General features: G+C 45.0%; 1 long non-coding RNA gene and 1 pseudogene across 1 annotated transcript; both read right to left on the reverse strand.

The window, feature by feature from the left end:
• Positions 1-21,016: 21,016 nt before the first annotated feature.
• Positions 21,017-22,523, reverse strand: LOC141039245 (uncharacterized). The gene is made up of 3 exons (XR_012200173.1): positions 22,045-22,523; positions 21,748-21,962; positions 21,017-21,646 (listed from the first exon to the last, which is right to left on the reverse strand). It is a non-coding gene; the product is annotated as an uncharacterized lncRNA (long non-coding RNA).
• A 48,542-nt stretch (positions 22,524-71,065) lies between these two features.
• The window catches only part of LOC109764670 (branched-chain-amino-acid aminotransferase-like protein 1), a 3,243-nt pseudogene continuing 2,219 nt past the window's right edge, over positions 71,066-72,089 (reverse strand).

Raw genomic sequence — 72,089 nt, forward strand, 5'->3', positions numbered from 1 at the left:
TACGTGAGACAGGTTCCACCGACTGACATGCACTAGTTGCATAAGGTGGCTAGCGGGTGTCTGTCTTTCCTACTTTAGTCGGAACAGATTCGATGAAAAGGGTCCTTATGAAGGGTAAATAGAAATTGGCAAATCACGTTGTGGTCATACGTAGGTAAGAAACGTTCTTGCTAGAAACCTACAAACCACGTAAAAACTTGCAACAACAATTAGAGGACGTCTAACTTGTTTTTGCAGCAAGTGCTATGTGATGTGATATGGCCAGAAGATGTGATGAATGATATATATGATGTATGAGATTGATCATATTCTTGTAATAGGAATCACGACTTGCATGTCGATGAGTATGACAACCGGCAGGAGCCATAGGAGTTGTCTTTATTATTTTGTATGACCTGCGTGTCATTGAATAACGCCATGTAAATTACTTTACTTTGTTGCTAAACGCGTTAGCCATAGAAGTAGAAGTAATCGTTGGCGTGACGACTTCATAAAGACACAATGATGGAGATCATGATGATGGAGATCATGGTGTCATGCCGGTGACGAAGATGATCATGGTGCCCCGAAGATGGAGATCAAAGGAGCATAATGATATTGGCCATATCATGTCACTATTTGATTGCATGTGATGTTTATCATGTTTTTGCATCTTATTTGCTTAGAACGATGGTAGTAAGTAAGATGATCCCTTATAATAATTTCAAGAAAGTGTTCACCCTAACTGTGCACCGTTGCGAAGGTTCGTCGTTTCGAAGCACCACGTGATGATCGGGTGTGATAGATTCTTACGTTCGAATACAACGGGTGTTGACGAGCCTAGCATGTACAGACATGGCCTCGGAACACACGCAATACACTTAGGTTGACTTGACGAGCCTAGCATGTACAGACATGGCCTCGGAACACGGAGGACCGAAAGGTCGAGCATGAGTCGTATAGAAGATACGATCAACATGGAGATGTTCACCGATCTTGACTAGTCCGTCTCACGTGATGATCGGACACGGCCTAGTTGAACTCGGATCATGTTTCACTTAGATGACTAGAGGGATGTCTATCTGAGTGGGAGTTCATAATCAGATGAACTTCATTATCATGAACATAGTCAAATAAGTATTTGCAATTTATGTCATAGCTTGCGCTTTAGTTCTACTGGTTAAGATATGTTCCTAGAGAAAATTTAGTTGAAAGTTGGTAGTAGCAATTATGCGGACTGGGTCGGTAAACTGAGGATTGTCCTCATTGCTGCACAGAAGGCTTATGTCCTTAATGCACCGCTCGGTGTGCTAAACCTCAGTGTCGTTTGTAGATGTTACGAAACATCTGACATACACGTTTTGATGACTACGTGATAGTTCAATGCGTAATGCTAACGGTTTAGAATTGTGGCACAAGAGACGTTTTTGAAACGTCGCAGAACATATGAGATGTTCCGAAGACTGAAATTGGGATTTCAGACTAGTGCCCATGTCAAGAGGTATGAGACCTCTGACAAGTTTCTTAAGCCTGCAAACTAAGGGAGAAAAGCTCAATCGTTGAGCGTGTGCTCAGATTGTCTGAGTGCCACAATCGCTTGAATCGAGTGGGAGTTAATCTCCCAGATGAGATAGTGATAGTTCTCCATTGTCACTGCCACCAAGCTAGTAGAGCTTCGTGATGAAATATAACATATCAAGGATAGTTATGATGATCCTTGAGCTATTCGCGATGTTTGACACCGCGAGAGTAGAAATCAAGAAGGAGCATCAATTGTTGATGGTTAGTAAAACCACTAGTTTAAGAAGGGCAAGGGCAAAAGGGCTACTTCATGAAACAGCAAGTCGTTTGCTGCTCTAGTGAAGAATCCCAAGGTTGAACCCAAACCCGAGACTAAGTGCTTCTGTAATAAGAGGAACGGTCACTGAAGCAGTACTACCCTAGATACTTGGTAGATGAGAAGGCAGGCAAGGTCGAACGAAGTATATTGGATATACGAATGTGTACTTTACTAGTACTCCTAGCAGCACCAGGGTATTAGATACTGGTTCGGTTGCTAAGTGTTAGTAACTCGAAATAAAAGCTGTGGAATAAATGGAGACTAGCTAAAGGTGAGATGATGATATGTGTTGGAAGTGTTTCCAAGGTTGATGTGATCAAGCATCACATGCTCCCTCTACCATCGAGATTTGGTGTTTGCGTTGAACATGATTGGATTATGTTTACCGCAAAACGGTTATTCATTTAAGGAGAATAATGGTTACTCTGTTTATTTGAATAATACCTTCAATGGTCTTGCACCTAAAATGAATCTCGATCGTAGTGATACACATGTTCATGCCAAAAGATATAAGATAGTAATGATAGTACCACATACTTGTGGCACTGCCACTTGAGTCATATTGGTGTAGAACGCATGAAGAAGCTCCATGTAAGTGGATCTTTGGACTCACTCATTTTTGAAAAGATTGAGACATGCGAACCATGTCTATAGGTATATATGCATGAAGAAACTCCATACAGATGGATCGTTTAGACTCACTTGATTATGAATCACTTGAGACATGCAAATCATACCACATGGGCAAGATGACTGAAAGTCCTCGTTTTCAGTAAGATGGAACAAGAGAGCAACTTATTGGAAGTAATACATTTTGATGTACGCAGTCCAATGAGTGCTAAGGCATGCAGTGGATATCGTTATGTTCTTACTTCACAGATGATTTGAGTAGATGCTGAGAATATTTACTTGATGAAACACAAGTCTGAATTATTGAAAGGTTCAAGTAATTTCAGAGTGAAGTTGAAGATCGTCGTGACAAGAGGATAAAATGTCTGTGATATGATCATAGAGATGAGTATCTGAGTTACGAGTTTGGCACACAATTAAGACATTGTGGAAAGTGTTTCACAATTAATACCGCCTGGAACACCATAGTGTGATGGTGTGTCCGGACATCATAGCTGCACCCTATTGGATATGGTGCATACCATGATGTCTCTTATCGAATTACCACTATCGTTTATGGGTTAGGCATTAGAGACAACCGCATTCACTTTAAAAGGGGCACCACGCAATTCCGTTGAGAGGACACCGTTTAGAGAAACCTAAGTTGTCGTTTCTTAAAAGTTTGGGGCTGTGAAGCTTATGTGAAAAAGTTTCAGGCTGATAAGCTCGAACCCAAAGCGGACAAATGCATCTTCATAGAATACCCAAAACAGTTGGGTATACCTCCTATTTCAGATCTGGAAGCAAAAGTAATTGCTTCTAGAAACGAGTCCTTTCTCGAGGAAAAGTTTCTCTCGAAAGAATTGAGTGGGAGGATGGTGGAGACTTGATAAGGTTATTGAACCGTCGCTTCAACTAGTGTGTAGCAGGGCACAGGAAGTTGTTCCTGTGGCACCTACACCAATTGAAGTGGAAGCTTATGATAGTGATCATGAAACTTCGGATCAAGTCACTACCAAACCTCGTAGGACGACGAGGATGCGCACTACTTCAGAGTAATGCGTGATCCTGTCTTGGAAGTCATGTTGCTAGACAACAATGAACCTACGAGCTATGGAGAAGCGGTGGTGGGCCCATATTCCGACGAATGGCTCGAGGCCATGAAATCCGAGATAGAATCCATGTATCAGAACAAAGCATGGACTTTGGTGAACTTGCCCGATGATCGGCAAGCCATTGAGATAAATGGATCTTTAAGAAGAAGACGGACATGGACGGTAATGTTACCGTCTATGAAGCTCGACTTGTGGCAAAGAGTATTTTCACAAGTTCAAGGAGTTGACTACGATGAGTTTTTCTCATCCGTAGCGATGCTTAGGTCCGTCGGAATCATGTTAGCATTAGCTACATTTATGAAATCTGGCAGATGGATGTCAAAACAAGTTTCCTTACCAGTTTTCGTGAGGAAAGGTTGTATGTGATACAATCAGAAAGGTTTTGTCGATCCTAAGGATGCTAAAAGGTATGCTAGCTCCAGCGATCCTTCCATGGATTAGAGCGAGCATCTCGGAGTCAGAATATACGCTTTGATGGAGTGATCAAAGTTTTTGGGTTTATACAAAGTTTGTTAGAAACTTGTATTTACAACAAAGTGAGTGGGAGCGCTACAACATTTCTGATAAGTATATGTGAATGACATATTATTGATCCGAAATGATGTAAAATTTCTAGAAAGCATAAAGGGTTGTTTGAAAGGAGTTTTTCAAAGGAAGACCTCGATAAAGCTACTTACATATTGGGCATCAAGATCCATAGAGATAGATCAAGACGCCCGATGATACTTTCAAAAGACAGCACACCTTGACATGATTTTGAAAGAGTTCAAAATAGATCAGCAAAGAAGGAGTTCTTGGCTGTGTTACAAGGTGTGAGTATTGAGTGAGACTCAAGACCTGACCACAGCAGAAGATAGAGAAAGGACGAAAGTCGTCCCCTATGCTTTAGACGTAGGCTCTATAGTATGCTATGCTGTGTACCACACCTGTAGTGTGCCTTGCCATGAGTTGGTCAAGAGGGTACAATGGTGATCCGGGAAAGGATCTCATGACAGCGGTCGAACTTATCCTTAGTACCTAGTGGATTAAGGAATTTTCTCGATTATGGAGGTGGAAAGGAGTTCGTCGTAAAGGGTTACGTCGATGTGAACTTTGACACTAATCCGGATGACTCTGAGTAGTAAACCGGATTCGTATAGTAGAGAAATTATTTGAAATGGCTCCAAATAGCGCGTGGTAGCATCCACGAGATGACATAAATATTCGTAAAGCACACGGTTCTGAAAGGTTCAGACCCGTTGACTAATAACCTCTCTCACAAGCATAACATGACCAAACCAGAACACATTGAGTGATAATCACATAGTGATGTGAACTAGATTGTTGACTCTAGTAAACTCTTTAGATGTTGGTCACATGGTGATGTGACCAGTGAGTGTTAAATCACATGGTGATGTGAACTAGATTATTGACTCTAGTGCAAGTGGGAGACTGTTGGAAATATGCCCTAGAGGCAATAATAAATGGTTATTATTATATTTCTTTGTTCATGGTAATTGTCTATTATTCATGCTATAATTGTATTGTCCGGAAATCGTAATACATGTGTGAATACATAGACCACAACATGTCCTTAGTAAGCCTCTAGTTGACTAGCTCGTTGATCAACAGATAGTCATGGTTTCCTGACTATGGACATTGGATGTCATTGATAACGGGATCACATCATTAGGAGAATGATGTGATGGACAAGACCCAACTGAAGCATAGCATAAAAGATCGTGTAGTTTCGTTTGCTAGAGCTTTTCCAATGTCAAGTATCTTTTCCTTAGACCATGAGATCGTGCAACTCCCGGATACCGTAGGAGTGCTTTGGGTGTGCCAAACGTCACAACGTAACTGGGTGACTATAAAGGTGCATTACGGGTATCTCCGAAAGTGTCTGTTGGGTTGGCACGGATCGAGACTGGGATTTGTCACTCCGTGTGACGGAGAGGTATCTCTGGGCCCACTCGGTAATGCATCATCATAATGAGCTCAATGTGACTAAGGCGTTAGTCACGGGATCATGCATTGCGGTACGAGTAAAGAGACTTGCCGGTAACAAGATTGAACTAGGTATTGGGATACCGATGATCGAATCTCGGGCAAGTAACATACCGATTGACAAAGGGAATTGCATACGGATTGATTGAATCCTCGACACAGTGGTTCATCCGATGAGATCATCGTGGAGCATGTGGGAGCCAACATGGGTATCCAGATCCTGCTGTTGGTTATTGACCGGAGAGGCGTCTCGGTCATGTCTGCATGTCTCCCGAACCCGTAGGGTCTACACACTTAAGGTCCGGTGACGCTAGGGTTGTAGAGATATATGTATGCGGAAACCCGAAAGTTGTTCGGAGTCCCGAATGAGATCCCGGACGTCACGAGAGGTTCCGGAATGGTCCGGAGGTAAAGATTTATATATGGGAAGTCTTATTTTGGTCGCCGGAAAAGTTTCACGCTTTATCGGTATTGTACCGGGAGTGCCGAAAGGGGTCCGGGGGTCCACCAAGGGGGTCCACCAGGCCCGGGGGGCCACATGGGCTGTAAGGGGTGCGCCTTGGCCTATATTGGCCAAGGGCACCAGCCCCAAGAGGCCCATGCGCAAGAGATAAGAAAAAGGGGAGAGTCCTAAAGGGGGAAGGCACCTCCGAGGTGCCTTGGGGGGGAAGGACTCCCCCCTGGCCGCACCCTTCCTTGGAGGAAGGGGCAAGGCTGCGCCCCCCTCTCCCTTGACCCTATATATAGTGGGGGGAAGGGAGGGCAGCAAGATCTAAGCCTTGGGCGCCTCCCTCCTCCCATGCAACACCTCTCTCTCTCTCGCAGAAGCATGCGAAGCCCTGCCGGAGAGCCGCTACATCCACCACCACGCCGTCGTGCTGTTGGATCTCCATCAACCTCTCCTCCCCCCTTGCTGGATCAAGAAGGAGGAGACGTCGCTGCACCGTACGTGTGTTGAACGCGGAGGTGCCGTACATTCGGCACTCGGTCATCGGTGATTTGGATCACGGCGAGTACGACTCCGTCATTCACGTTCATTGGAACGCTTCCGCTCGCGATCTACAAGGGTATGTAGATGCACTCCCTTCCCCTCGTTGCTAGTAGACTCCATAGATGCATCTTGCTGAGCGTAGGAAAATTTTAAATTATGCTACGATTCCCAACAGGATATACATTATATTAATGTGTACTTTACTAGTACTCCTAGTAGCACCAGGGTATTAGATACCGGTTTGGTTGCTAAGTGTTGGTAACTCGAAATAAAAGGCTACGGAATAAACGGAGACTAGCTAAAGGTGAGATGACGATATGTGTTGGAAGTGTTTCCAAGGGTGATGTGATCAAGCATCGCATGCTCCCTCTACCATCGAGATTGGTGTTAAACCTAAATAATTGTTATTTGGTGTTTGTGTTGAGCATAGACATGATTGGATTATGTTTATCGCAATATGGTTATTCATTTAAGGAGAATAGTGGTTACTCTGTCTATTTGAATAATACCTTCAATGGTCTTGCACTTAAAATGAATGGTTTGTTGAATCTCGATCGTAGTGATACACATGTTCATGCCAAAAGATATAAGATAGTACCACATACTTGTGGCACTGCCACTTGAGTCATATTGGTATAAAACGCATGAAGAAGCTCCATGTTGATGGATCTTTGGACTCACTCGTTTTTGAAAAGATTGAGACATGCAAATCATGTCTATTAGTATATATGCATGAAGAAAGTCCATACAGATGGATCGTTTGGACTCACTTGATTTTGAATCACTTGAGACATGCAAATCATACCACATGGGCAAGATGACTGAAAGGCCTCGTTTTCAGTAAGATGGAACAAGAAAGCAACTTGTTGGAAGTAATACATTTTGATGTGTGCAGTCCAATGAGTGCTAAGGCATGCAGTGGATATCGTTATGTTCTTACTTCACAGATGATTTGAGTAGATGCTGAGTATATTTACTTGATGAAACACAAGTTTGAATTATTGAAAGGTTCAAGTAATTTCAGAGTGAAGTTGAAGATCGCGTGACAAGAGGACAAAATGTCTGTGATATGATCAAAGAGATGAATATCTGAGTTACGAGTTTGGCACACAATTAAGACATTGTGGAAATTGTTTCACAACTAATACCGCCTGGAACACCATAGTGTGATGGTGTGTCCGAACATCATAACTGTACCCTATTGGATATGGTGCATACCATGATGTCTCTTATCAAATTACACTATTGTTTATGGGTTAGGCATTAGAGACAACCGCCTTCACTTTAAATAGGGCACCACGCAATTCCGTTGAGATAACTGAAGGGGAACGCGACAGAAAACAAAAATTTTCCGACCTACGCACCAGCCCAGGACCACTATGGAGACTGCATACATGGTTTGATCTTTTTCGTTACCGACTCGTAGCACAGCGGGAAGTAGAGTCGATGACGATCGGCGGTGCAGATCCCCGCAGCTAGGATTTACAACCTCCCAACCGCGAGGATGTATACCCTCATCTGCTCCTCAGACAGCCCTCCGGGAGGCGGTCGAACAGCCCCCCGGACGGTGTCGCGGACAGCCCTTCGGGAGGACCTTCGAAACTCGAACGGTCACTCGGACAGCCCTTCGGGAGGACCTTCGAAACTCGGACGGTCACACGGACAGCCCTTCGGGAGGCACTCACGAACTAAGACCGAAACTACGATCTCTCTACAGAGTTGCACACATACGGTGTCATCTATCCGGCAGGGCTTCGCCGTCCAGAACTAGTTCCTGCCGGAACCCAGACAACCTTACGGCTCTACGAAACTCTTTTCGTGGGAGGGAGAGAAGAAGCCAGATAATGCATGGCATGTGTATGAGAGCAAGGGATGAGTGTGAAGGGCTGCCCCTCCACCTCTATTTATAGGAAATCCCAAGGGGGTAGGGTAGTTTCACAAAAAACCCAAAATGCACATGAATGAAGTCCTTCCACAAGGACCTAGGAGTGAAACCAAGGAACAAGAGGGTCCCCAAGGGGGGATACCCCATGTGGCCGGCCACACCCCCATGAGGGGCCCAAAAAATGGCTCCTATCCATCCATGTCATCCCCAAGATCTTTTGGAGCAAAACCCCAAAAGGTGGCTTTCCATAAAGTAACCATAAAGCTGATTTTCACTATTCACGACGACATTTTTCAGCGTCTGATCGAACTGAAAATATTTATGTGGGCTAAGAACATTTCCAGTACCCACTAAAATGATTTTCAACGCGTTCCGAAACAATTCCGGTTTTAGTGATTTTCATCTGCGAAACGCATCTGAAGTGGCTCCGGCAGCTCCGGAACATTTCCGGTTTTTATCTCAGAAAATTCCAAAAAGCTTCCAGAATGATTCTGGCATCCTCCAAGAATTATCAGGCATGTGCCGAAACCAATTTGACTTAATGGTGTATCCTGAAACAACTTTTCGGTATCATCGAAACTTATCCGATGACCTCTCTCTGCGGTACGATTCCGCTGTCCGAAACTTTTCGGTGTCCGAAACTTTTCCGGTGATTTTCTCTCAGACTCCCTGTCTAGTATTCAGCAGATAGATGACCCTTAAGCGTGTGACCCTATAGGTTCGGTGAAGTATAGACATGACCCGGAACCCCTTCCGATCAATGATCAACATCGGAGCCGTGGACACCCATATTGACCCCTATACCCACACGAATAAATATTCGAGTGAACCTCCAGTTGCCGTGTGCTATTCCTGTTGCTTCGCGATATGTTACAAATACCCGAGGTGAGACATGTTGGCATTCCCGTGGATCAACAACTTGTCCACTATGCTAGTAACCTCGTTACCGGTATTGTTCTCTTTTCTCGTTATATCGTGTTCCGGCATCCCCGTGATCAAATCACAAAGTGTCTGGCCAGACGATGATGGATACCGTAACACCGAGAGGGCCCAGAGATATCTCTCCATCGTCGGAGGAGCAAATCCCAATCTTGAGCTATCAAGTTACTTGACACACTTTTCCATGAACCCGTAAGCCGCCGTAATAGCCACCCATTTACGGATGACGTTTAACAAACCCCAAAGTTCATGAAGCAAGCATGAAGAAACTCGATACTCTCATGGTCTAAGGAATCATGCAAACGTTAACCATCTCTGTGTTATGTACCAATAAACTTGTGACGAATGAATCTCATAGCATAACATCAATCCGGGTCGATTCAACACAAATGTTCTCTTAACATTGTGCCCTCAAAGTTGTTGGCATAGACATGCCCATGACCAGGAAAACAGAATCATCATGCAACACTTGAGCTAGTCTTAGAGGCCAGACTAGGAATACTTCTTACCGTTTATTATTCCACACGTGCATTTGAGTCTTCCTCCGAGCCTCGTGGATATTGCAGACTCGAGAATCATTGCAGTTATAGCATGGAACATAAACATAATTATGAACTCGGAGATAAATAATATCATTTATTATTGCCTCTAGGGCATATCTCCTACAGACTCCCACTTGCACTAGAGTCAATAATCTAGCTTATGCTAATGCACTTCACACCTGTGGCACACCGGTGTAAATATGCTTCGCTTGTGGTATAGCCTGATGTCCAACGGATCTGACGACTTCAGTTCCGTGTGTATCTTTGCATGTCCTCGCGTTTTCACGTTTTCACAAAATTCATATTTTGTGTGGACTTGGCTTTGTATGTATGTGAATCACAGGTCGAACCTGGATTCCTCAGACTGAGTTATGGAGCAACTACCTGCAGTAGTGTCCCATTGTCAAAAGCCATCTTGGAACTATACTAAGTTCATGAATGAACTATATAATTCAACATCTTCTTTGTCGCTTCTAAAGCGTCAACATACTTAGCCCTTGTTATAGAATTCACCACAGTAACTAGATTGAACAAATTCCGACTAACTGTGCCACCACATTGTGTGTTACACAAAATCCTTAATTTAAATCGAAAATCGCATGGAGAAAAGATGAAGACTCTATCGATGTAACATTTTACAATGAACTCTTCATGATCTCTGCTTGCGAGAAAACCATGTCATCAGTACTTACTCTAGTACTCTGTGACATCTTTCACTGTTGTCCCATGATCAGTAATTTGATCACTTTGGTATCCATACTCGCAACACCTTGGGAGTATCGGACATATCTGGTTGTTTTACATACCATGGAATACATGATTAATCCAAACACAAAAGTGTGTGGAATCTGCATCATGTATTTTACTCATCAGTGTTTTGGGACATCGAGTCTTGCAAAAACTCTTTCCATGTGACTTTGGCAAGAATCACTCCTTGGAGTTTTAAATGCTAAAAGGTTTTAGCATCTTGTCAATATGTATTCATTGCTTAGCCCCATTAGGTAAATCTATCTCCATAGATCATCATGCCTAATACTGAGGCTATTTAGCCTATGCACTTCATCGAAAAACTATTTTCAAATGAAGTCCTAATTTGTGTCAAGAAATTTATTTCCAATTACCAATGTGCCAAGCACATAAGGTTTTTAGAAATATTATTACGCTCCCACTTACTTTCTTGAATTACAAGCATCTTCGTTACCTATTGATGAATTCAAAACCCCTTTGACCATTTCATCAAAACACGAAGATTCCAACTCCATTTTTCTCTCTTCTGTCCATTGCTGGAACTCTGAAGTTTGCATACCTACTAGCATCCTCTGGATCGACAAATTACTTTGGACTGTATCATATACAAGTCCTAGCTTTCATTTCCATCAGATGGAAATCCTTTTATCATCCATGTTTCATATCTCATGATTGAAATATGTATTAATTGCTAGTTCAACCCGAACCGACTTTAAGCATCGCTACGATGAAAACAACCTCATCGTATTATTTCAACAAGTCGAGCTTTATGGATAAAACATTTTATCCGTATCAGTTTTAAGTTCCATAAATATTCGTTAGACTCTAAGTCTTCCGAAAGGTGTATCAAGGTTTTAATCTTGAATCACTTATATGGAAACTAACTCGGGTTGTATTGGCATTTAGCCAATTCCGGAGTCAGGGCCCATCAACGCTTCCTTGTGTATCGTAGGTATAATGTTGTCTAACAACAATATCTCGTTTGCGCACCTGAGAGGTTTGCACGAGCCTTGCCTAGGTGGTTCAGCTGCAAGTTCGACCGAAGTTCATACATTTTATTGTAGAGACTTCTGTATCAGTCGCAGTAGGAAAATCTGGAATTTCTTCCAAGGTCTCTTTCCTTTGACCTGATGAAGATACTGTTTATCTCGTCGAGTTGCACTATTCTCCCACTCACCTTTTAGAAAGAACCATTCTCTTTAAAAGCACACCGTTTTGCGGCAAAACTATTTGCCTCGGTATAGTGAGGGAGGAATACCCAACATTTTGGTATAACCTACAAAGTAGCACTTGTCTGATTTGGAATAGGTTTGTAACCTTTTACACAAGCCCCATATTCCAAATGTTAAGAAAAGATATAACATGGTTGGGCGTACCATACCATGGCTTCATTTCAACAGACCCGATGTAGCTCTTTTCAGTGTAAAAGCCGAAGTCTCTAAAGCATCACTTTAAAAGGGATAATGGCAAATTTATTTATGTCATCTTTGACCTTACCATGTCATAAATGGTTTGATTACATCTCCACGGACTTTCCACTTGCAGTGGTGTTCCGGGAGGTGCAAGTTTATGAAACCCCTTTCACAGCTCATCAGACATTCGCTAAACATGTAACTCAAATATTCCTTTGTGCAATCAAATTGCAGAAACATAATTTTCTTGTTACAATAACTTCTACTTCATTTTTGAGAACCTTTCGAATGATTTCAAAAGATCCAGACTTACGTCTCATCAAGTAAATATCCATATAACTACTTGAGTCATTTCTGAAGATAAATAAATCCACCACTAACAACACTTATCGGACTACACACATCAAATGTATGATCACTAATAAGTTTGTTGTTCGTTCCTTATGGCCTGTGAACGGTATTTTAGTCACTTCAATTTTCGGAGGAAAGTTGCAAGTGTCAGATGATTCAAAATCAAAAAGACTTCAAAATCCATCATAATGGAATTTTCCATGCGGGTTTCTCCAATGTGACCAAATGTAGTGCCACACTTGTGTGGTATTCTTTTAGTCTTGCGACATTTAGCGTCAGTGTTATGGATGTATCATATTACCCTCAATATTCATAACATACGTCCCATCGATGATGGAAGTATGGCCCTTATGTTATTCATAATACTTAACAACAATTGTTGTTTTTATGAACAACTCTTTTGCAACAAACATTGTGCAATGGGCTAGAGTGTATGAAACTCTAAAATGAATTATGAAAGTAAACCCAGAGGTATTGTATTATTATCAATATTCATAACATACATCTCATTCATAATGAAAGTATGGCCCTTGTGTTATTCATAACATCGAACATAAAAAGTTCTCTTATGAACAACCTTCTTGCAAGATGCCTTATGCAATGGGATAGAGTTTGTAAAACTCTAAATGAATTATGAAAATAAATACAGACGACAATACACCGATGGAAGGTATAGTAACATTTACTATGTTCCCTGTGTATACCTTAACCTCATTTCTAGCTAGTCTTTCAGGCCATAGTAGTTCTTACACCGAGTTGCAACAGAATGCAATCGAGCGGGCATTTTTGTGATGAACTCACAATACCCAAGAATTAGTGATTAACATGTTAAACCATAATTCGCAAGAACTATATCTTTGACCAGCCTTCTATACATCAAAAACTTGTATGACATTCATATATGAGCTGGATATTCTAGTCTTCTTTCCTTTTGCCTTTATACTTCTAGCAGTTTAACTTTTAGTATTTCTCCTACTCTCAGAAGAAGCACCCAACTTAAGAGTGGCATTAGCCCCGGACTTCCTAGGCGTGTAAGTCATACTAACACCCTTTGGACACTTCCTTTCTCTTTAAGTTGTTGTTTTATTCACCTTTCATTATATGACAGGCGTTCTTCTGGATCCCTTTCCCAACAGTCAAATGCATAGTAAACACTTTTACTAATACTTGCAAACAAACATTGCTTTGTTTGTATCTGAAAATAATTTTCAGTTCCATGAATATCATATAACTATCCCAACTTTCGAAGTTTGGGTTTCATGGAAGCAAACATATTCCACTTGACCGTAACAGAATTCTAGCTTTTGGATCAAAGGACGAGAGTCACATGATCCATAGCATTAGCGGGAGGATACGGAAAGCATGCGATAGGACAAAGTCCTTCTCGGCACTTTTGAGGACAATCCTCATATTACGGTACCAATCGTAAAGTTTTAACCAGATATTTAACAGTTATTCAATTTTAACAGGGAAGGTGGAAACGCGAGTCATTATTCTACAACTATTTTGCATATAACACTTAGACAATGTTCATAATTAATTGCACTAAGAATTAAACATGTTAATTCAACAGTGCGCTCCCACTCAAATCAATATCTCTCAAAATTGATTGTGAGTGATACAAGACCCACATTTCAATTGTTCGCCATTGGTGTAACACCACTGATGACGAAAAATCTCAACCGGTAGGCCAACTTGCCAATCACATCTCTATGTGACTCTTGTTCATCTTTCGATGCGTGTGTTCCGAGCTCATGACGGTCATGCCTGAACGTCAAGACAACCAAGTGATCTCGCTGCGAGGTCTCAACTCACCCGCCTCACACTTCTCTAATCGTTCGTACCCGTGTGACACGGCGCACCCCGAAAAGATAGGTGCCGTGACGGTGCTACACTTGGGAGAACACTAACTACTCGGTATTTTAAGTGAGAGATCACCCTAATAAAAGCGACTACCGCGCAATCAAGAAGGGTGCATCATAAGGGATAAACATCTCAAGCAATTCATAACAGCATGATATGGTATAGCCCTTTCTGACGTAGAAGTCTTTCATTTCTTCGTCTTCAGCATTCGCGTCGGTGTTCACCTTCGCGAAGATTGCCACCACCTTGTCGATGCACCAGATAATATTGCTATCTCTATAGCTAACAAAATAATGCATTACAACAAGGTTGACACGCAGGTCATTAAAGTGCAATCATATGGCTCCAACCATCATGCCGAATCATGACACGCAGGTCATGTTAATCAAATTACATCATATAGTCATCTCATACATAATCGAATTAGTATGAACACTGCTATACCACATCATATGCACATCCTGCAAAACCAAGTTAGACGCCTCTAATCGGTTTATGCAAAATTTATTTTACGTGGCTTCTAAGGTTTTGACTTAAACCGCAGCGACCAACGTTTTATCATCAAGTATGATTATTCAAGTTGCTAGATTAACATCTCGGGGTGTATGAAACACGGGATAATTAAATCTTGAGCCCCATAATAAACTTCGTCATACGCATGACCCCCGTGCAGATCATATCTGCAATGCCCTTTCATCTGCGAATTTCATCTTTCTTTTGACTACGACAGAACCCAAAGAACTGATAGCACTTCCATGATCAATCAGGATCACGGATTGCCAGAACTTTGTCAAATTCCACCATGCTGTCTCGAGATTGAGCAAACGCAAATTCTAGAGAAGCAACAAGAACCTCGGGTAACAGATTTCATCTGTCACCCGCATAAATAATTTTCAGCAATAGATCTCATCTACTACCTAATTATATTATGCAATACCCATACATCTCCATGTATTCTAGATCGAAACCTGCATCTACGCATAGCACGGCTCTTGATGCCACTGAAGGGGAACGCGACAGAAAACAAAAATTTTCCGACCTACGCACCAGCCCAGGACCACTATGGAGACTGCATACATGGTTTGATCTTTTTCGTTACCGACTCGTAGCGCAGCGGGAAGTAGAGTCGATGACGATCGGCGGTGCAGATCCCCGCAGCTAGGATTTACAACCTCCCAACCGCGAGGATGTATACCCTCATCTGCTCCTCAGACAGCCCTCCGGGAGGCGGTCGAACAGCCCCCCGGACGGTGTCGCGGACAGCCCTTCGGGAGGACCTTCGAAACTCGAACGGTCACTCGGACAGCCCTTCGGGAGGACCTTCGAAACTCGGACGGTCACACGGACAGCCCTTCGGGAGGCACTCACGAACTAAGACCGAAACTACGATCTCTCTACAGAGTTGCACACATACGGTGTCATCTATCCGGCAGGGCTTCGCCGTCCAGAACTAGTTCCTGCCGGAACCCAGACAACCTTACGGCTCTACGAAACTCTTTTCGTGGGAGGGAGAGAAGAAGCCAGATAATGCATGGCATGTGTATGAGAGCAAGGGATGAGTGTGAAGGGCTGCCCCTCCACCTCTATTTATAGGAAATCCCAAGGGGGTAGGGTAGTTTCACAAAAAACCCAAAATGCACATGAATGAAGTCCTTCCACAAGGACCTAGGAGTGAAACCAAGGAACAAGAGGGTCCCCAAGGGGGGATACCCCATGTGGCCGGCCACACCCCCATGAGGGGCCCAAAAAATGGCTCCTATCCATCCATGTCATCCCCAAGATCTTTTGGAGCAAAACCCCAAAAGGTGGCTTTCCATAAAGTAACCATAAAGCTGATTTTCACTATTCACGACGACATTTTTCAGCGTCTGATCGAACTGAAAATATTTATGTGGGCTAAGAACATTTCCAGTACCCACTAAAATGATTTTCAACGCGTTCCGAAACAATTCCGGTTTTAGTGATTTTCATCTGCGAAACGCATCTGAAGTGGCTCCGGCAGCTCCGGAACATTTCCGGTTTTTATCTCAGAAAATTCCAAAAAGCTTCCAGAATGATTCTGGCATCCTCCAAGAATTATCAGGCATGTGCCGAAACCAATTTGACTTAATGGTGTATCCTGAAACAACTTTTCGGTATCATCGAAACTTATCCGATGACCTCTCTCTGCGGTACGATTCCGCTGTCCGAAACTTTTCGGTGTCCGAAACTTTTCCGGTGATTTTCTCTCAGACTCCCTGTCTAGTATTCAGCAGATAGATGACCCTTAAGCGTGTGACCCTATAGGTTCGGTGAAGTATAGACATGACCCGGAACCCCTTCCGATCAATGATCAACATCGGAGCCGTGGACACCCATATTGACCCCTATACCCACACGAATAAATATTCGAGTGAACCTCCAGTTGCCGTGTGCTATTCCTGTTGCTTCGCGATATGTTACAAATACCCGAGGTGAGACATGTTGGCATTCCCGTGGATCAACAACTTGTCCACTATGCTAATTACCTCGTTACCGGTATTGTTCTCTTTTCTCGTTATATCGTGTTCCGGCATCCCCGTGATCAAATCACAAAGTGTCTGGCCAGACGATGATGGATACCGTAACACCGAGAGGGCCCAGAGATATCTCTCCATCGTCGGAGGAGCAAATCCCAATCTTGAGCTATCAAGTTACTTGACACACTTTTCCATGAACCCGTAAGCCGCCGTAATAGCCACCCATTTACGGATGACGTTTAACAAACCCCAAAGTTCATGAAGCAAGCATGAAGAAACTCGATACTCTCATGGTCTAAGGAATCATGCAAACGTTAACCATCTCTGTGTTATGTACCAATAAACTTGTGACGAATGAATCTCATAGCATAACATCAATCCGGGTCGATTCAACACAAATGTTCTCTTAACATTGTGCCCTCAAAGTTGTTGGCATAGACATGCCCATGACCAGGAAAACAGAATCATCATGCAACACTTGAGCTAGTCTTAGAGGCCAGACTAGGAATACTTCTTACCGTTTATTATTCCACACGTGCATTTGAGTCTTCCTCCGAGCCTCGTGGATATTGCAGACTCGAGAATCATTGCAGTTATAGCATGGAACATAAACATAATTATGAACTCGGAGATAAATAATATCATTTATTATTGCCTCTAGGGCATATCTCCTACAATAACACCATATGAACTATGGTTTAGAGAAACCTAAGCTGTCGTTTCTTAAAAGTTTGGGGCTACGACGCTTATGTGAAAAAGTTTCAGGCTGATAAGCTCGAACCCAAAGTGGATAAATGCATCTTCATAGAATACCCAAAACAGTTGGGTATACCTCCTATTTCAGATCTGAAGCAAAAGTGATTGTTTCTAGAAACGGGTCCTTTCGCGAGGAAAAGTTTCTCTCGAAAGAATTGAGTGGGAGGATGGTGGAGACTTGATGAGGTTATTGAACCATGACTTCAACTAGTGTGTAGCAGAGCACAGGAAGTTGTTCCTGTGGCACCTACACCAATTGAAGTGGAAGCTTATGATAGTGATCATGAAACTTCGTATCAAGTCACTACCAAACCTCGTAGGTCGACAAGGATGCGTACTACTTCAGAGTGGTACATAATCCTGTCTTGGAAGTCATGTTGCTAGAAAACAATGAACCTATGAGCTATGGAGAAGCGATGGTGGGCCCGGATTCCGATGAATGGCTCGAGGCCATAAAATCCGAGAGATGATCCATATATAAAAACAAAGTATAGACTTTGGAAGAACTACTTGATGGTCGTAAGGCTGTTGGGTGCAGATGGATTTTAAAAGGAAGACGGACAATGATGGTAAGTGTCACCATTAAGAAAGCTCGACTTGTCGTTAAGATGTTTTCCGACAAGTTCAAGGAGTTGACTGCGATGCGACTTTCTCACTCGTAGCGATGCTAAGAGTCTATTGGAATTATATTAGCAGTTACTGCATTATTTATGAAATCTTGCAGATAGGATGTCAAAACATTGTTTCCTCGATGATTTTCTTGAGGAAAGGTTGTATGTGATACAACCTGAAGGTTTTGTCAATCCTGAAATATGCTAACAAGTATGCAAAGCTCCAGCAATCCTTCTAAGGACTGGAGTAAAGGCCAGTTCTTTTGGTGGCTTCTAGAATAAGCTAAAATAAGCTGCCCCCTACCGAGCTTATTCTAGAAGCCCAACCAAATTTATTCTTTTAGAAGCCTAGTAGTTGAGACTTGACTAGTAGGCTTCTAAAATGAAAATTTTGGTTGAGCTTCTAGAATAAGCTGGGTAGGGGGCAGCTTATTCTGGAAGCCCAAAAAAGTCAGGAAAAGAACTGGCACTAAGCATCTCGGAGATGGAATGTACGCTTTGATGAGATGATCAAAGATTTTGGGTTTATACAAAGTTTATGAGAAACTTGTATTTCCAAAGAAGTGAGTGGGAGCACTATAGAATTTTTGATGAGTATATGTTGTTAACATATTGTTGATCAGAAATGATGTAGAATTTCTGGAAAGAATACATGGTTATTTGAAAAGTGTTTTTCAATGGAAAACCTGAATTAAGCTACTTGAACATTGAGCATCAAGATCTATAAGGATAGATCAAAAACGCTTAATAGTACTTGCAAATGAATACATACCGTGACAAGATTTTGAAGGAGTTCAAAATAGATCAGCAAAGAAGGAGTTCTTGGCTGTGTTACAAGGTGTGAGTATTGAGTAAGACTCAAGACATGACCACGGCAGAAGAGAGAGAAAGGACGAAGGTCATCCCCTATGCTTTAGACGTAGGCTCTACAATATGCTATGCTGTGTACCGCACCTGAAGTGTGCCTTGCCATGAGTTAGTCAAGGGGTACAATAGTGATTCAGGAATGGATCACATGACAGCGGTCGAACTTATCCTTAGTATCTAGTGGACTAAGGAATGTTCTCGATTATGGAGGTGGAAAAGGAGTTCGTCGTAAAGGGTTACGTCGATGCAAACTTTGACACTAATCCGGATGACTCTGAGTAGTAAACCGGATTCGTATAGCAGAGCAGTTATTTGGAATAGCTCCAAGTAGCGCGTGGTAGCTGCATCTACAAGATGACATAGAGATTTGTAAAGAACACACAGATCTGAATGTTGCAGACCCGTTGACTAAAACCTCTCTCGTAAGCATAACATGATCAAACCCTAGAACTCATTGAGTGTTAATCACATGGTGATGTGAACTAGATTATTGACTCTAGTAAACTCTTGGGTGTTAGTCACATGGCGATGTGAACTTTGAGTGTTAATCACATGGTGATGTGAACTAGATTATTGACTCTAGTGCAAGTGGGAGACTGTTGGAAATATGCCCTAGAGGCAATAATAAAATGGTTATTATTGTATTTCCTTGTTCATGATAATTGTCTATTGTTCATGCTATAATTGTATTAACTGGAAACCGTAATACATGTATGAACACACAGACCACAACATGTCCCTAGTAAGCCTCTAGTTGACTAGCTCGTTGATCAATAGATGGTTATGGTTTCCTGACCATGGACATTGGATGTCATTGATAACGGGATCACATCATTAGGAGAATGATGTGATGGACAAGACCCAATCCTAAGCATAGCACAAGATCGTGTAGTTCGTTTGCTAAGAGCTTTTCTAATGTCAAGTATCGTTTCCTTAGACCATGAGATTGTGCAACTCCCGGATACTGTAGGAATACTTTGGGTGTACCAAACGTCACAACATAACTGGGTGGCTATAAAGGTGCACTACAGGTATCTCCGAAAGTCTCTGTTGGGTTGGCACGAATCGAGACTGGGATTTGTCACTCCGTATGACGGAGAGGTATCTCTGGGCCCACTCGGTAATGCATCATCATAATGAGCTCAATGTGACTAATGAGTTAGCCACGGGATCATGCATTACGGAACAAGTAAAGAGACTTGCGGTAACGAGATTGAACGAGGTATTGGGATACCGACGATCGAATCCCGGGCAAGTAACATACCGATAGACAAAGGGAATTGTATACGGGATTGATTGAATCCCCGACATCGTGGTTCATCCGATGAGATCATCGCGGAACATGTGGGAGCCAATATGGGTATCCAGATCCCGCTATTGGTTATTGGCCGGAGAGGTGTCTCGGTCATATCTACATGGTTCCCGAACCCGTAGGGTCTACACACTTAAGGTTCGGTGACGCTAGAGTTGTTATGGGAAATAGTATGTGGTTACCGAAGGTTGTTCGGAGTCCCGGATGAGATCCCGGACATGACGAGGAGCTCCGGAGGTGAAGATCGGTATATTGGACGAAGGGTATTGGAGTCCGGAATTGTTCCGGGGGTACCAGGCTATGGCCAGCATGTCCGAAAGGGGTTTCGGAGGCCCCGGCAAGCGTTGGGGGGCCTTATGGGCCAAGGGGAAGGGGCAAACCAGCCCACTAAGGGGCTGTGCGCCCCTCCCAACCCCTCTCACGTAACCAGGAGAGGTGGGGGCGCCACCCCTAGGGCAGCCGCCCCTCCCGGCTTGGGGGGCAAGTTTCCATCTAAGACCTGACACTACTAGAAAAAGGCTTACTAGTGGCGCACCAGTTTTGCCTACTAATGGCGCACTACTGGTGCGCCACTAGCACCACGGCACTAGTATTTTTTACTAATGGCGCACCAGGCAGTGCGCCATTAGTATAGGCCACGGTGCGCCATTAGTATGCCTCCCAGTGGGCATGTGCTTTGCCATACTAATGGCGCACTGCTGGGTGATGCGCCATTAGTATCCTTTGGCATACTAATGGCGCACATTTGGGTGATGCGCCATTAGTATGTATATTAGGGATTTTTTTCTTTTCTAATATTTGCACAGATTACAAAATATATTATTGGACAGAATATAAACAGCACCACACAGCAACAGCAGATTCATCGAATACAATAGAAGATTAGTCTCCGAATACAATTCATCATATAAGTCTCTGAATTCAAAAGACCGAACAAAGATAGAACATTACAAGTCTCGAGACCGCGAGTAGCGAGTTTGTCGAAAGTAATACTAATCCTAACAAGTCCTACTAATCATCATCATACAACTTCTACTCGTTATTAAGGACCGAAAATACCCTATTTAAGGTAAAATAGCATAAAACAATATAGACCCTGACTCTCCATTATGGAGAATGGAGATCATCCTGTCTCCAATTCTTGCGCGGCGCTTCCTTTTGCTTCCAAGAACCTCCTTACGACTGTCCATACATTTTTTCCATTCTCTGATTAGCATGTCTCCAGTTCTTCTAGAAATCCGGTATGGACAGTTGAGATTCGTAGGATGACCTGGATATAAGTTCAAAACTTGAAGGCTGCCATTCTGATACATCAAATGAGGCACACAATCCTCTGGGATTCTCTGTTGAAAAACATAGTAATAACTTCATAGTTAGCAATGATGTACTAGTTTTAGAAGTATGCAAAAGATGCACGGATGTCGTAATAGTAAAAAAATCTTACCAGGGTATCTCCATGGTAGTTACCGTAGTTCAACACGTGCACTAGTGGCACGTATTGACCATAATGTTGAGGAGTTTGATTGTAGATATTGTAATTCTCAAGATCGGTACAAAATCCGACCAGATGATTTTTCTCCTGATAAGTTAACTCGGAGCCATCGGTGTAGTGGGTTTTGTCTACCATTTTCCGCACATTTTTTGAACAATCAAAATAAGCTGTCAATGGAAATAAGTTGTCAACTATTTTGAAATAAACAATATAGATTAGTTAATAATTAACTATGTTTGACAAACTCACATAGCGGTAGAACTGGAGGCGTATCAACAAGGACCCAAATGTCCATATTGTCTTGGTCGATGCCAGGATCACCAAGATCCATGGTGACAAGCATACCCTCATCAAAACCATACATCTTGCAAAATGCTTCCCAATTTTTGCAACCAAAATGGGTTACGCTCTCAGCATTATACAGATTTACTTCAAAATCCACATCATGATGTGTCCTTAGGTGAATTTTCTTCGTTTCAAAATTTTCATGATCTTCAAAATCCATCCTCTCCAAGACATAGCGTCTTGCATGGCATGGGATAAACTATACTCGAATTGTAAAAGATGAAATTACACGTTGAAATAGTTGAAGTCATGCTTAATTATGAAAAAAACACTTGTCGTCGTTGCGTACCGTTTCAACTTCGAAGGTCTCCTCGAGCTTAATGCTGAAGCGCCGATCATCGTCCAGGTGAGGCCTGTCGCACAGACCTCGACCGTCGTGGCACCAGTCGCACTCCCCCGAGAGACTTTCGTCGTCCGATGACGACATTTCCTATGTTCATAATTCAAAACTACATCATCTCTGTTGGGTCCAATAAGATAATCCACAGTGTGGTGAAAACACGCCCATCCAAATAGAATATGTGGTATGGGCTTTTTTAGTAGGTCATCCTACCAGATTAGGGTTTATCGATGACGAGCAACTGACATTAGTAATAACTATGAGTAGATATCACACTTCTATATGTATAACACAAGAGGCAGTTGATCCTACTTAATTAAGTACTAAGATACCCCGGCCCATGCATTAGTCGGAAGTGCCCCATATGTCCTATTTTTAGCAAAGTCATGCTAAAATTCACGGAAAATTTCAGCATGACCTTTGCTGAAAATAGGACATATGGAGTACCCGAATTTGCCGGAACGGAAGTTAATCGACATTCCGGCAAACTCAAGGGCCTCTCGGGGTACCTGCAAAATCATCACGACACGATGGTCGGAGACAAAACCCAGCAAACTAGCAATTGATGGATCAACACGTAAAACATGTCCAATAAGAGCATATAATTCAACAACTCCACTGAAAATGAGAGCTGAAAGATGCAGGGAGCACAAACAGCTCAGAAAAAGGATGCAGGGAGCACAAAGAGCTACACTCTGAATCTTTTATCTATTTATACCTCTAAATTAGCACTCCGATGCTAGCCTTGACAAATGATCCCACTATGTTGTTTGCTGGAATCTGCAAAATGATCCCACTATGTTGACAAATGATCCCACTATGTTGTTATACTTGAGAACACTGTAACAAAATCAAAACCACAATAAACAGTGGTCAAATACAGAAGAAGGAACAATTTATTTGTACTGTAAAAAAGGTTAGAGAGAAAAGTTAATGAGGATGAGTCACATAAACCAATTCAGATCACTCCCTCCCCAACACTGGCAATGCTCACTAGATCTTTATAAATTAAGGAGTAGCAAGCACAGGAACAGCAAAATTCAGAGATGACAGAAAATCAAGGCACAAATTACACAGAACCATGAAGCTAAAATATAACTATTTAAATCAAGGCACTGTTAGAAAAGACAACATAGTTCAGTAAAGTCATGAACATAAATACTGCAGAATTTAGAGACCACTTAGTACTGTAAATTCAGTTAGCAATAAGACAGAGAAATTGCACTTAGATTTCAAAGAAAAATATGACTACTCCACACTGTAAATCATCAACATTGACATTGTAATAACTGTATACTCCACACTGTAAATAGACAGAACATTTTTTGCCACAACTTGAATCTGCAGATTATCACGAGGAGTGAAGCAATTTTGATTTACAAACATAGTTACTCCTACTACTTATCTGCGGTTGCCCAGATCATAATTGCATCATGCTTGCTTATCTGAGACTAATACAAAAAGAGAAGAGCAGTTTTAAATAGAGCAGAAGAAGTACCAGTGCAGGAACGAATGTAAGGTTCAGAAAATCCATCACAGGAGCAAGAAGAAGAACAACAGTTTTACTAGCTTGCATGAACAAGTGGAGCAAATTGCTCAGAGGTGCTGCTGGAGATGCTGTCGGGGCGGCGGGCGCTGGACAAGAAGGAGGAAGGAGGAAGGAGGAGAGGTACCTGGGCGGGCGCGGCCGGTTGCCGGAGTGGTCGGGGTCGGGGTTGGGGTCGGGGTCGGCGGCGGCGGTGGCGTCGAAGGGATGGCTCGAGGGCGTCCGAGCTCGTCCGGGTCCTCGTAGTCGAAGAGGAAGACGGCGGCGGTCCTCCTGGGTGCCTCGGTTGGTCATGGGGAGGCCGGCGGCCACGTGCTTCGCGGGGCGGCACGGGGGAGCTGCAGTTGTGGAGGGCGCGGGGGCAGCGGCGCGGGGGAGCTGCAGTGGTGGGGGGCACGGGGGCGCGGGGGCGACGGGGGTGGAGTCCGGCGGGGGTCGGGGCGGCGGCGTCGTGGGTCAGGTGAGCGCGCGGGTGGACTGGCGAGGGAGAGGGGAGGAATTAGCTAAGGGGGGAAACTTACTAATGGCGCACCCCAAAGCGGTGCGCCATTAGAATGTTTTTTTACATAGCAATGGCGCACCCACGACGGGTGCGCCATTAGAATTTTTTTTTATGTAGCAATGGCGCACCAGCCATAGGTGCGCCATAAGTAATTTTTATTATTATTTTTTGTTGCATCTAATAAATTTTTTAGAAAATGAATATGAATATGAAACAGTAACATTTTTTTACAAAAACAGTAATAATTTGTGACGGTGGAGCGGGCCGGGGAGGGTGCGGGGGGTCGTCGGCGGCGGTGGAGCGGGCCGGGGAGGGTGCGGGGGGGCGTCGGCGGCGGTGGAGCGGGCCGGGGAGGATGCGGTGGGTCGTCGGCGGCGGTGGAGCAGCGGAGCTAGGGTGCGGGGGGTCATCGGCGGCGGTGGAGCGGGCCGGGGAGGGTGCGGGCCGGGGGGTCGTCGGCGGCGGTGGAGCGGGCCGGGGAGGGTGCGGGGGGGCGTCGGCGGCGGTGGAGCGGGCCGGGGAGGGTGCGGTGGGTCGTCGGCGGCGGTGGAGCAGGGGAGCTAGGGTGCGGTGGGTCGTCGGCGGCGGTGGAGCGGGTCGGGGAGGGTGCGGTGGGTCGTCGGCGGCGGTGGAGCAGGGGAGCTAGGGTGCGGTGGGTCGGCGGCGGCGGTGGAGCGGGGGAGAGGGTGCGGTGGGTCGTCGGCGGCGTGAAGCAGGGAAGGATGCAGTGGGTCGTCGGCGGCGGTGGAGCGGGGGAGGGTGCGGGGGGTTGGCGGCGGCGCCCGGTGGAGCGGGGTAGAGGGTGCGGGGGGTGCTCGGCGGCGAGGGGGACCGGATCTGGCGAGGTGGGATAGCGATCGAGATGGAGGGTGATCGAGATCAAGTGTCCATGAAATATACACTAATAGCGCACGGGGGAGCAGTGCGCCATTACTAGCTTAAACTAGTAATGGTGCACTGTCCCTGGTGCGCCATTAGTAGTTTTGCAAAAAAGTACAAAATAAAAAAAATATTGTAGTGGCGCACTATGTTGCTGGTGCGCCATTACTAGTTACAACAAGTAATGGCGCACTATGTCCTGGTGCGCCATTAGTATGTCTGGCAAAATAAAATAAAATAAAATTTGTTACTAATGGCGCACCAGCACATGGTGCGCCACTGCTACATAGCAATGGCGCACCACATGTCTGGTGCGCCATTAGTGGCCATTCCATCTATAGCCCTTTTCCTAGTAGTGAGGTCCCAACTAGGACGCCTGCCTGATATAGGGCACCTACCAGTCCGGCGCACTCCTCAACCAGGACGCCTGTCGGGTATGGGGCCGCCGCAGCCACCTGCCACGAGTCCATCTTCAGAGTTGTACTGTTGCATCTACCGCACCAGGTCTCTCTGCCATCGACGTCACCACAACGCCAGACAGCGCCGTCCTCCTGCGCGAGTCCGTCCTCCCACATTGAACTCCGAATTTGCACTGCACCACGCCGTCAAGATCAGTCGCCATCAATATGTAGGATGAAGCACCGCTCCACCAAAGAAGCCGTCCGCTGTTCCCGCGAAGTCGAGTGCACCTCCAAGAATGCCGCCCCAAAGGGGGTTACGACACATGAATGCCGCCAACATCCGATCAGCTGATCTAGGGTTTCCCCCGGAGGTATTGAGTGGAGTTGGGAGCTTCACCTCGATGATGCCTTCATGAAGGAAACGATGATAAGGGCATCGTCATCACCGGCTCCGGCGATCAACCGAAGACCAGGTTTTCACCCGGATCCGTCCCAAGAACTCCACCCAACAACATGTGTACCGTCTCGACCGCCTTCAAATCCCCAGATCCAGCCGCCTAGATCCGGCGACCAACCGCAGCAACAGTGCCACCGTGGGATCCCTGGCGCACCGGCCACTGCGTGAGTGTGCCACCACTGGAGCCTAGGAGGAGGGCTCCCACCCCGCCTCGCCAAGCGGCGAGAGCCGCCGAGAAGGATCCCGCGCGCTCGTCATCGTCTCTGATCCGAACCAATCCAAAGCAGATCGCCGTCACAGATCCGCCTTGGACAGGGACTGCACCACGCCATGCCGCCGCGGGAAGCCCTAGCTTCACCATCCGCCACCCTCCAGGGCCGCCGCCCTGGGATCAAGACAGAACCTCGCCGCTACCACCGACCAAGTTCCGCCACCGCCGACCGGCCACTGCGACCTCCACCGCCATGCCGCCGACGGATCTGAGCGAGGATAGCCATCCTCCCCGAGGACACACGCCGCAGCCTCTTCTCCGCGTACTCGCACGAGAAGCCACCGTGGCCGCCTCCCCACCCCTCGCCGGATGCCGCGCACGTGCCGCCCCGCACGCAGCCGCCACACAGCTCGGCGTCGACCCATCTGCAGCTGCGCCATGGGCCCGCCACCGTCAAGATCGTCGCCGCCGCGCCACTAGGATCCGCGTGCCCCGGCGCCTCCGCTCGGCCTGGCCGCTCCCGCAGGCCACGAACGCGAGGAGGGGAGAAGGCCCCCGCTGCCAGCCACCGTGGGGGGCTTTGCCCCAGCGGCTCTGGCCGGCGGCGGCGGGGAAGGGGAGGAGGAGGAGGGCTAGTGGCAAGGGGTGGCGGCGCCGCCCGTGTCGCTCGCGGGAGGAGTGACGCGGGGGCTAGGTTTTCTAGGAACCTAGCTAGCTAAGCTATCCGCCTGCTTGCTTGTTGGCTTGCATGTGGACTTGCTTAGTTAACAGCGGCTAGCGCCTAGGTCTACGTGTTGCTGCATCCAACGTTCAAAAGCTAGCTCCATTATATGTTTGTATGCTTTTGCTGCGATGCTCCAGTTGGTTCTGCAACTTGCAGCTGATATATAGTATCATCATCTTGGTTTGCTCACCCATCCCTCGTATCCTCCATATGGTCCTGCTTATCTCATCTTCAAATATATTTTTTTCCTTGACAGCTATGATCTGATCCTCAAACCGATTGTGCTGGCCGCAACTGGCTCTACTGTCTAGGGCCTCTTTGGTTCAATCGAATTCCATAGAAATTTGCAGAGGATATCTTTACTCGGATTTTTTTCCTTTTTATAAAGTTTTTTGCTTTTCTAGCAGATACCAATAAGTTAGTATTTGTTTTGAGTAAAACTAGATTTCACATGCTTTTTTGCAAGGAAAAAGAATATGTTTCTCGTCACGAGTCCTTCGAAACTAGATTTCACATAGGCATGTTCTGGTGGGTATATTTGTAAAGCAACTTTACTATGACGAAAGACAAGTGTTTAGTTTAAAATTGTTTTTCTTTCACTCACAAACCAGCTTGGTAGACCGTATGAATTTTAAGTGCTAAAACAAGTTTCATGGTTTAAAAATTGTTTTGTTAAGTTTTAAGAGCATGTTTGTTTTTGAAACACAAATTAGCGCGGCAAGAGCAACATGCAGTACAAACTTGTACTTTCATCATGTTACGTTGCTTTGGTGAAACTAGTGCATGCCCTAGAAACTACAAAAAAAAAGTAGTTTAATGATGTGCAAGCAAGTACTTTTCAGAAACGTGCTTTTCACGCCAAAAATGTATAATAAATGATTGACTTGTCGTTGTGGTAGATGATCCGTCGGAGCTAGAAAATCATTTTTTACCACAAAACTTGCTTCTCATGACTGAAAGTTGATTTTCAAAAATACTCGTCGGAATATGGTCATGCAGGATCTAATTTGGATGATTGGTCGAGGGGAACACACTAGTAAAAAAAGGGATTTTGATTTTCATGTGCGGTTCGAAAGCAATGCATTTTTTAATGTTTGAAACAGTTTTGTGACATCTATTTCACCTCCATATAATTTGTTGTCACAAAACTATATGATCGACAAGTATGTGTATCAGGTAAGGGCCATACATGTGGTTAACCACAAATCAAGCCGCGGAATGGGCTGGCTTAGTTACTTAATGGAGTAATAACCTAGGGCTTTGGGTGTTGCTGCATCCAGCATTCAAATGCTAGCACCACTTGCATGTGCTCCATGCCGTTTTGCAACTTGCAAGAATATCATCTTGGTTTCCTCACCTCTCTCTTGTATCGACATATCTTTGTTATCTGATACTCCCTTCGTTCCTAAATATAAGTCTTTTTAGAGATTTCGAATGAAGTACCACATACGGATGTATATAGACATATTTTAGAGTGTAGATTCACTCATTTTACTCCGTATGTAGTCACTTGCTGAAATCTCTAGAAAGACCTATATTTAGAAACAGAGGGAGTATAATACTAATCAAATTGGTTGCACACTTGCACTGGTCCAACTAGCTGGAGGATTAACCAATACACCTTCTAGTAACATGCTGCTACCAATCTCGATCGACCAAACCAAATCTCGATCGACCTCTGTATGGGATGTTAGCTATATACATACGTCATTTCGATGGTGTAAATCCAAATAACTTCCGTTTGGTCAGCATTTTCAAAGCCGTTCCAACATGTACGAATTGTTCTCAATCACATGCACACATCCAAAAGGGGAAAAATATATCTTTTAGGGGCTGTGTCTCAAGCTATTGTTAAAGTCAGCCTTATGTTGAGAACGTTAGATGTGTGCATGTGTTGAAAATAATTTGGATAAAAAATGAACCTAGAAATTCGCCGCGACTCCTAAAAGAACCCTAGACATTCACCGCTGAACCCACTCCCACCAGGGAGGACGTGCCCCCCTCCTCCTTTGCCTACCACTCCAGCGGCGAGACGGGTAAGGATCCTAGATATGTGTTACGACACTATTGTTGGGTCTCTTAGGATTAGAATTTGGTTCCCTGGAAGCGGTCTTGTGGTGCCTATGGTGGCGACGTGCGAATTAAGAGTTCGATCCTTGGTCCACCTTGCTATCGACCCACATGATGGTGCGGGGTCGTCTGGTCAATGCTCTTCTTGAGTGGTGGATCTAATTGTGTCTTTGTGTTATACACCTGGCCTTCAAAGGCATCCTCCGGTGAAGTGTACGACGTCGGTTCATGTCTTGGTCCTTTGAATCTTTCTCCCATCGGTGAGCGGCAATGTTTGACCAACTTCAGCGCCATGGGGGAGCTTAGGTCTCCCTAGATTTATGGCCTTCGGCCTTTTCACAATATTTTTTCTAAAGTCTAAATTTGGTCTCAACTAATGTATAAGAGTTTTCCAAAATATATAGTTTCTCCACATTTGCAAACGACGTCATACATTGGTGGGCATGACATAGCTAGTTCCAAAATGATGTTATAACCGAACAAAGAAACGGCGTATCAAAGAGGTAATCATGCGCACACGATGCGTGACGTGGATCGAATTGGAGAGCTTGATTGGTCAGAGCTCTCATATCTCTCCCAACTACTTATCAAAGTAGATGCAATATATAGTAGTAGGTGGCTGGCTGGCCAAGGGGTCCTGATCAATTAATCTGCTGAAGTGTCACCATGCATGCATGTAACCCCTAACTAACTAATCTTGTTAACGACGATGCGTCGTACTAGCTACCACCAGCACGGCTTTATATACCCAACTATCAATGGCGATTGGTGGTCGATTGTCTCACCCGGGCATAAAAGAGCAGTGAGTACATGGACTGTGCTGCACTTTTTTGCTTAATTTGGAATGGTGTTTTTATTAAGACAAAAGTTGATAGACCGAGTAAATGGCGAGGTTAGATTGGGAAAAGGGGATAGGATTAGTGTTCAGATCTTCAATATTTCGTGGGTGGATTAGTGTTCAGCACGAGAGGTACTGCAATGGATGGAAGTTCATTGGAGGCTATATACGGAAGAAGCTATCATTGCAAATAAAGAGAGAAAGTTCACTGAAAGCTGCATGGAGAGGAATGGGCCAATAGGCTGTGACAGTGAGGATGTACTGATCCTCTTGTCGAAAAGGGTACAGCTGGATTATCAAAAAAATAAAGAGGTACAACTGTGCCAATTTATTTGCTCTCATTGGTCGGAGTTATCCATTTATCAGATCATTGAACTGATGAAATAAAAACCAATCATTTGATTAGATTTCTTTTCCTTTATTGAGAACGCCAATCACTGGTTGGATTTTTTTTAGAGAAAATATCACTAAAAAATCACTGATTGGATGATTGCACGATAGTTATATCTTCAGCCCCGAGACTGACCGATTGACACCCGTTTTTATTTTGAGGGGCCATCGAACACTACGCTTGTATCCGGTTAGGGCTGAAACATGGGCAATCCTATTCGACGTTCACTGCACCAAATTGTCGGGAATTCGCACATAACGACCCGTTGTGGGCCAAGCCCAGTCGGTACCAGGGGCACACTTTGTTTTTTTATGGTTTCCCGATTGTTGTTGGTTTTTGAGAGGTCTTTTTCACTCTTTCGGTCATGTCCCAGTTTAGTATTTTGCACCAGTTTTCTTCTAGTTTTATTTCCATTTTTAATTTTCTTGTGTTTTCCCTTTTTCCTTTTTAAAAATGTTCATGGCTTTTGAATAAGTGTTTGTCAAACTGTAAAAATATTTGCAAAATATTAAAATTATTCATGATTTTACTAAAGGTTCATTACGAAAGTATTCAAAATTTCAATAGTTATTTGTAATTTAAATATCCTTCATTTTAATTTATTAATATAATTTTTTTGAACAATGTTCTTGTTTTTTAAATTTCTAAATAAAATTCTGAAGCCATTTAAAAATTAGAAATCCAAACAATGCTTCTTAGAAAAATAAATCACATGAAAACCATAAAATTGAAAAATAAATCGTTACAAAACCAAAATGTACATACGAAGGGAACGTTTCACCACACAAACTGAGCCGGCCCAATTGCGGTGACTGAGTGCATTTGCTCGGCATTTCACCTACGAATGGGATGGAACTCGAGAACTCTCGCTGTACATGCCTATTGGTAGCTACTGCTGGGGCGCTCGTGACTACTGAACACCGTGAAACTTTAAAGAACTATCTCCAGCGGCGGATCGAGCATTTATATAACTTTTTCAAACATTTGCTAAAAATATTATTTTAAAAAATAATTCTGAACAGTTTTAAAAAGCGCAAAAAAAATTGGAACTCTGAACAAATTTTGAACACATTTTTTGAATTTAAACAATTTGTGAAATTGTGAACAAACTTTGAAAAAGACAAACAATTTTCAGATTTGCTAAATCTCATCTAGATGAGATTTATTATGTCACATCTCACATCGAAGTCATTCTCCTTTGATTTGTTTTATTTAGGGAAGCCATACGATTTGTTTGTGCTGTAAATCTCGTGCTATCGTCGCTGGGCGCTCTATGTCTCGCTTGTAGCGAGACGTAGGAAAGCCTCGCGTCTAGCAGCCCCATATAATGGCCGGCCCAGCAGGGAAACCAGGCTTTTATCTCTTTTTCTTCCTTTTCTCGTATTTTTTCTTCCCTTTCTGGGTTAATTGTTTTCACCTTGCTTATATTTTGAAATTTTCTAAAAATATCTATAATGAAAATTAATTGACGCTAGAATTTTCTTCCTTTTTTCGTGTTTTTTCTTCCCTTTCTGGGTTATTTTTTTCACTTTGCTTATATTCTGAAATTTTTCTAAATATACATATTATTAAAATTAATTTACGCTAGAATTGAAACTATTAATCATTCATTTAATTTTTAATGTGTATACAAAAATGTTCCTAATATATACAAAAAAGTACACTATGTATGGAAAAACGTAGACATCAAAACAAATATATGAAATAAATGTTTATCATGTATTTGAGAAATGTTAATCATGTATAAAAAACATACAATATGTATGAAAAAATAGACAGAAAAATATAAGTGTCAATCCTGTATTTGAAAAATAGATGTTTTCATAACATTGTACATTTTATGTATACCTCGGGAAAAAAAATACACACGTTTCTTTGTTCGGTGTCATACATTGGTGAACATGGGACATAGCTAGTTCCAAAATGCTGTTATTCTGGCAATTTCCTGTCATATATAGGAAAACAAAGAAACGGCTTATCAAAGAGAAGAGATAATCATGTGCACACCATGTGGGACGTGGATTAACTTGGGAGTTGGAGAGCTTGATTTATCAGACTTCTCGTCTCTCTCTCTCTCCCTCTCTTTCTCTCTCTCTCTCTCTCTCTCTCTCTCTCTCTCTCTCTCTCTCTCTTGCTCAACCACCTATCAAAGCTGTTGCCATATATATTAGGTGGCTGGCGAAGTCTCTGCTAAAGTGTCATCGTGCATGTACCCCTAACTAACTAATCTTGTTAACGACGATGTGTCGTACTACCACCTGCACGGCTTTATATACCCAACTTTCAATGGCGATTGGTGGCTGATTGTCCCAGCCCGGGCATAAAACGAATTGGAGTACTACATGGAATAGCTTTCGCCTCATCTGTGCTGCACTTTCTTGCTTGATCTGGAATGGCGTTTCCATTAAGACAAAAGTTGATAGACCGAGTAAATGACGAGGTTAGATTGGACAGAGGGGATAGGATCAGTGTTCAGAGCTTCAGGATTTGGTGGGTGGGTTAGTGTTCAGCACGGCAGGTACTACAAGAAGGAATGGATGGAAGTTCATTGGTGGGTTAGTATATACGGAAGAAGCTATCATTGCAAATAAAGAGAGAAAATTCATTGAAAGCTGCATGAAGAGGAATGGGCCAATAGGCTGTGACAGTGAGGATGTACTGACCCTCTTGTCAAACAGGGTACAGCTATGGCAATTTATTTGCCCGCGTTGGTCGGAGTTATCCATTTATCAAATCATTGAACTGATGAAATAAAAACCAATCACTGATTAGATTTTTTCCCCTTTATTTGCTCGCCTTCGAAACGAAAGGACAAGGCCGCACACCTAGCCGCCGCCTCAAGAACCCTAGCTTTCTGCCTCCCACCGGCGCCGGCGCCGGTCCATCCCGTCTCCGGTGGCCCTATGGCCATGGAGGCGGAGTGGATCTCGGCCCTTGCCGGTGGGAGGGCTCCGTTTTTAGATCTTTTTTCGAGCTTTGTTAGGGTTTGTGTCCTGCTCAGGAAGGCGAGACGGTGGCGGCTCCCTGAAGGTGGAATAAAGGTCTCCCCGCCTAGCCCCCGTTCCAGTGATGCGTCTTGCATTGTCGGTGGGCATGTGGAGTTGTGTCTTCAGCGGATCTGCCTTTGGTGGATTTGCTCAGATCTGTTCGTCGTTCGTCTTCGTTCGTGTGTTTTCAGGTTGGATCCTTTTGATCTACACTCTTCATCTGCGGCGGTTGCTGTTCTGGTGCGTTGGTTCTACGGGGCCTTAGCACGACGACTTCCCGACTGTCTACTACAACAAGGTTTGCCCAGCTCCGGCGAGGGAGGGGCGATGACAGCGGCGCGCCTTCGGCTCGCTTCAGTGCTTGTAGTTGTCGCTAGGTGGTCTACGGATCTGGATGGAATTTTATTATTTCTAGTGTTCGTTGTACTACCATGATTGAAGATGAATAGATTGAAAGTTTTTCCCGCAAAAAAAAAGAACACCCATCACTGATTGGATTTTTTTAGAGAAAAAAAATCACTGTTTGGATGATTGCACGATAGTTATCTCTTCAGCCCCAAGACCGGTCGATTGACACCCGCTTTTACATTGAGGGGCCATTTAACACTACTTTTGTATCCGATTAGGGCGGAAATATGGACAATCCTATTCGACCTTCACGGCGTCAAATTGTCGGGAATTCGCACATAACGATCCGTTATGGGCCAGGCCTAGTCGGTACCGAGGGGCTCAGTTTGTTTTTTATGTTTTCCCGATTGTTGTTGGTTTTTGAGAGGTCTTTGTCGCTCTTACGGCCATGTCCCGGTTTATGATTTTTTTCCACCAGTTTTCTTCCAGTTTTATTTCCATTTTTTTATTTTTATTTTGTTTTCACTTTTCTCTGAAAATGTTGATGACATTTGAATAACTGTTCGTCGAACTTCTAAAATATTTGTGAAATTTTAAAAGTATTCATGATTTTACTAAAGGTTCATTTCGAAAATATTCAAAATTTCAATAGCTATTTGTAATTTAGTTATCCTTCATTAGAATTTGTTAACATCATTTTTAACAATGTTCATGTTTTTAAATCTTCTAAATAAAATTTTGAATCCTTTTAAATATTAGAAATCCAAAAAAGAGCTTCTAAGAAAAATAAATGTCCGTGTGTTTATGAAAAAATTACATGAAAACCATAAAACTGTAAAACAAATCGTTACAAAACTGAGCTGGCTCAGTTGCGGTGACTGAGTGCGTTTGCTCGGCATTTAACATACGAATGGGATGGAACTCGAGACGTCTTGCTGCACATAGCTATCGGTAGCCACTGGAGCTGGGACGTTTGTGACTACTGAACACTGCGAAACTTTAAAGAACTATCTCCAGCGGCGGATCAAGCATTTATATAACTTTTTCAAATATTTCCTAAAAAATATGATTTTAAAAGATAATTCTGAACAGTTTGGAAGAGCACAAACATATTTTGGAATTCTGAACAATTTTGGAACACATTTTCTGAATTTTGAACCATTCGTGAAATTGTGAACAAACTTTGAAAAAAACAAACAATTTTCGGATTTGCTATATCTCATCTAGATGAGATATGTTATCTCGCATCTAAGTTGTTCTCCATTCGATTTGTTTTATTAGTTTTATTCAGGGAAGCCATCCGAGTTGTTTGCGCTGTAAATCTCCTGCTATCGTTGCTGGGTGCCCCTATGCCTCGCTTCTCGTGCGACATAGGGAAGCCTCGCGCCTAGCAGCCACACATATTGGCCCGCCCAGCAGGGACACCAGGCCTTTATCTTTTTTATTCCATTTATTTCGTATTTTTTCTTTTGTTTCTGGATTTATTTATTTTTACCTTTTCTTATATCTTGAATTGTTCTAAATAGATCTATTAGTAAAATTAATGTATACAACAATGTTTCACGTGTATACTGAATTGTACAAAAATGTACCTAATGTATACAAAAATATTTTACTCTGGCTTTATTTAATTTTTTAAAATATTTATGCAAAAATGTTCCTAATGTATACAAACATGTACAATGTTTATGGAAAAACATAGACATCAAAACATATATATAAAAAAAAACTTTGTCACCTATTTGAGAAATGTTTATCATGTATATAAAAAACTTACAATATGTATAAGTTTTCAAAAATGTTAATCCTGTATTTTAAAAATGTTAAATGTGTGTAAATTTTATTTCCTGATGTATACATAGAATGTACAATGTTATGAAAAAATTAGAGAAAAAAGAAAGTTTAATACATAGATGTTAATGATTTACTTGGCAAATGCTAAACGTGTATGAGAAAATGTTCCTGATGCATAGAAAAAAGAACAAATGTGTATGGAGAAAGTGGACATAAAAAACCAATGTTTGAAATAATTTTAATCATGTATATAAAATGTCTTCATGCAATTTAAAAATATATTAATTACCATTAAAAAATGTACATCATGTATTAGAAATAATGTTGGCAATTTATTCAAAAATGTTCCAAACAAGTATAAATAGAACATGTACATCATGTATTAAAAAATGTTTTACATGTACACTTAAATGTTAATCATGTATTTTAAAAAATGTACGCACTTTTTTAAAAATATGTTTATTACCATAAAAAGTTGTTCATTGACTATTTGAAAAGATGCTGACCATGCATTGAAAAAGTATCCATAACATATTTTTAAGAAAAAAGTATAAATCATGTGTATGAGAAATGTACAACGTGTATCAAAAAATGTTTAACTTGTGTACTACAAATGCACACCGAGCATTTAAAATTAGGCATGTGTTTAAGAAAAAAAATGATAAAAACCAACACATAAACATAAAGGAACAGAACATAACGAAGAGAAAAACCCAGCGAAGAAAAAAAATATAAAAAAGGAAAAAAAACTAAAATAAAAAACTGGAGAAAACCAGTGCAAAAAAGAAAGGGAAGCAAAAGAAAAGAAGAAATATCGGAGAAAACCAAGAAAGAAACTAAAAAATTGAAGAAAAAAAGTAAGAAAAGTAAAACCTAGTGAAAACAAATAAATAAACAAAGAAGTCCATTACAAAATTAAGAAAGACAAAAAACCAAAAAAAGTAGTGAAGAAAATAAGAAATGAAAAAACGCAAAACCAAGGAAAACCATGAAGAAACAAAGAAAGCCATAAAGGAAAATATAATCGTACTATGATGTATCAATAGTACATGGATTCACAGAAGTAATAAAAATTACAGCCAGACCCATGTATAATCTAGCGACGACTACAAGGACCATAGCAAGCCAAAGGTGAGACGCCGACCCGCCGTCATCACTCCTCTCCCATCAGAGCTGTGTTTGGATGTTTGTATTAGGGTCCCAAATTGGATTTCATATTCTCAAACCATCAATTCAGGTGTTTGGCTTCTCGCAAAAAAAAAAGACAATGAACATAGGGCCGCTGCATCTCCTCTGCCCATGGCCGCCACGGCCTGGCCCTCCCCGTCCGCGGCCGCTCCTCCTCCTCTCCTCGTGCTCCGGCGTGCCTCCCACTGGACCCCCTCTTCCCGTGCCGCCGGTTCCCCATCTCCTCTTCGTGGTTAGCCGTTAGATCCCCTCGTCCGCCCCTCTGTTCTGCCACTTGCTGGTCATTTTTTTGACTCTTGTAAACCCGAATGTTGTAAATCTTGACGTAGCTGCTTTGTAACTCTTGTAAATCTGAATTTTGATGTTGCTGCAGTGTAACTCTTGTAAATCTGAATCTTGTAAATTTATCTGATAGTTACTTGTAATCTACCCTAGCAGAAAATTTCATGTATTTACAGTCATCTTGCTCATGAATACTAGCCTTTTGTAACCGTGTTACAGTTTCTTAATCTTGTACATTTCCTGTTGGTATAGTGTAGAATCTATCTTGTAATTTGCTCATAGGTCCCTTTTGATGTTTGCTAGGCCATAGTTTGCCATCCAAACATGATTTTGTATTGAAACCTCCTTGATATTCCATGAGCATCCAAACAAACGAATTCGTGATCGTGTCTATTACAGTTTCCTCGCTGAATTGGAATCGAAACCAATTCAATACGGAGGCCTCCAATACGAATATCCAAACGCTGCACACCATTGTAATTGATAGTAAGAAAGTCGGCGTGCTAAGACCCCAAAGGGTTAGCGCACTAGATCAGCAACCGTCACCGACAAAGAAAAATGTAGATTCAAAGGACCGCACATGCGTGCACACCAACAACCATGAGCGCCCACCAAATACAGATGGATCTGTTGGAGGCCAACGTCGATGTATGGATCCAAAAAGCTGGAGTGTGTCTTAACTATTGTGATGAAAAATAGAAATAACCGAGGACATTTTGGACATAGATAACAAAATTTACCAAGTAAATAGTCAAAATCCAAATGAAACCTACTCAAAGGAATACATTTCAGCATGAGTATCACATTACATATAAGAAGATTTTGCCTCAGGCTGGAGATCACATCTTGCAAGCAAAAGCTTGGAAGTCATTAGAAGATGATTTAGTAGGACATGTGATTACTGATTACAAAACAAGTTATTACCGTTGTGAAGGACAATCAGATTTGACCATAGTAGAACAACAAAAACTAACTGGAATGATGAATATACAGCACAAGAAAATAATAACGGGAGGACCAGCCATGACTATAAGGCATAGCTAAACCTTTTTATGAGCTAATAGGGCATAGTTAAACAGGAGCAGCAGCGTTAGTGATTGCATCAGAGCTGTCGGGCCTGCTGACAATCCCAAGGTGGGCCTGCAACGCCCAGAGAAGTGTGATCAGCTCGCCGCCCCGGGCAATGGCCTCTGCATGCCCATCCATGTTGTCCGATGGAGAAACATACAAGATCAACTCTGACCAAAACTTGGCAAGAGCCTTCCACACAATTTCCTCTCCATCTACAATCTCTGCCAACTGGCCTCCAAGCACAACACCATTCTTGAGCACCTCGTGTTCTGATCTTGTGCTCAGTAGCTTGATCAGCTGCCGACAATCCTCTTCCGAAGTCGTTGCAATACTGCTGGGGAGGAGGCGGTCGGCATCCTTTTTCACTTTCTTGTATAAGCTCTTGCACCACTAATCGTCAGCGGGAAGAAGTTCGGGATGGTAGGCCACCAAGTATACACAATAACGTGAGATGTGAATAGCAGCAACTTTATGGTCAGCATAGATTAAAATAGCCCGTGAAATAGCCGCGATAGCTGCGCTATAGCTGCCCGGGAGCCTCGCCGCTACGCTATGGCTGCTGCCGCGAAATCCTCCACATATCCCTATAAATGGCTCAACAATCAACAAATCCCTCCAGAATCATCTCCCCCACCAGAAAAATTTCCGCTATTTGCCGCGATTGCCTGCTATGGCGGCCGCTATAGCTGCTGGGAGAGGCCGCCGCGAAATCGTTTCTCCCGCGATTTTAATCTATGATGGTCAGAGAGAGGTTGGTGTGACAATGACAGTGACCCCGCTTCATAGATGCTGGTGGCAATGTGATACACAAGAATTATATCAGCCATACCTTTGACGTTATCGAATGTCCAAAGAAAGTTGTCTCCGGCTTGTAGCTGAATACTCCTGCGCAAATAAGTGACACCATTGTTTCGGTTTCCTCCGTAGCTTCTCAGTGTGTCTAATATGATAGTCTTCACTGCTCTTGGTGTCTTTCTGTTTTGGTCGGGTAAATGGACGAGATCTTGAAGAAAAGCCATGGGAGTTCTCCTTGGGTGGAGAACCATGATTGAACAATGGTTCATTTTGTTGTCCCAATGCCTCAGCAGATTAAGGCTACTTTGGTCCAATTGGAGAAGAGATAAGGAGCAATCTCCCTAACCTCGGTAAGCACAACCAGTGCAACAAGTAGACACACTGGCACAAGATCAAAGTACAAATTTCCAACGCGCATATCTATCTCAAAGTCTGGAGAGTTGCAGTGCATCAAACACATTAGCTGATATCCACCACCGTTGAGCAGCACGAGCGGGAACATAACAATGGTGGTAACTAAGCAGCAACCGGTGCATGATTTGGGCAGAAGCATATGGGCGACTCCGCGGGCCAACGGGCGACTCCGCAGGCGAACGGGGCGGCGACCGCCGGGGCGCTGCCCTCGGCCTCTGCCTCGTAAATAATTCATGACTAGAAGATATACTAGCATGCAATAATCTAGCAAACTAGAAGAACAGCAAGACATGCATAACAGCAGCAAACACGTAACAATAGCTGTAGTAACAGACATGAACAGAGGATGTTGGACGTACTGATCGTTAGCTATTATGGGTGCGACAGTGTTGATGACGATGTTGGCGACGATCTGCTGCTGACGGCGATGAATACGACGATGAGTAGCACCGCCCGACTTGAACGGAAGACGACCCGTGATGACGAATTTGAGCAGTCGCGCACATCGCTTCCCAAAAACCTAATTCGTCCTCTCCCGGTGCAGGATCGCAAAGACGAACGGTTCCGGAGACCTGCTCTCCCACGCGCCGATGCACGCCGACGTTTGGGATGGAGTAGACTACGATGGCGGCGCAAGTTGTGAGATGAGGCAAAACCCTAGGTGTTTTTCGGTGTGTCTCTGGCCGCAGCCGGTAGCTGTATATATATATTAGGACCAGAGGCGGTATTGTGTCGCGGCCACAATCCTGCGCTCCTGCAAGGAGACGGACCGGATTTCGGCGGACCATTCACGCGCATGTCGCATGTACGCGCCGCCTCGCCTCGCCTCGCCTCGCCTCGCCACGGCACGGCCCGGCCCGGCGAGGCGAGCGAGCGAGCGCGCGCGTGTGGTTTTCCCTTTCTCTTCTCACACACCACTTAGAGTGGTGGAGAGAACCCACTATATAAAGAGGTCCAACTCTTCTTCAACTTCCGGGGTGGGACTAAACTTAGCACCACCACTTGCCATTTTACATACGGGCTTTGAGATTTCAGAAATTGCTATGGGCCTAGCCCATTAATTCTAACAATCCCCCACCAGATCTCAAATACCCATTTAGAGATTTGCCTTCTCTCACCACTTGTTTAATATACCAGTGTTTCAGCAGAGACTGTTAAGTTGAACTTCTGCCTAGAACTTTAAGCTACATCCATTCACAACTTGACAATGGACTATGCCTTGAATTGCTAGTTTTGTGTGAACAGGTTTCACTCAAAGTCTTAACCAGTACCTGACCGCCAGTAGGCTACCCCGTGGTTTGGAGCTTATACGTCATACTCCCTGGTCTCTTCGTGAGCTTACTAGAGATCACCCAAATCTCATAGACTGCGACGTTTACAGTCAGAACTCATATAGGTGTGTTCTTTCAAGACTGCTCTGTAGGACAGCATCTTTGCTAATTATAGCCAATAGAACCACATTAAGGCATGTTGCCAACCTGCCTTACAGATCTGAGCCTTACAGCTCTGAGAGTTTTGCATCTTCACTTGGAGACGATCATAAGTTATTACTCTCCTCAGTTAACCAATAGCTTGTTCTTCCCAGATCCTAATTCACGGGATCTCCGATCACAAAGGTTGGGTTACTACTATGGTGTAACATCTATGGGTCTCATACCCATCTCCCTCGATGCAATATCTATCACATTTCGTGATAGTCCCTTTGTAAAGGGATCTGCCAGGTTTTTGTCTGTTTGTATATACGTAACAGTTATTACTCCGGAGTTTCTCAACTTCCTGACAGACTTCAAACGTCTTTTCACGTGTCTTGATGACTTTGCATTATCTTTAGAATTGTTCACTTTAGCGATAACCGTTTGGTTATCACAATTCATAAGAATAGCTGGTACAGGTTTTTCAACAACCGGCAAGTCCATCAAGAGCTCACGCAGCCATTCTGCCTCAACAGTAGCTGTGTCCAAAGCAGTTAATTCTGCTTCCATAGTTGACCTCGTCAAAATGGTTTGCTTGCAAGACCTCCATGACACTGCGCCACCACCATGAGTAAATACATACCCACTTGTTGCGTAAAGTACATCAACATCGGAGATCCAATTTGAATCACTATATCCTTCTAGCACAGCAGGATGCCCTGAATAAGTAATTCCGTAACTCATAGTACCTCTCAGATAGCGCAAGACCCTTTCTAGTGCATGCCAATGATCATCACCCGGGTTGGACATGAACCTACTCAGTTTGCTCACAGCAAAAGAGATATCTGGTCTTGTAGCGCTAGCTAAGTACATGAGTGAACCGACAATTTGAGAGTATCTTAATTGATCTCTCGTTTCTTTCTTGTTCTTTCTGAGTGTCACGCTGGGATCATAAGGTGTTGGAGAAGGCTTGCTATCCATAAAACCGAATCGGTTCAAGACCTTCTCAACATAGTGAGATTGCGTTAATGTAATCCCACTCTCATCCTTAATAAGTTTGATGTTTAGAATTACATCGGCTTCTCCCAGATCTTTCATGTCAAAACTTTTTGATAGAAAAGACTTGACCTCATTAATTGCATTAATGTTTGTACCAAAGATCAGTATGTCGTCCACATACAAACATAATATGACACTATTGCCCCCACCATGGCGATAGTAAACACACCTATCAGCCTCGTTAATGAAAAATCCTGCAGAAGTCAGAGTTCTTTCAAACTTCTCATGCCATTGCTTAGGTGCCTGTTTCAGACCATACAAAGATTTTAACAACTTGCACACCTTACTCTCTTCACCCTTAACCACAAACCCGTCAGGCTGATCCATATAGATCTCCTCTTCCAACTCTCCATTGAGAAAAGCTGTCTTTACATCCATTTGATGAATGATAAGACCATAAGAGGCAGCCAAGGAAAGTAACACCCGAATGGTGGTCATTCTAGCAATGGGTGAATAGGTGTCAAAGTAATCTTGGCCTTCTTTCTGAGTGTAGCCCTTGGCCACTAGCCGCGCCTTGTACTTATCAATAGTACCATCAGGCTTTAGCTTCTTTTTGAATACCCACTTACAGCCCACAGGTTTACAACCATATGGTCTATCAGTTAGTTCCCAAGTTCCATTAGAAAGAATTGAGTCCATCTCATTATGAACAGCTTCTTTCCAATCATCTACATCCGGAGATGCATATGCTTCTGCAATCGTCTTGGGTGTGTCGTCCACAAGGTATACAATGAAATCATCACCAAAGGATTTTGCAATCCTTTGTCTCTTGTTCCTTCTAGGAACTTCATAGTTATCCTTCTCAAGGACTTCCTCATGTGATTGTTCGAAATATTCATCAGTTGTACTAGATTCAGGAATTATTTCAGAAGAAAATCTAGCAATGCTATGCATATCTTTCATAGGAAATATGTTCTCAAAAAATGTTTCATCACGAGATTCCATTATAGTATCAACATGCATATCAGGTACTTCAGATTTTACCACTAAAAACCTATAAGCAATGCTCCGTTGAGCATACCCTAGAAAGACACAATCCACTGTCTTTGGTCCAAGTTTGCGTTTCTTAGGAATAGGAATATTGACCTTTGCCAAACATCCCCAAGTGCGCAAATAAGAAAGTGATGGTTTTCTCCCAACCCACTCCTCATAAGGGGTTTTCTCCTTATTATTGTTGGGAACTCTATTCAGGACATGACATGAAGTCAATAGAGCCTCCCCGACCATGCCTTACATAAACCAGCAGTGTCTAACATGGCATTCACCAAGTCAGTCAATGTGCGGTTTTTCCTCTCGGCCACTCCATTTGATTGAGGTGAATAGGGAGGCGTCCTCTCATGAATAATACCATGTTCCTCACAAAATTCATCAAAAACTTTTGGAAAATACTCTCCACCACGATCGGACCTAAGACGCTTGATCTTTCTCTCTAGTTGATTTTCAACTTCAGCTTTATAGATTTTAAAGTAGTCTAATGCTTCATCTTTAGTTTGCAACAAATAAACATAGCAAAATCTAGTCGCATCATCAATCAAAGTCATGAAATATCTCTTTCCACCTTTTGTCAACACACCATTCATCTCACAAAGATCAGAATGTATGAGTTCTAGAGGTGCCAAGTTTCTCTCCTCGGCAGCCTTATGAGGCTTTCGAGGTTGCTTAGATTGCACACAACTATGGCACTTAGAACCTTTGGCAACTGTGAAGTTCGGAATTAAACTCATGCTGGATAGCCGAGACATTAAACCAAAATTAATATGACATAAACGAGAGTGCCAAATACTTGCATCATCATTAACACTAGCACAAATTTGGTTTATTGACTTATTGCAAAAATCTGAGAGAGAAAAGCGGAACAAGCCTCCGCACTCATAGCCTTTTCCTATAAATTGTCCAAATCTTGACACGATTACTTTATTGGACTCTAAAACTACCTTAAATCCATCTCGACATAGAAGGGAGCCGCTAACTAGATTCTTGTTCATAGTAGGGACATGTTGCACGTTCCTTAGTTGCACGATCTTTCCCGAAGTAAACTTCAGATCCACCGTGCCAATGCCACGAACAGAAGCATGTGACCCATTCCCCATTAGGACGGAAGAATCCCTTGCGACCTGATAAGAAGTAAACAGGGAGATGTCAGCACACACATGAACGTTAGCACCCGAATCAATCCACCACGAAGATGATTGAAATACTGAAAGCACAATAGGTAAATTACCATACCCATCAGTATTGCTAGCGGTCACCATGTTGACAGTCTTGGAGCTTGTTTTCCCTCTGCGGTCTGCACGTTCAGGGCATTCCTTGGAAAAGTGTCCAGGCTTCCCATAGGCGTAGCACTCTAGCTCAGCCTTGTTGAACTTCTTCTTCTTGAAGGTAGTAGTCTTGGTAGGCTTGTTGAAAACAGGTTTGTTCTTCCCTTTGTTCTTGTTCTGTGGGTACCTCTGCACCATGTTAGCAGTAGGCTGAACCTCACCTACTTTTTCAGTAGTATCTTTAGCCCGAGCTTTTTCTTCAACATCAAGAGATGCAATCAGATTTTCAACTGATATCTCCTGTCTCTTATGCTTCAGAGTTGTGGCGAAATTCCTCCATGAAGGAGGCAACTTTGCAATCATGCACCCAGCCACGAATTTGTCGGGTAGAACACATTTAAGGAGTTCAAGTTCCTTCACAATGCACTGTATCTCATGAGCTTGTTCAACCACAGAACGGTTATTCACCATCTTGTAGTCATGAAAACTCTCCATGATGTACAGTTCACTGCCTGCATCTGTTGCACCGAATTTTGCATTCAGTGCATCCCACAGAATCTTTCCGTCATTTATGTGCATGTACACATCACACAGACGGTCAGCAAGAACACTCAGAATGCATCCCACAAACATAGTATTGGCTTCCTGGAATTTTCTCCGATCTTCGTCGGTCATTCCCTCTGGAGCACCAACACTAGCGTGGAAAACTTTCAGAGCAGTAAGCCAGAGCGTGGTCTTCACCTGCCACCTCTTAAAGTGCACACCGGTAAACTTATCCGGCCTCAGTGCATCAGCGAATCCATGCATAGTTAACTCAGGAAATTGCCTATGTTTAGGTTTTTGGATTGTTGGAATATTAGGCAAGTTCATGATTAATTCCAGTAAATAATTCATGACTAGAAGAGATACTAGCATGCAATAATCTAGCAAACTAGAAGAACAACAAGACATGCATAACAGCAGCAAACACGTAACAATAGTTGTAGAAACAGACATGAACAGAGGATGTTGGACGTACTGATCGTTAGCTATTATGGGTGCGACAGTGTTGATGACGATGTTGGCGACGATCTGCTGCTGATGGCGATGAATACGACGATGAGTAGCACCGCCCGACTTGGACGGAAGACGACCCGTGATGACGAATTTGAGCAGTCGCGCACAGCGCTTCCCAAAAACCTAATTCGTCCTCTCCCGGTGCAGGATCGCAAAGACGAACGGTTCTGGAGACCTGCTCTCCCACGCGCCGATGCACGCCGACGTTTGGGATGGAGTAGACTACGATGGCGGCGCAAGTTGTGAGATGAGGCAAAACCCTAGGTGTTTTTCGGTGTGTCTCTGGCAGCAGCCGGTAGCTGTATATATATATTAGGACCAGAGGCGGTATTGTGTCGCGACTACAATCCCAAACCGACTCGGTTTCTAATTCGTATACTTACCGGACAAGTAATCAAAAACTTGTCTGCCAAGACATAAAAATAAAACGGCAAAAGGAAGCTGCGCTCCTGCAAGGAGACGGACCGGATTTCGGCGGACCATTCAAGCGCATGTCGCATGTACGCGCCGCCTCGCCTCGCCACGCCACGGCCCGGCCCGGCCCGGCGAGGCGAGGCGAGGCGAGCGAGCGAGCGCGCGCGTGTGGTTTTCCCTTTCTCTTCTCACACACCACTTAGAGTGGTGGAGAGAACCCACTATATAAAGAGGTCCAACTCTTCTTCAACTTCCGGGGTGGGACTAAACTTAGCACCACCACTTGCCATTTTACACATGGGCTTTGAGATTTCAGAAATTGCTATGGGCCTAGCCCATTAATTCTAACACCTCGCCCGCGCGTTGGCACCCGATTCTGGGCGCTGGCCGGATCGGATGAGGAGGATGCGGACGGCGACGGTGATGAACCGGCGGCCTCACCGCCGACGCCGACCCCGTCCGACCTTGTATGCGAGTTTTTCAATTCTGGTTATGACGAAGACGAGGTTGCCATGACGGTTGACAAGATCTTGCCGGTGGACGATCCGGCGAGGGTTGGGCTCCACGCGGGCGAGAGGAAGGAGATGGTCCGTCGCGTTGTTCACCGGAGAACGGCGGCGACGGCAATCAGACCATGGAAGGGTCCTCTCCCAAAGGTTAGTCTGCCCAATCTTACTCTTTTTGATTTGATTAAGCCAGATTCTTGGATTACGGTTCAGAGGAAAAAGAGACCTGTGCGCCGTGCAAGTGCTTCCCGGACGCCGGCGGCGGCCGCGGCGGCATTGCCGGCTGGGCGAGCGATCGAGATCTCGCTGGTGTGGGCGCACCGTTTGAATTCGCTCCTGGGCCGCGAGCTGGGAGCGCCTGGGGTTGGGCCGGTTCTGAGTGAGCCGGGCCTGCGTGTAGTTGGGCCGGTGTTAGCTGGGTATGAGGCCCAGTCTAACCCGATCACTACCTCTCTCCCTCCTGTCGCCCCATGCACGTTCGATCATCGAGTCAGTCAGCCGTCGTTGCGATCTAGGGTTTTGCGACGTGGCCGGTCGGGGTTCTGTGATCGTGGTGCGGGGCGGGCAAGGCGCATCCCCCCACTCCGGGCCATGGCTGGCCGAGGAGCTTTGGAGCCTACTAGCAAGAATACCGCCACTGGTGGTGCTGGCCGCGGCGGGATCAGCCAGCCGCCGGGGACTGGCCGCGGTGGGACCGGCCCGCCGCCGGGGAATGGCCGCGGTGGGAGCGGCCCGCCGCCGGGGACTGGCCGCGGTGGGGTTGCCCCGTCGCCGGCGCTGGTGCCGGCGGCGCTGCTACTGCGGTGATCGGCACTAGGTTGCTGGCACCGGCCGGGGCTACTGGTTCGGCCGTTGCCCGCCCGCCTTCTCCGGCCCCTGCTGCCGCCGCGGGTAGGGGTGGTGCCATCCGTCCGCCTCGACCTGCTACCTTTGCTGCTGCGAGCCGGGGTGGTGGTCCTAGTGCCCAGCGTCCGGCGGTGCCAACTGGGTCCTTGCCGACTGCAGGACGTGGTGGTTTGCGGCCTCCCAAGCCGCGCATTGCGGGGAGCGATGCCCCTCCTCCAAGACCTCCGGCTCCCGTGGGGCGGGGTGTCGCACCGGCTGTGCCTAACATCGCGCCACCGCCTCACTATGTCGCGAGACCGGCGCAAAAACGCTCGGGTCCATCGCCGACAAGTACTGGGTCGCCTAGAGGACAGTGGGGAGATGATGGTGTTGATGCTTACGGGGTTGGCCAGCACCGTGGTTCGTCGTCTACGGGAGGTGGACGCGGATACGCTTGGCAGAGTGATGGCTCTGCTGAAAGACCTTTCCTTGGTCCGGCGGGTGGTTTTGTCGAGGGGGCTACTGGCCCGAATAACCGGCATAGAGGTGGATTCCGTGGCTATCGTGGTGGCCGCGGTGGTGGACGTGGTCGGGCCCGCAAGCCGCCTCCGGCGACGCCCGTGGTTGACCATCAGGTTTCGGACATGGCTGTGGATCCCGTGCGGTCGACTGAGTTGCCTAGCCAGGCTATGGAAGTTGTGACGGCTTTGGCCAACGTGGATGTTCCTGCAACTGGAGCCGCTGTGGAGGCTAGGGACAGGGATGAGTCTGAGAGGGCGTCCAAATGGGCGCGTAAGAAAGAAAAGATGCTTTGTTATCGATGTGGTGAGAAGGGCCACTTTATTGCTGAGTGCATGGCGGAACTCTGTAACTCTTGTGGTAAGATGGCTCATATTATGGGGGATTGCCCAGTTTTGCGTGATCAGGCTCCTGCTCTCATGATGTACGGAGTATACTGTGCCGAGCTGACGTTCTTTGAGTCTCCGGCGGCGAGGGAGACTCTAGCTGAGACTCAAAGTTTGACGACGGGGCTTGTGAAAGCGACCCGCGAAGTGGTGTCTGAGGCTCAAATAGTGCAGCGACTTCAGGAACTGGCTCCAGGTGATTTTCAGTGGGAGCTCATCCCGATTGAGGACAATGTGTTTAGGGTTGAATTCCCTACGGTGGACGATTTGCAGAAGTTGTTGAGTTTTGGGTTGTGCAAGGTGCCGGGTACTCAGTGCGTCCTGGAGTTTCACGAGTGGAAGAAGGTGGAGCCTAAGGGCAAACCGCTCACTCAGGTGTGGCTGCGGTTTTCAGGGGCCCCATCTGAGGCCTTGACAGATGCTCGAGTTGTGGCGAGCTTGGGTATGATGGTTGGTAAGACGGAGGATGTGGACATGGCCTTCACTCGCTCTCATGGGGTGGCCCGGCTCTTAGTGGGTGTTTTGGACATCGACTTTGTCCCCGATATGGTTAACTGGTTTTATCGGGGAGAGGTGTTTCCGCTTGAGATCGAGTTTAAGGATTCGGCGCTGTTTGCTGATGTGGTTTCCGGGGATGCTATGGATATGCACGAGGGGGATGATGATGCCGGTGCTCGTGGGGACCCGCATAATGAGGCGGGACATGAGAGGGCTAATGGGTCGAGTCCGGATGCTCAGTTGCCCGGTGATGGTTCTGGAGTAGAATCTCCCTCGGCTTCGGCGGTACCTATGAATACATTGCGGTTTGGATCTTTCGAGCCAGCATCGGCTCCTCCCCGCCTATGGAGTGACAGGGTGGAGTCTGATGATAGCTTTGAGTGTCTGCTTCCGCCGTTGGAGTTTGATGCTGTGGCTAGTTCTTTGGAGGATGGTTTGTTGGGGCCGCTCTCGGTGACGTCCGTGGGAGAGGTCAGGGAGGTGGAGCCTCAAGTGGGCCAGCTTTCTCCTTCTACCTCAGTGGAGGTTTGGTATGGGGAGGGGAATTTGGGGCGGGTGGCCTCGACCTCTCCTTCCCGTAGTCTGGCGCCGGCGACAACGGTGACGCAGGCCATGGTAGGCTGTGGGGGAGGTCACACGGGTCAGGAGGACCTGGCCTTCTCTCCTGTGGTGACGCCGACCCTGGTGGGGTCGGCCAGAGCTGGGGATGGGAGCCCGAGGCAGGCGGCCTCGGCTCTTGCCTCCCCGGGCGTGGCGGGGACTCCCGAGCCAGCTGCAGCGCTGGGGGGGGGGGCTGGGGCAGGTGGCCCTGGCTCTCCCTTCTTCCCCGGCGGTCAGGAGGACCGCCACCCCTACGTCAGCTGGGGGGGGAGGGAGGAGGGCACGGGCAGGCGGCCCCCGCCTACTCCTACCCGTTCGTCCCTGTGGACGTGGAGCTGGGGAGCCCGCTGTTGGAAATATGCCCTAGAGGCAATAATAAATGGTTATTATTATATTTCTTTGTTCATGGTAATTGTCTATTGTTCATGCTATAATTGTATTGTCCGGAAATCGTAATACATGTGTGAATACATAGACCACAACGTGTCCCTAGTAAGCCTCTAGTTGACTAGCTCGTTGATCAACAGATAGTCATGGTTTCCTGACTATGGACATTGGATGTCATTGATAACGGGATCACATCATTAGGAGAATGATGTGATGGACAATACCCAATCCTAAGCATAGCATAAAAGATCGTGTAGTTTCGTTTGCTAGAGCTTTTCCAATGTCAAGTATCTTTTCCTTAGACCATGAAATCGTGCAACTCCCGGATACCGTAGGAGTGCTTTGGGTGTGCCAAACGTCACAACGTAACTGGGTGACTATAAAGGTGCATTACGGGTATCTCCGAAAGTGTCTGTTGGGTTGGCACGGATCGAGACTGGGATTTGTCACTCCGTGTGACGGAGAGGTATCTCTGGGCCCACTCGGTAATGCATCATCATAATGAGCTCAATGTGACTAAGGCGTTAGTCACGGGATCATGCATTGCGGTACGAGTAAAGAGACTTGCCGGTAACGAGATTGAACAAGGTATTGGGATACCGACGATCGAATCTCGGGCAAGTAACATACCGATTGATAAAGGGAATTGCATACGGATTGATTGAATCCTCGACACCGTGGTTCATCCGATGAGATCATCGTGGAACATGTGGGAGCCAACATGGGTATCCAGATCCCGCTGTTGGTTATTGACCGGAGAGGCGTCTCGGTCATGTCTGCATGTCTCCCGAACCCGTAGGGTCTACACACTTAAGGTTCGGTGACGCTAGGGTTGTAGAGATATATGTATGCGGAAACCCGAAAGTTGTTCGGAGTCTCGGATGAGATCCCGGACGTCACGAGAGGTTCCGGAATGGTCCGGAGGTGAAGAATTATATATAGGAAGTCCAGTTTCGGCCACCGGGAAAGTTTCGGGGGTTACCGGTATTGTACCGGGACCACCGGAAGGGTCCCGGGGGTCCACCGGGTGGGGCCACCTATCCCGGAGGGCCCCGTGGGCTGAAAGTGGAAGGGAACCAGCCCTTAGTGGGCTGGGGCGCCCCCCTTGGGCCTCCCCCCCATGCGCCTAGGGTTGGGAACCCTAGGGGGGGGAGCTTCCCCCTTGCCTTGGGGGGCAAGGCAACCCCTTCCCCCCTTGGCCGCCGCCCCCCCTTGGAGATCCCATCTCCCAGGGCCGGCGCACCCCCCCAGGGGCCTATATAAAGGGGGGGAGGGAGGGCAGCAACCTACAGCCTTGGGCGCCTCCCTCCTCCCCTGCAACACCTCTCTCTCTCTCGCAGAAGCTCGGCGAAGCCCTGCCGGAGAACCGCTACATCCACCACCACGCCGTCGTGCTGTTGGATCTCCATCAACCTCTCCTTCCCCCTTGCTGGATCAAGAAGGAGGAGACGTCGCTGCACCGTACGTGTGTTGAACGCGGAGGTGCCGTCCGTTCGGCACTCGGTCATCGGTGATTTGGATCACGGCGAGTATGACTCCGTCATCCACGTTCATTGGAACGCTTCCGCTCGCGATCTACAAGGGTATGTAGATACACTCCTTTCCCCTCGTTGCTAGTAGACTCCATAGATGCATCTTGGTGAGCGTAGGAAAATTTTAAAATTATGCTACGATTCCCAACACCCGCAGCTTCCTCCTCCGGTATCCTCGGTGGATCCTCTGAGGGATTCAGCACGAGGTTTTACTAGGGAGGAGGTCGTTGCTTTTGGCGGGATCCCAGACCCCGTCTCGACGGGTAGACGGTTCAGCGCTCGCGTCCACGAGCTCCCGGAGGTGGATGATATGCAGCAGCGGTGCGCTATGTGGGCCGCCAAGCTTCAGGATGCTGCAATCGCTTCTGGTATGTCCGTCAACATATCTAACTCTTTATTGCATTTTTCTCATGAAGAGATTATAAATAATGCAAACCAATTAGGAGTTTCACTCGGGGTTACTGATAGTGAGATTTCTAATTCGGTGAACGGCTTGTTAGATTTGGAGGCGGAGCGTGCATTAGAAACTATTCGTAATATTGCAGCGGTTAAACCCATGAATGACAATGAGATTGATGCTTTAGGGGTTAGAGTGCTCAATAATTTGTGTGTCGACTTAGCACCTTCCAATCATGAGTCTGAGGATGAAGATATGCCCATAGAGAATGCAGTTGTTTGTTCCGCTGACTCCGGTTATGAGGACCCGGAGCTTGGACCTAGTAGACCCAAGCGTAAGTGGAAGCGGAAAATTTACCCCGATTCTGCAGTTCGTCAGAGTGCTAGGATTCGGACTTCTAAAATTTTTTATGATGAGTGATGAAAGGAATCTTTTGGAATAGCAGAGGTCTGAAAGACTTGGCTAAAAGAAGGTTCCTTGCTGAGGCATCTCTGGAGCATCGTTTAGATTTTATTGCGCTATCGGAAACTGGTAGAGACAATTTTGCGCCACAGTTTCTTTCCTCTCTCGTGGGTGGTGTTGACTTTGATTGGCATTGCCTCCCTCCGCGTGGAAGATCGGGTGGTATCTTGCTGGGAGTGCGATGTGATTCGCTTGAAGTCCGGAGTGTAGTCATGGGTGACTTTGCGGTTAAGTTTCGAGTCAGGTCTAAGGTTGATGCTTTCAACTGGGCGCTGGTGGCGGTTTATGGTGCCGCACAGCCCGAGCTTAAACCGGAATTTTTGGCGGATCTTGTTCGGATTTGTGGGTCCGAACAGCTTCCACTCTTAGTTGGGGGAGATTTCAACATCATTAGGAGGAGAGAGGAGAAGAATAATGATAACTTTGACGGCAGGTGGTCGTTCATGTTCAATACTATTATTGAAAGCTTGGATCTGAGGGAGATAGAGCTTTCTGGTAGAAAGTTTACCTGGGCTAACTCACTACCCAACCCGACATACGAAAAGCTTGATCGCGTGCTTGCGAGTGTTGAGTGGGAACAGAAGTTCCCGCTTGTGACGGTTCAAGCTCTTTCTCGGGGTTTCTCCGATCACACTCCACTGTTCGTTGACTCAGGGGAGCCGAACCACGTGGGACACAAAAACACCTTTTCTTTCGAGATGGCCTGGTTCGAACGCGAAGGGTTCCTAGACCTGATCGCTAGGGAATGGGCGAAAGGTCTAGGCGGTATGACCGCGCTCGAGCGTTGGCAAAATAAGATTAGGAGTTTGAGAAGCTTCTTACGGGGTTGGGCTAAGCATCTTAGTGGGGTATATAAGATTGAGAAGGAAAGGCTCCTCTCTCTTATACAGAATCTGGACGTTAAGGCCGAATCCACGATTCTGATGCCTGCTGAGCTCCAGGTTAAAACTGAAGCAGAGAAGAGGTTGAAAGAACTTCTCTGCGAAGAAGAATTGAAGTGGGCGTTGCGGGCTAAGGTTCGCAAAGTGGTCCAAGGGGACGCGGATACTCAATTCTTTCATCTGATTGCTAATGGTAAGCACAGAAAGAAGAGGATATTCCAACTTGAACAAGATGAGGGCACTATTTTAGGACAGGATAACCTAAAGACGTATATAACCGAGTATTATAGGCAGTTATTTGGACCTCCGGAGGATAATTGTGTCTCTCTTGATGAGTCCAGAACTGAGGATGTGCCTCAACTTTCGGCTGCTGAAAATGATATTCTGGTTGCCCCATTTTCGGAGAAGGAGGTGTTTGATGCTATAGCACAGTTGAAAAATAATAAAGCTCCCGGACCGGATGGATTTCCGGTTGAGTTCTACAAGAAGTGCTGGCATATTATTAAGGGGGACTTGTTACCTATGTTTCATGATCTATTCTCTGGACAGCTTCAATTATTTCACTTGAATTTTGGAACTATCACACTGCTCCCTAAGAAGACGGATGCTGTGAGAATTGAGCAGTTCAGGCCGATCTGCCTTCTCAATGTTAGTTTTAAAATATTCACCAAGGTCGGGACTAATAGGCTCACACAGATTGCGCATTCTGTGGTGCAGCACTCCCAAACTGCTTTCATGCCGGACAGAAACATCCTTGAAGGAGTGGTCGTCCTTCATGAAACGCTCCATGAAATCCATTCCAAGAAGCTAGATGGAGTCATTTTTAAGGTGGATTTCGAGAAAGCGTACGATAAGGTTAAATGGCCATTTCTCCAACAGGCATTGCGTATGAAAGGTTTTGATGAAGCCTGGCGCCGCCAGGTTGAATCATTTACGCAAAAAGGGAGTGTGGGAATTAAAGTGAATGACGATATTGGTCATTACTTCCAGACACATAAAGGCCTAAGACAAGGAGATCCGATGTCCCCTATCTTGTTTAACATTGTGGTTGATATGTTAGCCATCTTGATAGGAAGGGCTAAGGAGAATGGTCAAGTGGGTGGTTTGGTACCTCATCTGGTTGATGGAGGTGTATCCATCCTTCAGTACGCTGATGATACAATCATCTTTATGGAGCATGACCTGGCCAAGGCGAGAAATATGAAGCTGGTGTTATGCCTTTTCGAACAATTGACCGGGTTAAAGATTAACTTTCATAAGAGCGAGCTGTTCTGCTTTGGTAGAGCCAAAGACGAACAGGAGGCTTATAGGAAATTGTTTGGGTGCGACTTGGGGGAGTTACCTTTCTCTTACCTAGGTATTCCAATCCACCATAGAAAGCTGACCAATAGAGAATGGAAGTGCATCGAAGACCGGTTCGAGAAGAAACTGAGTTGCTGGAAGGGCAAGCTCATGTCATATGGAGGCCGATTAATTCTGATTAATTCGATGCTCACGAGTATGCCTATGTTTCTCTTATCGTTCTTTCAAGTCCCAGTTGGTGTTAGGAAAAGATTGGACTTTTATCGATCGCGTTTCTTTTGGCAGGGTGATGATCTAAAAAGAAAATACAGACTTGCAAAATGGGATATCATCTGTAGACCGAAAGACCAAGGGGGTCTTGGTATTGAGAATCTCGAAGTTAAGAACAGATGCCTTCTTAGCAAGTGGCTGTGGAAGCTTTCTTTTGAGACTGAGGCCATGTGGGCCCAAATCCTTCGCAGCAAGTACCTTCAGACAAAGTCCTTGTCCCAGGTCACAGTCAGGCCGACTGACTCCCCTTTCTGGAAAGGCCTGATGAAAGTCAAACAATCTCTGCTTAATAGGACAAAGGTTGTTATTGGCAACGGCGCCAGTACACACTTCTGGGAGGATACTTGGCTCGGCGAGACACCCTTGGCCATTCAATATCCGTCTTTGTATCGCATTGTTCAACGAGGTGAGGTGTTCGTTGCTACGGTGTTTCAATCCATCCCCCTTAATATTCAGTTCAGACGGTCGTTAGTGGGCAATCGTTGGGAAGCTTGGCTCCGTCTTGTTCGGAGACTAATGGATGTCCATCTTACTCAACAACCCGATGAATTACGCTGGAAACTGACTAGGTCTGGAGTATTCACGGTTAAATCAATGTATATTGATGTAATTAATTCGAGCTCCATTCCTACCTCCAAGCATGTTTGGGCTGTCAAAGTTCCTTTGAAAATAAAAGTGTTTATGTGGTTTGTCCATAAACAGGTTATTTTAACCAAGGATAACTTGATTAAGCGTAATTGGACAGGACCTACGAGGTGTAGCTTCTGTGATCGGGACGAGACGATCAAGCATCTCTTTTTTGATTGCCCGTTTGCCAGAGTACTTTGGCGGACGGTTCACATTGCTTTTAATATTACTTCACCGAATTCTGTCACTACGTTATTTGGGACATGGCTTACTGGGATTGAGCCTGAATTAGCGAGACATATTCGTGTTGGAGTTTGCACTTTATTGTGGACTATCTGAACTTGCAGAAATGATTTGGTTTTTAACAGAACATCACGTATTCACTTTTTGCAGGTTATTTTCCGAGCCACGGCCGTGATCCGTTCATGGTCGCTACTCACTCCAATGGAGGCCAGGGAGCATTTGGTTACTGGATCTATCCGCTGGGAGATGGTAGCTCGGGATATCTTCAACCGGTTTGGATGGCGGTCATGTAATAGGATAGGCAATTAGTTTACCTATCTATCTTTAGCCAACCGGTTGTGGCGTTTTATATTGGCTAGTCTGTGTGTCCAGCCTATTTAGCTCTGTGTGAGCTGCTTTTTGATTACTTTTCAGTTGGAGAATTTGGAACCTTGTTGGAACCTTTTATTTCGTTAATAAGATGGCCGTATGCATCACTCTGATGCAGAGGCCGGGGAGATCCCCCTTTTCGAAAAAAAAAACTAAGCAGCAACCAATACTTAGCAGCGAAATAAATATGCTGAAGCTGGGAAGCCAACTCTTGGCATAAGAGATAGGGAGGGATGAATAGTAACAATCATGAAGAAAAGATAGCTCATACTCAATCAATCCAAGGAACCTCTCCTCGTCGCTATCCTGGAGCAACATATGCCACAAGAAATCAGCTGGAACCGTCATGAAGCTAGCATCCACAACTGTGTACTTAAGAAATTGACACCTTAACAACTTGAACAATGCCAGTGAAATGCATACATCCTGTAGCTGTGGTGTCAACCCCCAAGACATGGCATCCAACTGCCAAACTTTTGTCTAGTGTCACGATGTCGCTGTTGTTTATCTTTGTCCTATCACCTCCTGGCATATGTTCAAAGCTGTAACCATGAGCCTGCTTCTTCAGTAATAAAGTGTCCTCTCCCATAACAATAAGTGGAGGTATATGCTCACCAACTACCTTCCCTAGCATCGGTGGCTATGATTGCGGCACTGCTGATACCAACAATCTGAACAAGCAGTGCCGTCCGTACTAACACACGGCTTATGTGTTCGGTTGTATCGCATCTGCCTATTACCATTTCTTCATGGAAACGAGTGCCGATGATACTCTGCTTACCTGTGGTGGAGACAACATAGGAGACGATAGGCAAAAACAAGGTGGTGGCGCCGAGGAAGATGAAGCGGGTCAACGGATGGTGGCGGTAGCGATAGCTGTAGGCGCCGATACCAACCATGCCCCCCATCAAGATGGCCTTCACCAGTAGGAAGTGATTTACACACGCATACCCTCTCGACCAACAGGTTGGCCTTTTAACACCCACGCAACGCACACGCTAGCTAGGTGGCCCCACCCGTCAGGCATGCCAAGTCACACCGTACTGTCCGGGGGATGGACAGGTGTGACACAGGAGAGGGAGGATCTGATCATCATCATCCAAAGAAAAGAAAAAAAGTCTTGATAGAAATGAAACAAGTTTGCAAGAAGCAACACCAAATTAAGACTAGCCGTCGTAGCCGATCGAAAGAGATGGTCGTGGCGAAATACAATTTCGAGTTGGATTTACCTTCCTCGACAACAGCGGAGAATGGCATGGAGATGGATCCACCTCGGTGATTGATTCTGTCACGGGAACCACTGAAGACCAAGGCCCAAGAATGCCCGACCGGCCCAAGAGGACCACCAAAGCCCAACAGTGGTTGGGCCAGTCTGGAGCAAGTGAGCATACTTAAGCGAGTGCGAGCCGAGAGGTAGGTCATCGTTGGATCACTCTTCCTGAACCGGCGCGCTGGGCGAGATCCCCTTTCCTCCCACCTCCTGGCTCTTTCCCTCGACCCCCTTCTTGCTTGTAACCCCAGCTACCTATTGTGTATCAATCCACCGAATTGAGTGATAATACTACTACAGCTACCTTAGGTGTGTATCATCTACTCCCTCCATTCCAAAATATAGTGCACCCGCGCTTCCCGAGGTCGAACTTTGACCATAAATTTAACGAACGAGACCGACTGCGGCGGGTGAAAAAAATTACATAATTAAAAATTTCTTTCGAATACGAATTCACTGATATAATTTTTGCTCCCGCCGCAATCGGTCTTGGTAGTTAAATTTACGGTCAAAGTTGAAGCACGGAGATAGAGAAAGCACTACATTGTGGAATGGAGGGAGTAGTATTCAGCGCCTCGAATTCCACCATTTTTTTCCATCTTGCGTGTGTTCGATCTGGCGCCACAGACCCGCAGCCTCAGAGAAATCATGGCGGGGCTTGATGTCCAGAAGCAGCTGGAGGAAGCGGCGACGGAACGGTGTGGCATCGCCAAAGCCCTTCTCTCGATTCAGCAGACGCTGGATCGGATGACGCCGGCGGTCGCAAAGATGGAGCCGACGCTCGTCGCCCTCGAGCCAGTCGTCCAGGACCTTGCGGCCTGGCATCCTGGTGTGGATGCGGCAGTGTGACGGCTGCAGTCGGACATAGGCGATATCAGGGCGCGACTGGAGCAGATCGCAGCGGGTACCATGCCTGCAAGCAAGCCAGTGCCCATCCCTCCTCAGGCGGACGCGCCACACATCACTGCCGAACTGGGTGACGACGGTCACGGGCCAAGTGGCCACCGCGGGGCTCTATTTCCACGGGTTTCTGCTAGTGAGGGGCCGATCCTCACTACGCCAGTCCCGGCCAATGGTACGTTCCGGACCCCCTTTCCACCGCCTCCTCCTTTCGAGTTGGGTGGCAGCAGTAATCATGGATTTGCTGGCAGCCGTCTTGGTAACAAGCTTATGGAGTGCTGATGTCTGCTAGGACTACGTCGGTATTTCCCCAAAGAGGAAGGGATGATGCAGCACAGCGACGGTAGGTATTTCCCTCAGTGATGAAACCAAGGTTATCGAACTAGTAGGAGAATCAAGCAACACAACGTAAACAACCCCTGCACACAGATAACAAATCCTCGCAACCCGACGTGTTAAAGGGGTTGTCAATCCCTTTCGGGTAATGGCACCATAAATTGGTGTGTGGACGGGAGAAAGTTGTAATAGATTGAATAAATAGATCACAAATAAATTAAAGTGCAGCAAAGTACTTTTCTATTTTTGGTTTAATAGATCTGAAAATAAATGCAAAGGAAAAGTAGATCGCAAAGGCAAATATATGAGAAAGAGACCCGGGGGCCGCAGGTTTCACTAGTGGCTTCTCTCGAGAAAAATAGCAAACGGTGGGTGAACAAATTACTGTTGGGCAATTGATAGAACTTCAAATAATCATGACAATATCCAGGCAATGATCATTATATAGGCATCACGTCCAAGATTAGTAGACCGACTCCTGCCTGCATCTACTACTATTACTCCACACATCGACCGCTATCCAGCATGCATCTAGTGTATTAAGTTCATGAAAAAACGGAGTAATGCAATAAGAACGATGACATGATGTAGACAAGATCTATCTATGTAGAGATAGACCCCATCGTTTTATCCTTAGTAGCAAAGATACATACGTGTCGGTTCCCCTTCTGTCACTGGGATCAAGCACCATAAGATTGAATCCACTATAAAGCACCTCTTCCCATTGCAAGATAAATAGATCAAGTTGGCCAAACAAAACCCAAATATCGGAGAAGAAATACGAGGCTATAAGAGATCATGCATAAAAAAATCAAAGAAACTCAAATATTTTCATGGATATAAAAAGATATAACTGATCATAAACTCAAAGTCCATCAGATCCCAACAAACACACCGCAAAAAGAGTTACATCATATGGATCTCCAAGAAACTGTTGTATTGAAGAAAATCAAGATTACCAAGGAAGCTATACACAAGGTGTTTGGATACACAAACGGCACGGAGAAGTCAACACCAAGGCCAGCGAAGAGCCCAACTTCAATGAAAGAACTGATGTCAGACCTTGGCTTCAAACTGTAGGGTAACGCATCAGAAAACAAAAATTTTCCGACCTACGCACCAGCCCAGGACCACTATGGAGACTGCATACATGGTCTGATCTTTTTCGTTACCGACTCGTAGCGCAGCGGGAAGTAGAGTCGATGACGACCGGCGGTGCAGATCCCCGCAGCTAGGATTTTACAACCTCCCAACCGCGAGGATGTATACCCTCATCTGCCTCTCGGATAGCCCTCCGGGAGGTGGTCGAACAGTCCCCCGGACGGTGTCGCGGACAGCCCTTCGGGAGGACCTTCGAAACTCGGACGGTCACTCAGACAGCCTTTCGGGAGGACCTTTGAAACTCGGACGGTCACATGGACAGCCCTTCGGGAGGCACTCTCGAACTAAGACCGAAATTACAATCTCTCTACAGAGTTGCACACATACGGTGTCAACTATCCGGCAGGGCTTCGCCGTCCAGAACTAGTTCCTGCCGGAACCCAGACAGCCTTTTGGCTCTATGAAACTATTTCGCGGGGAGGGAGAGAGAAGCCAGATCATTGCAATGGCATTTGTATGTGAGAAAAGAGTGAGTGTGGAGAGTGCCTCTCCACCTCTATTTATAGGAAAACCCAAGGGGTAGGGGACACATGAAAAACCCAAAAATGCCCACACTTTATGTCACACATAAAGGGCATAAAGGGCATAAAGGGATGACAAGTGGAGCCCCATGGAGGAGCTGCACCCTCCAACGTCCCACCTTCATGGGGGCCCCCAAAGGGGGTTCCTTAATCCCCAAGTCCTTCTAGAAGCCTTTTGGGAAAATCCCCAAAAGGTGGCTTTCCATAAATATCCCAAAAAGCACTTTCACTATTCACAACGACATTTTTCAGCGTCCGTTCGAACTGAAAATATTTATGTGGGCTTAGAACATTTCCAGTACCCACTCAAATAATTTTCAACGCGTTTCGAAACAATTCCGGATTAGTGATTTTCATCTGCGAAAAGCATCTGAAGTGGTTCTGGCAGCTCCGGAGCAATTCCAGCTTTTATCCCGGAAAATTCTAGAAAGTTTCCAGAATGACTCTGGCACCCTCCAAGAATTATCAGGCATGTGCCGAAACCAATTTGACTTAATAGTATATCCCGAAACAACTTTTCGGTTTCACCGAAACTCATCCGATGACCTCTCTCTGCGAAACTTTTCCGGTGTCCGAAACTTTTCCGGTGATTTTCTCTCAGACTCCCTGTCTAGTATTCAACAAATAGATGACCCTTAAGCGTGTGACCCTATAGGTTCAGTGAAGTATAGACATGACCCGGAACCCCTTCCGATCAATGATCAACATCGGAGCCGTGGACACCCATATTGACCCCTATACCCACACGAATAAATATTCGAGTAAACCTCCAGTTGCAGTGAGCTATTCCTGTTGCTTCGCGATATGTCACAAACACCCGAGGTGAGATTTATTGCATCCCCGTGGACGAACAATTTGTCCACCATGCAAGTTACCTCGTTACCGGTTTTGTTCTCTTTTCTCGTTTCCGTGTTCCGGCATCCCAGTGATCAAATCACAAGGTGTCTGGCCAGACGATTATGGATACCGTAACACCGAGAGGGCTCGAGAATATCTCTCCATCGTCGGAGGAGCAAATCCCAATCTTGAGCTATCAAGTTACTTGACATACTTTTCCATGAACTCGTAAGCCGCCGTAATAGCCACCCATTTACGGATGACGTTTAACAAACCCCAAAGTTCATGAAGCAAGCTTGAAGAAACTCGATACTCTCATGGTCTAAGGAATCATGCAAACGTTAACCATCTCTATGTTACGTACCATTAACTTATGACGAATGAATCTCATAGCATAACATCAATCTGGGTCGATTCAACACAAATGTTCTCTTAACATTGTGCCCTCAAAGTTGATGGCATAGACATGCCCATGATCAGGAAAACAGAACCATCATGCAACACTTGAGCTAGTCTTAGAGGCCAGACTAGGAATACTTCTTACCGTTTATTATTCCACACGTGCATATGAGTCTCCCTCCGAGCCTCGTGGATATTGCAGACTCGAGAATCATTGCAATTATAGCATGGAACATAAACATAATTATGAACTTGGAGATAAATAATATCATTTATTATTGCCTCTAGGGCATATCTCCTACACAAACATACAAATTTCATGCCAAAAGAACTGTTCACGGAGCTAGAAAAATTAGTGGAACTAGATGACGAACAGTCAAACAGGAAATCAGTTAAAATATTTTTCCTTATTTTTTTCCACAACGTTGTCTGCGGGTCAAGCGCCGCTATCTTCGCCCGACAAGCTATAATGGTAGAGGACATGGACTATCCAGAAATGGCAAAGATGGATTTCTGCGAGGTAATCATCGAAAGTATTAAGGAAGGAGCCAAGATATGGCAGAACTACAGAAATTTGCCTCAGGAAGAAAAGAACAAAAAGCATGTCAATGGTTTGGCACAGGGGCCAGTAATCATGTACCTCGACTCCCTGCTGGTGCCAACCGATGCAAAAGAAATGTGGAAGATTGCAAAGACAATGGACAAGACCTCATTACCACGAGCAAACCATCTCAAAGAGAGTGACCTAGCGAAAATAGCTAGAGCAGACAGGAAAAGGGACGGAAAAGCACGACCAGATGACTATGAATTTGGCAAAATACAGGTATAGCTATATTGTACATAAATTAGTCCTTCCCTTTTTGAAAACAGTTTCCATTCCAAACGCTTTGATCATCTCATCAAAACGAATGTTCCAGCTCCGAGATGCTTGCATCAGCCCATAGATCGAGCGTTGGAGCTTGCATACCTTGTCAGCATTCTTAGGATCGACAAAACCTTCCGGCTGCATCATATACAATTCTTCCTTAAGGAAACCATAAAGAATGCCGTTTTGACGTCCATTTGCCATATCTCATAATCATAGAATGCGGCAATTGCTAACATGATTCGGACAGACTTCAGCTTCGCTACGGGTCAGAAGGTCTCATCGTAGTCAACCCCTTGAACTTGTCGATAACCCTTAGCGACAAGCCGAGCTTTATAGATGGTCACATTGCCATCCGCGCCAGTCTTCTTCTGAAAGATCCATTTATTTTCTATGGCTAGCCGATCATCGGGCAAGTCCGTCAAAGTCCATACTTTGTTTTCTTACATGGATCCTATCTCGGATTTCATGGCTTCAAGCCATTTGTTGGAATCCGGGCCCGCCATCGCTTCTTCATAGTTTGAAGGTTCACCATTGTCTAACAACATGATTTTCAGGACAGGGTTGCCGTACCACTCTGGTGCGGAACGTGTCCTTGTGGACCTACGAAGTTCAGTAGCAACTTGATCTGAAGCTTCATGATCATCATCATTAACTTCCTCTCTAGTCGGCGCAGGCACCACAGAAACATTTTCTTGAGCTGCGCTACTCTCCGGTTCTAGAGGCAATACTTCATCAAGTTCTACTTTCCTCCCACTTACTTCTTTCGAGAGAAACTCTTTCTCTAGAAAGGATCCATTCTTGGCAACAAAGATCTTGCCTTCGGATCTGAGGTAGAAGGTATACCCAATAGTTTCCTTAGGGTATCCTATGAAGACGCATTTTTCTGAGTTGGGTTCGAGCTTTTCAGGTTGAAGTTTCTTGACATAAGCATCGCATCCCCAAACTTTCAGAAACGACAGCTTAGGTTTCTTCCCAAACCATAATTCATATGGTGTTGTCTCAACAGATTTCGACGGAGCCTTATTTAAAGTGAATGCGGCAGTCTCTATAGCATAACCCCAAAATGATAGCGGTAGGTTGGTAAGAGACATCATGGATCGCACCATATCCAATAGAGTGCGATTTCGACGTTCGGACACACCATTACGCTGAGGTGTTCCAGGCGGCGTGAGTTGTGAAACAATTCCATATTCCCTTAAGTGCGTGCCAAATTCGTGACTCAAATATTCTCCCCCACGATCTGATCGTAGGAACTTGATTTTCCTGTCACGTTGATTCTCAACCTCACTCCGAAATTCCTTGAACTTTCCAAAGGTCTCAGACTTGTGTTTCATTAAGTAGACATACCCATATCTACTTAAGTCATCCGTGAGGGTGAGAACATAGCGATAACCACCGCGAGCCTCAACGCTCATTGGACCGCACACATCAGTATGTATGATTTCCAATAAGTTGGTTGCTCACTCCATTGTTCCGGAGAACGGAGTCTTGGTCATTTTGCCCATGAGGCATGGTTCGCACGTGTCAAATGATTCATAATCAAGAGACTCCAAAAGTCCATCTGCATGGAGTTTCTTCATGCGTTTGACATCACGTGACCAAGGCAGCAGTGCCACAAGTATGTGGGACTATCATTATCAACCTTACATATTTTGGCATTCACACTATGAATATGTGTAACATCACGTTCGAGATTAAATAAGAATAAACCATTGACCAGCGGGGCATGACCATAAAACATGTCTCTCATATAAATAGAACAACCATTATTCTCAGATTTAAATGAGTAGCCATCTCGCATTAAACGAGATCCAGATACAATGTTCATGCTCAAAGCTGGTACTAAATAACAATTATTGAGGTTTAAAACTAATCCCGTGGGTAAATGTAAAGGTAGCATGCCGACGGCGATCACATCGACCTTGGAACCATTCCCGACACGCATCGTCACCTCGTCCTTCGCCAGTCTCCGCTTATTTTGCAGCTCCTGTTTTGAGTTACAAATATGAGCAACCGCACCGGTATCAAATACCAAGGAGTCACTACGAGCGCTGGTTAGGTACACATCAATAACATGTATATCACATATACCTTTGGTATTGCCGGCCTTTTTATCCTCTAAGTACTTGGGGCAGTTCCGCTTCCAGTGACCGTTTCCCTTGCAATAAAAGCACTCAGTCTCAGGCTTGGGTCCATGCTTTGGCTTCTTCCCGGCAACTGGCTTACCGGGCGCGGCAACTCCCTTGCCGTCCTTCTTGAAGTTCTTCTTACCCTTGCCTTTCTTGAACTTCGTGGTTTTATTCACCATCAACACTTGATGTTCCTTTTTGATCTCCACCTCCGCTGATTTCAGCATTGAATATACCTCAGGAATGGTCTTTTCCATCCCCTGCATATTGAAGTTCATCACAAAGCTCTTGTAGCTAGGTGGGAGCGACTGAAGGATTCTGTCAACGACTGCATCATCCGGGAGATTAACTCCCAGCTGAGATAAGCGGTTGTGCAACCCAGACATTTTGAGTATGTGCTCGCTGACAGAACTATTCTCCTCCATCTTACAACTGTAGAACTTGTCGGAGACTTCATATCTCTCGACCCGGGCATGAGCTTGGAAAACCATTTTCAGCTCTTGGAACATCTCATATACTCCGTGTTGCTCAAAACGCTTTTGGAGCCCCGGTTCTAAGCTGTAAAGCATGCCGCACTGAACCAGGGAGTAATCATCACTACGCGAGTGCCAGGCATTCATAACGTCTTGAGTTGCTGGGAAAACAGGTGCTTCACCTAGCGGTGCATCAAGGACATATGCTTTCTTGGCAGCTATGAGGATAATCCTCAGGTTACGGACCCAGTCCGTGTAGTTGCTACCATCGTCTTTCAGCTTGGTTTTCTCTAGGAACGCGTTGAAGTTGAGGGCAACATTAGCGTGTGCCATTTGATCTACAAGACATATTGCAAAGTTTTAGACTATGTTCATGATAATTAAGTTCATCTAATCAAATTATTTAATGAACTCCCACTCAGATAGACATCCCTCTAGTCATCTAAGTGATACATGATCCGAGTCAACTAGGCCGTGTCCGATCATCACGTGAGACGGACTAGTCATCATCGGTGAACATCTTCATGTTGATCGTATCTTCTATACGACTCATGTTCGACCTTTCGGTCTTCCGTGTTCCGAGGCCATGTCTGTACATGCTAGGCTCGTCAAGTCAACCTAAGTGTATTGCGTGTGTAAATCTGGCTTACACCCGTTGTATGCGAACGTTAGAACCTATCACACCCGATCATCACGTGGTGCTTCGGAACAACGGACCTTAGCAACGGTGCACAGTTAGGGGGAACACAATTCTTGATATTTTAATGAGGGATCATCTTATTTATGCTACTGTCGTTCTAAGCAAATAAGATGTAAAAACATGATAAACATCACATGCAATCAAATAGTGACATGATATGGTCAATATCATTTTGCTCCTTTTGATCTCCATCTTCGGGGCGCCATGATCATCATCGTCACCGGCATGGCACCATGATCTCCATCATCGTGTCTTCATGAAGTTGTCTCGTCAACTATTACTTCTACTACTATGGCTAACGGTTTAGCAATAAAGTAAAGTAATTACATGATGTTTATGTTGACACACAGGTCATAAATAAATTAAGACAACTCCTATGGCTCCTGCCGGTTGTCATACTCATCGACATGCAAGTCGTGATTCCTATTACAAGAACATGATCAATCTCATACATCACATATATCATTCATCACATCCTTTTGGCCATATCACATCACACGGCATATGCTGCAAAAACAAGTTAGACGTCCTCTAATTGTTGTTGCAAATTTTTACGTGGCTGCTATAGGTTTCTTAGCAAGAACGTTTCTTACCTACGCCAAAACCACAACGTGATATGCCAATTTCTATTTACCCTTCATAAGGACCCTTTTCATCGAATCCGATCCGACTAAAGTGGGAGAGACAGACACCTGCTAGCCACCTTATGCAACTAGTGCATGTCAGTCGGTGGAACCTGTCTCACGTAAGCGTACGCGTAAGGTCGGTCCAGGCCGCTTCATCCCACGATGCCGCCGAATCAAGATAAGACTAGTAACGGCAAGTAAATTGACAAAATCGACGCCCACAACAACTTGTGTTCTACTCGTGCATAGAAACTACGCATAGACCTAGCTCATGATGCCACTGTTGGGGATCGTTGCAGAAATTAAAAATTTTCTACGCATCACCAAGATCAATCTATGGAGCTTACTAGCAACGAGAGGGGAGTGCATCTTCATACCTTTGAAGATCGCGATGTGGAAGCGTTGCAAGAACGCGGTCGGTGGAGTCGTACACGAAGCGATTCAGATCGCGACCGAATCTGATCTAAGCACCGAACAACGGTGCCTCCGCGTTCAACACACGTGCAGCCGGGTGACGTCACCCGCGCCTTGATCCAGCAAGGAGAGAGGGAGAGATTGGGGAAGACTCCGTCCAGCAGCAGCACGATGGCGTGGTGGTGGTGGAGGAGCGTGGCACTCCAGCAGGGCTTCGCCAAGCACTGCGAGAGACGAGGAGGGAGAGGGGTAGGGCTGCGCCATGAGAGAGGGAGACTCGTGTCTCTGGCAGCCCCAAAACCCCACTATATATAGGGGAAGGGGAGGGGGGCCGGCCCCCTAGATCCATCTAGAGGGGGGGCGGTGGCCCCTCGGGGGGGGGGGCAGCGGCCCCCTTAGGGTTTCCAACTAGGGGGGCGCCCGCCCCGGGGGGGGGGCAGCGGCCCCTAGGGTTTCCAACCCTAGGCGCCTTGGGCCCTTGGGGGGGGGCACCAGCCCACTAAGGGGCTGGTTCCCACCCAACTACAGCCCATTAGGTCCTTCGGGGCAGGTGGACCCTCCCGGTGGATCCTCGGAACCCCTTTGGTGGTCCCGGTACAATACCGATAAACCCCGAAACCTTTCCGGTGACTGAAACTGGACTTCCCATATATAAATCTTCACCTCCGGACCATTCCGGAACTCCTTGTGACGTCCGGGATCTCATCCGGGACTCCGAACAACATTCGGTAACCACGTACATCTATTTCCTATAACCCTAGCGTCATCGAACCTTAAGTGTGTAGACGCTACGGGTTCGGGAACTATGCAGACATGACCGAGACATCTCTCCGGCCAATAACCAACAGCGGGATCTGGATACCCATGTTGGCTCCCACATGTTCCACGATGATCTCATCGGATGAACCACGATGTCAAGGATTCAATCAATCCCGTATACGATTCCCTTTGTCTACCGATATAGCACTTGCCCGAGATTCGATTGTCGGTATACCGATACCTTGTTCAATCTCGTTACGGCAAGTCTCTTTACTCGTTCCGTAACACATCATCCCGTGACCAACCCCTTAGTCACATTGAGCTCATTACGATGATGTCTTACCGAGTGGGCCCAGAGATACCTCTCCGTCATACGGAGTGACAAATCCCAGTCTCGACTCGTGCCAACCCAACAGATACTTTCGGGGATACCCGTAGTGTACCTTTATAGCCACCCAGTTACGTTGTGACGTTTGGCACACCCAGAGTACCCTTACGGTATCCGGGAGTTGCACAATCTCATGGTCTAAGGAAAAGATACTTGACATTAGAAAAGCTTTAGCAGACGAACTACACGATCTTGTGCTATGCTTAGGATTGGGTCTTGTCCATCACATCATTATCCTAATGATGTGATCCCATTATCAATGACATCCTATGTCCATGGTTAGGAAACCGTAACCATCTATTGATCAACGAGCTAGTCAACTAGAGGCTCACTAGGGACATGTTGTGGTCTATGTATTCACACATGTATTACGATTTCTGGATAACACAATTATAGCATGAACAATAGACAATTACCATGAACAAGGAAATATAATAATAACCATTTTATTATTGCCTCTAGGGCATATTTCCAACAAGATTAATGACTTGAGGGATGAAAATTCTGTCCTCAAGCACAAATTAAGGAAGAAGACTACGCCATCAACTAAACCATCATCTTCTCCTTCAACAAAGGAGACATAATCACATGGGTATGGGCACTCCCCTTGGCAACTGCCAAGCTTGGGGGAGATGCCCCGGTATCGTATCACCATCACACTCCTATCTTTACCGTTTTTCTTAGTTCGATCCTATTAGTAGTATCTTGATCTAGTTTTGAGTTTTGCTTTATGATCTCTCTATGTAATCGAGTCCGTGAGCTATATATAATAAAGATTAGTGTTGAGTCAAGGGCTTGATTATTTTTCCATGATCTTGAGTGAATAAAAGAAAAGAGAAAAGAACAAAAAGGAATAAAAATATCATATTGATCTTATTGAGAGTAATGACTTCACATAGAAAGAGTATGATGATTAAAAATTGTTGAGAGTTGACAAACATAGCTTTGGTCATCATTGCAATTAATAGGAAGTAATAAAGAAAGAGAGGTTTCACATATAAATATACTATCTTGGACATCTTTTATGATTGGGAGCACTCATTAAAATATGACATGCTAAAGAGTTGATGTTGGACAAGGAAGGCAACGTAATGAGTTATGTTTTCTTATATCTGAGATAAAGTATATTAACCTGGATCTTCCAACATGTTGAGCTTGCCTTTCCCCCTCATGCTAGACAAATTCTTTGCACCAAGTAGAGATACTACTTGTGCATCCCAAAACCCTTAAACCAGTTTTGCCATGAGAGTCCACCATATCTACCTATGGATTGAGTAAGATCCTTCAAGTAAGTTGTCATCGGTGCAAGCAATAAAAATTGCTCTCTAAATATGTATGATTTATTGGTGTGGAGGAAATAAGCTTTATACGATCTTGTGATGTGGAAGAAATAAAAGGGACGGACTGCATAATAAAGGTTCATATCACAAGTGGCAATATAAAGTGACGTTCTTTCGCATTAAGATTTTGTGCATCCAACCCTGAAAGCGCATGGCAACCTCTGCTTCCCTCTGCGAAGGGCCTATCTTTTACTATTATCTTCTACCTTATGCAAGAGTCATGGAGATCTTCACCTTTCCTTTTTATATTTTATCCTTTGGCAAGCACAGGATGTTGGAAAGATCCTGATATATATATCTAATTGGATGTAGGGGAGCATGAGTTATTATTGTTGACATTACCCTTGAGGTAAAAGGTTGGGAGGCGAAACTATAAGCCCATATCTTTCTCTGTGTCCGATTAAAACTCCGTAACCACAAGTATTGCGTGAGTGTTAGCAATTATGAAAGACTAAATGATAGTTGAGTATGTGGACTTGCTAGAAAGCTCTGACATAGGCTCTTTCTGATGTTATGATAAATTGCAATTGCTTCAATGACTGAGAGTATAGTTTGTTAGTTCTCAATAAAGTTTCTGATTCATACTTTACATTGTGAATAGATTATTACTTGAGCATAAGAAATCATATGACAATATCCATATATGTTGCTGTTATGAGAATAATCATGATGCCCTCATGTCCGTATTTTATTTTTTCGAACCTCTAAACATGTGGACATATTTATCGTTATCGGCTTCCGCTTGAGGACAAGCGAGGTCTAAGCTTGGGGGAGTTGATACGTCCATTTTGCATCATGCTTTTATATCGATATTTATTGCATTATGGGCTGTTATTACACATTATGTCACAATACTTATGCCTATTCTCTCTTATTTTACAAGGTTTACATAAGGAGGGAGAATGCCGGCAGCTGGAATTCTGGGCTGGAAAAGGAGCAAATATTAAAGACCTATTCTGCACAACTCCAAAAGTCCTGAAACTCCACGAAAGTTATTTTTGGAAATAATAAAAAATATTGAGCAGAAGAAGTACGTCAGGGGGCCCCACCTGGCCACGAGGGTGGGGGCGCGCCCTACCCCCCAGGGCGCGCCCCCCTGCCTCGTGGGCCCCTGTTGGCCCTCCGGTGGCCATCTTCTGCTATATGAGGTCTTTCGTCCGAAGAAAAATCATAAGCAACCTTTCGGGACGAGACGCCGCCGCCACGAGGCGGAACCTTGGCGGAACCAATCTAGGGCTCCGGCAGAGCTGTTCTGCCGGGGACACTTCCCTCCGGGAGGGGGAAATCATCGCCATCGTCATCACCAACGCTCCTCTCATCGGGAGAGGGCAATCTCCATCAACATCTTCACCAGCACCATCTCCTCTCAAACCCTAGTTCATCTCTTGTATCCAATTCTTGTCTCCAAGTCTGGGATTGGTACCTGTAGGTTGCTAGTAGTGTTGATTACTCCTTGTAGTTGATGCTAGTTGGTTTATTTGGTGGAAGATCATATGTTCAGATCCTTTATGCATATTAATACCCCTCTGATTATGAACATGAATATGCTTTGTGAGTAGTTACGTTTGTTCCTGAGGACATGGGAGAAGTCTTGCTATTAGTAGTCATGTGAATTTGGTATTCGTTCGATATTTTGATGAGATGTATGTTGTCTATCCTCTAGCGGTGTTATGTGAACGCCGACTACATAACACTTCACCATTATTTGGGCCTAGAGGAAGGCATTGGGAAGTAATAAGTAGATGATGGGTTGCTAGAGTGACAGAAGCTTAAACCCTAGTTTATTCGTTGCTTCGTAAGGGGATGATTTGGATCCATATGTTTCATGCTATGGTTAGGTTTACCTTAATACTTTTGTTGTAGTTACGGATGCTTGCAATAGAGGTTAATCATAAGTGGGATGCTTGTCCAAGTAAGGGCAGCACCCAAGCACCGGTCCACCCACATATCAAATTATCAAAGTACCGAACGTGAATCATATGAACATGATGAAAACTAGCTTGACGATAATTCCCATGTGTCCTCGGGAGCGCTTTTCTCTATATAAGAGTTTGTCCAGGCTTGTCCTTTGCTAAAAAAAGGATTGGGCCACCTTGCTGCACTTTATTTACTTTTTTTACTTGTTGCTCGTTACAAATTATCCTACCACAAAACTATCTGTTATCTCTAATTTCAGTACTTGCAGAGAATACCTTGCTGAAAACCGCTTATCATTTCCTTCTGCTCCTCGTTGGGTTCGACACTCTTACTTATCGAAAGGACTACGATAGATCCCCTATACTTGTGGGTCATCAGTCACCTACATTACGTTTAGGGAGGCAGTGCACAAAGTGGGTAAGTAGGTCACATGAAGACTATTGCAAACAAATTGTAGAATAGTGGAAGTGACAATACTGATGAGTAATGAATCTATATCTATAGTAATACCTTCTTCCCAAGTATGAGAGGGAGCCTTATATGTGCATTATTGAACATCCCATTTGCGTTAAGAGTCTTAAATATTGCATCCCTCATATGCATTAAAACACGTGCATACCAAACACTCAGTTCAGTAGTTCAAACTTCAAAGTGAGCCTTCAGCAGCTACATGGTTCTTTGTTGCAATACTATAAATAACGAGTGAGAAGCAGGTAAGTAGAAGTAGTTACCCAATCACGACTGGGCACATTGCTGAAGGCCATAGCTTTTGTAGAATCAAACAATCTAGAAGAGAATAGCATGGAGAGTTACTGCAGAGTCAATCATAAGCAGAAAAGATATGGCAAGCCGAATAAAATATAAAAGTAATATACCTATCCAAGTGTTCTGTAGATTGGCTCCAATTATTTCAATGTGGAAGATGAATAGATTTACAGTTGCATGGGTAATTCCTGGAAGGCAGTAGTCCGCATGAGGTGTCAATACAATGCCCTTCCTAACCATAAACTGCAATTAATGCACAAGCACTTTAAGAAAAACCATATGGCAAAATATTGAGCTATTTCAAGTAATTCTATTTATACGTACTATGTTTGTTGCATTTGTTTCTGATACAAAACCATCTTGATCTAGCATGATAGCATCCTCAGCCTGTGCAAGATTACCTTCTATCTGCATAGAAGCAATAGTATTTGAGGCCCATTGCAATTTCCAAGGCCTTCATATTAGATAAATTCAAGGAGCTTGCTAGATTAGAGCTTCAATCTTAAGATAGACGACCTTTGCAAGAATGTTGTTAATAAGATTGTTGTGATGTATCTTCGAATCTACGCTCCAAACAAGTCATGGAAACAACCAAGGTCAATGTTTGTTCAATAAAGAGATAATAAAAGACGTTTCATACAAAAATAGTACATATGAGAAACCAAAGGCCAAATTGTAAAGAAGTTGGTAAATCGGTCTTACATTTGGAGAATTACGATGTGTGGTTGCTGTTACCAACTTTATCCCATGTGAGTTATCATAAACTAGTGGTTTCCACTCTCCAAGTACTGAAAAATATCAATTTTAAGGTCCTACCATTATTAAGTTGAACTATGGTCTTCCAATGACAGTTGACTAGACCAAATGGAGTCACAATGGCACACATCATTTCCAATAATAAAGTA

This window comes from Aegilops tauschii, chromosome 1 (genome assembly GCF_002575655.3).
Source record: "Aegilops tauschii subsp. strangulata cultivar AL8/78 chromosome 1, Aet v6.0, whole genome shotgun sequence".
Taxonomy (NCBI): domain Eukaryota; kingdom Viridiplantae; phylum Streptophyta; class Magnoliopsida; order Poales; family Poaceae; genus Aegilops; species Aegilops tauschii.